At 37.0% G+C, this 72,089-nt stretch overlaps 1 protein-coding gene across 3 annotated transcripts; it reads left to right on the top strand.

The window, feature by feature from the left end:
* The first annotated feature begins 34,891 nt into the window (after positions 1–34,891).
* Positions 34,892–69,540, top strand: LOC132547914 (KH domain-containing RNA-binding protein qki.L-like). 3 transcript variants are annotated; one of them, XM_060211720.1, is made up of 9 exons: positions 34,892–35,084; positions 48,622–48,755; positions 49,819–49,935; positions 53,348–53,491; positions 59,249–59,366; positions 61,744–61,815; positions 62,165–62,437; positions 65,751–65,833; positions 68,830–69,540. In XM_060211720.1, exons 1-8 carry the CDS (start codon positions 34,958–34,960, stop codon positions 65,822–65,824), a joined length of 1,059 nt encoding a protein of 352 aa, XP_060067703.1. In that variant the 5' UTR covers positions 34,892–34,957; the 3' UTR covers positions 65,825–65,833; positions 68,830–69,540. The 3 variants fall into 3 exon arrangements, with proteins under 3 accessions (XP_060067703.1, XP_060067705.1, XP_060067704.1); XM_060211722.1 differs by lacking the exon at positions 61,744–61,815; XM_060211721.1 differs by lacking the exons at positions 59,249–59,366; positions 61,744–61,815 and adding an exon at positions 59,019–59,136.
* Positions 69,541–72,089: the final 2,549 nt, after the last annotated feature.

The following is a 72,089-nucleotide window of genomic DNA, read 5'->3' as shown; positions in this document are numbered from 1 at the left end:
CTCTAGCTGTCGCGTCCTGGTGACCTGGAGAAAGGCGCCCGTTCACCTCCAATTATCGATATCGTGATGTGGAGAGTGGCGCCTGTTCACTTTCAATTATCGATATCGTGATGTGGATAGTGGCGCCCGTTCACCTCCAATTATCGATATCGTGATGGGAGGATGGCGCCCGTTTACCTCCAATTATCGATATCGTGATGGGAGGATTGCGCCCGTTTACCTCCAATTATCGATATCGTGATGGGAGGATGGCGCCCGTTTACCTCCAATTATCGATATCGTGATGGGAGGATGGCGCCGGTTTACCTCCAATTATCGATATCGTGATGTGGAGAGTGGCGCCTGTTCACCTCCAATTATCGATATCGTGATGCGGAGAGTGGCGCCTGTTCACCTCCAATTATCGATATCGTGATGTGGAGAGTTGCGCCTGTTCACCTCCAATTATCGATATCGTGATGTGGAGAGTGGCGCCTGTTCACCTCCAATTATCAATATCGTGATGTGGAGAGTGGCGCCCGTTCACCTCCAATTATCGACATCGTAATGTGGAGATGGCGCCTGTTACACCGATAGATATCGCGACATATCGATAATGTGGACATCGAGAGACATGATATTGTGGATAGTAGTCTTTGCCGACAAGAGAGACGCGTTCAGCTTTGTTGATTGATTAGACTAGGATTACTAGCCACATTTGAAACTCAGGCTTGTCACTGCCGCGGCAAAATCGTTTTAACATGTGTCGACGATATAGGCTATTTTAGTTAATTCGAAGCTGGTGACTCGACAGATGAAAGCATGTGTGTATAAATAAAGATAAATATATTTTAATGAAATGATGATAAATTTAAAGAATTTCAATTCTGCTGATTATGATTTCTATGAAAGAGTCCTTCAAAATGCAAAACAGATGGTTGTACAATGTAAACATTTAAATGACAGATTTCAACAAAACTTCAAAATGCTTCAAAATTCTTTCTCATCAGAATAATTATGCATGGCTGACTTTTAAGACGTGAAAAAATACAGCCCTCGTTAAAGTTTCCCTATATTATTGGCACGAATATACGTCGGTTTGCTGCAGTTGTAGGTCGGCACGAGTCGGTAATCTCGTTAGATCTCGGGTGTTGATGTGTCTATCTGTCCGGTGACCGGATCAAACAGATCCACGCCGGTAAACACACATATATCTCTATTGAAAATCAGTATGTGTTCAAACAGTCCAAGCCATTTTAAACCCCATCATACATTGGTTGCGAGACTTGATAATGAATACCAATAGTAGTAATTGTTATACAAGGCAATAGATGCAGGCAACTGCCAATTTATCGACCTGGGAACAAAGTTGTGCTCGAGATCAGCCCAGAACACCCCTATACTTGGTGTCACGTACAAAGCCAAATAAAACTCGGCTTACTCCACATGTGGGTTTCAAATTTCCTGCAACGTTTTCGTTTAGATCATACGTCTGTCAGGAACAATACCAAATAACTATATAGAACACAGAAATAGCATATTCCTATAGAGTAAATGTTTATCTATATATATACGTACCTTATGGTGTCGCTCGTGTTTTATTTAAAGCATGCTATTTTTGTTGTATTATACGAGTTTTCAGACTTAATTGTTAATGGGAATTATAATTTGATCAATATCCTGGAAAAAATAATGTCGCCGGAATTAGACTTACTTTAGATTACGTTTTTCTTCACACAATTTCTAGGCAGAGTAAAATTGTGTACTGACTGTATCAAGTATTTTAATAACTGGAGTTTTTCATCTTAATGTAGACGTGTACGACACCTCACACGTTCACTGTCCTAACGACATTAACCTACTATCGTACAGGCGACAGTATGCGCTATTAAACAAGGAAATGGACTTTTTATTATGTTTAAAATTTTCTTCAAACAACTCGACATCAAACACTATTTCCTATTAAATAAAAACACATGTCGACAGCTCGCTTGTTACACCGATGTAATATTTTCTACACTCTGTGCCTATATAACCAGCTTAATTCACATCGTCCGTGCACGCACGCCCTCCTTCTCCAGAGCAACGCATATCGCGTAATAACAAGGATGTACTATAAAGGAGTAGTTATGATGGTTGAAATAGTGTATAAATGTATCGCAAGTTACTTGAAATAAAGAATTATGCATTTAAACCAAAACATACTCATAACATTAAGGTGGTCTCCACCCCAGGATTGTTGATTTTCGAATCATAACAAGTTCAAAAAACATGCAGATCGCGATAAAAATCAAAATTAATCTAAATCACTCACAATGTAATGAAAAGCAAATGCGCTATTTCAAGGTTAAGGGGTTCGTTTGTAGATATGCATATCTGAGTGTAACATGTTGTGGTATAGACAAACAACGTGAAACATTATTGGTAGCTTGGTTGTCAATGGAGCGTGGCCTTACGCATACGTACTATCTCAATGTCATGACAAGGTCGTTTCACTACCTCGTGCTCAGCATTTCCCTCGCTCATAAACGATTCCAACATGATATCTTTTGAAAAATGTTCACTTTCTGTCAAGATGTTCTTGATGGTAGTGGAAAGACACTTAAGCCATTTTGCAAAAATATTGGTAGAGAATAAAGTGACAGAAAGACGTGAACAAACAGAAATAAACGCTTTAGGTAAACAGATGTTCACAATCTGATGTAAACTTTAATGTAATCAGAACCCTATCCTAAAAGTGGTCATTTCTAACGAACTTTCAGCTTTGAATACGTTGCCTCCAGTAAGTTTAATGAATGACGTTGTTGGGGACGTGGAACTTCTGACTCCAGTATAACGAATGACAGTGTCGGGGATGTGGAACTGCTGGCTCCAGTATAACGAATGACAGTGTCGCGAACGTGGAATTTCTGGCTTCAGTATAACGAATGACAGTGTCGGGGATGTGGAAATGCTGACTCCAGTATAACGAATGAAAATGTCGGGGATGTGGAAATACAGACTCCAGTATAACGAATGACAATGTCGGGGATGTGGAACTACAGACTCCAGTATAACGAATGACAGTGTCGGGGATGTGAAACTTCTGGCTTCAGTATAACGAATGACAGTGTCGGGGATGTGGAACTGCTGACTCCAGTATAACGAATAAGAGTGTCGCGGACGTGGAACTTCTGGCTTCTGTATAACGAATGACAGTGTCGGGGATGTGGAACTGCTGACTCCAGTATAACGAATGACAGTGTCGGGGACGTGGAAATTCTGGCTTCAGTATAACGAATGACAGTGTCGGGGATGTGGAACTGCTGGCTCCAGTATAACGAATGACAGTGTCGGGGATGTGGAGATACAGACTCCAGTATAACGAATGACAATGTCGGGGATGTGGAACTACAGACTCCAGTATAACGAATGACAGTGTCGGGGATGTGAAACTTCTGGCTTCAGTATAACGAATGACAGTGTCGGGGATGTGAAACTTCTGGCTTCAGTATAACGAATGACAGTGTCGGGGATGTGGAACTGCTGACTCCAGTGGACTTGGAACTTCTGGCTTCAGTATAACGAATGACAGTGTCGGGGATGTGGAACTGCTGACTCCAGTATAACGAATGACAATGTCGGGGATGTGGAACTACAGACTCCAGTATAGCGAATGACAGTGTCGAGGATGTGGAACTTCTGGCTTCAGTATAACGAATGACAGTGTCGGGGATGTGGAACTGCTGGCTCCAGTATAACGAATGACAGTGTCGGGGATGTGAAACTTCTGGCTGATAGTGAGGATTATCTGGTCCCTGTATAAAGGCTGACAAGGGGATTATCTGGTCCCTTTATAAAGACTGATAGTGAGGATTATCTGGTCCCTGTATAAAGGCTGACAGTGAGGATTATCTGGTCCCTGTATAAAGGCTGACAGTGAGGATTATCTGGCCCCTGTATAAAGACTGACAGTGAGGATTATCTGGTCCCTGTATAAAGGCTGACAGTGAGGATTATCTGGCCCCTGTATAAAGACTGACAGTGAGGATTATCTGGTCCCTGTATAAAGGCTGACAGTGAGGATTATCTGGTCCCTGTATAAAGACTGACAGTGAGGATTATCTGGTCCCTGTATAAAGGCTGACAGTGAGGATTATCTGGCCCCTGTATAAAGACTGACAGTGAGGATTATCTGGCCCCTTTATAAAGGCTGACAGTGAGGATTATCTTGTCCCTGTATAAAGACTGACAGTGAGGATTATCTGGTCCCTGTATAAAGGCTGACAGTGAGGATTATCTTGTCCCTGTATAAAGACTGACAGTGAGGATTATCTGGCACCTGTATAACGACTGACATTGAGGATTATCTTGTCCCTGTATAAAGGCTGACAGTGAGGATTATCTGGTCCCTGTATAAAGACTGACAGTGAGGATTATCTGGTCCCTGTATAAAGACTGACAGTGAGGATTATCTGGTCCCTGTATAAAGGCTGACAGTGAGGATTATCTGGTCCCTGTATGAAGACTGACAGTGAGGATTATCTGGCCCCTGTATAAAGACTGACAGTGAGGATTATCTGGTCCCTGTATAAAGGCTGACAGTGAGGATTATCTGGTCCCTGTATAAAGGCTGACAAGGGGATTATCTGGTCCCTTTATAAAGACTGATATTAAGGATTATCTGGTCCCTGTATAAAGACTGACAAGGGGATTATCTGGCCCCTGTATAAAGACTGACAGTGAGGATTATCTGGTCCCTGTATAAAGACTGACAGTGAGGATTATCTGGTCCCTGTATAAAGGCTGACAGTGAGGATTATCTGGTCCCTGTATAAAGGCTGACAGTGAGGATTATCTTGCCCCTGTATAAAGGCTGACAAGGGGATTATCTGGTCCCTTTATAAAGACTGATATTAAGGATTATCTGGTCCCTGTATAAAGACTGACAAGGGGATTATCTGGCCCCTGTATAAAGACTGACAGTGAGGATTATCTGGTCCCTGTATAAAGACTGACAGTGAGGATTATCTGGTCCCTGTATAAAGGCTGACAGTGAGGATTATCTGGTCCCTGTATAAAGACTGACAGTGAGGATTATCTGGTCCCTGTATAAAGGCTGACAGTGAGGATTATCTGGTCCCTGTATAAAGGCTGACAGTGAGGATTATCTTGCCCCTGTATAAAGACTGACAGTGAGGATTATCTGGTCCCTGTATAAAGACTGACAGTGAGGATTATCTGGTCCCTGTATAAAGACTGACAGTGAGGATTATCTGGTCCCTGTATAAAGGCTGACAGTGAGGATTATCTGGTCCCTGTATAAAGACTGACAGTGAGGATTATCTGGTCCCTGTGTAAGGGCTGACAGTGATGATTATATGGCTAATATAAAAAGAATGACCGTAAGACATCGTCGTTGAATTACCACCATGCCTGAGAACATGGAAATTCGCTTATTTTCTCGAATTTGTCTAAAATCATGACCGTAATTGTTTTCCAGTTGTTACGTAAGCAAAATCATCGACTCACCATGAGGTAATACGGGAGACAACGCCCCTCTGCTAGTGTTGACCCCATCGCTCCTGACTGTAGGTAAGTGATGGGGGTAATATTGGGGCCCTGTCGTGGTCCATCATTCTGTATCTGCAGGTTGTACGTATAAACTTTGTTATATTTGGCCTGTAGTCATCACTGGAAGCATCAGCGACTATATTTTACAACACAATTTAATAGGGGTTTCGCCGGCGGTGCTATATTGGGGACGTTCTGCATGATCTTGCTTTGCTAAATGCCAGAACTGTTAAAATTTGCATTCACTACTTATTGATTTTGTCATTTTGTGCAATCTTTACAAATATATGGGAACGAAGCCGTTTCCACTTGTCACCACGCCGCCCGTATCAGGGCCTGCTTACAGAGCCACAGATGAAAATAATATTTTCCATTTAAATTGTAAATTGTTAAAAATATTATACACGTGTGAAGGATTCTTAAATGTTATATCAGTACCAATAAATTAACTAGTTAATTTTATAACGATCATTAAATTGGCTTTCTCAACTAATACAAATCACATTTCGATCGGATGGATACGCGCAAGGGGACTTAGTGTAGGGAACTCGTGTAATTGGACAGGTTACCCGGTGTGGGAAGCATAGAGTGTTTGTGTAGGAATCATAGAAAGTTTGTGTGGGAAGCATAGAGTGTTTGTGTGGTAATTATAGAAAGTTTGTGTGGGAATCATAGAGGGAGTTTGTGTGGGAATTATAGAAAGTTTGTGTGGGAATCATAGAAAGTTTGTGTGGGAATCATAGAGAGTTTGTGTGGGAATTATAGAAAGTTCGTGTGGGAAGCATAGAGTGTTTGTGTGGGAATTATAGAAAGATTGTGTGGGAATCATAGAGGGAGTTTGTGTGGGAATCATAGAAAGTTTGTGTGGGAATCATAGAGAGTTTGTGTGGGAATCATAGAGAGTTAATGTGGGAATCATAGAAAGTTTGTGTGGGAATCATAGAGATAATTTGTGTGGGAATCATGTACCGTTGATGTGGGAATCATAGAGAGAGTTTGTGCGGGAATCATAGAGAGAGTGTGTCGGGATCATAGAGGGAGTTTGTGTGGGAATCATAGAGAGAGTTTGTGTGGGAAGCATAGAGTGTTTGTGTGGTAATTATAGAAAGTTTGTGTGGGAATCATAGAGGGAGTTTGTGTGGGAATTATAGAAAGTTTGTGTGGGAATCATAGAAAGTTTGTGTGGGAATCATAGAGAGTTTGTGTGGGAATTATAGAAAGTTCGTGTGGGAAGCATAGAGTGTTTGTGTGGGAATTATAGAAAGATTGTGTGGGAATCATAGAGGGAGTTTGTGTGGGAATCATAGAAAGTTTGTGTGGGAATCATAGAGAGTTTGTGTGGGAATCATAGAGAGTTAATGTGGGAATCATAGAAAGTTTGTGTGGGAATCATAGAGATAATTTGTGTGGGAATCATGTACCGTTGATGTGGGAATCATAGAGAGAGTTTGTGCGGGAATCATAGAGAGAGTGTGTCGGGATCATAGAGGGAGTTTGTGTGGGAATCATAGAGAGAGTTTGTGTGGGAACCATAGAGAGAGTATGTGGGAATCATAGAGTGTGTTGGGATCATAGAAATTTGTGTGGGAATCATAGACAGTTGGTGTGGGGATCACAGAGAGAGTTTGTGTGGAAATCATAGAGAATTTGTATGGGATTCATAGAGAGTTTATGTGGGAATCATAGAGAGTTTGTGTGGGAATCGAAGAAAATTTGTGTGGGAATCATAGAGAGCTTGTGTGGGAATCATAGAGAGAGTTTGTGTGGGAATCATAGAGAGTTAATGTGTGAATCGTAGAAAGAGTTATTGTGGGAATCATAGAGAGTTAATGTGTGAATCGTAGAAAGAGTTAGTGTGGGAATCATAGAGAGTTAATGTGTGAATCGTAGAAAGAGTTAGTGTGGGAATCATAAAGAGAGTTTATTGACATACGCAACCTGACCATTCATGCCAGGTGTATGTAAAAAGTGGATTAAAACACATTTGACTAGTAATTTCCGTACTTGATTATATCGTTATTAACTGCCTATGATTACTTATGGAAATCCTCAATAGCTACAAAGCATGTACCTACCCGGAAGAGTTGCAAACAATGACGAAAGATTAATGGGAGATGGTGCATGATCACAAGGAAATCGAAACGTTAACCGGGAATTTATGCAGAGGGAAGGACAAGAACGGAACAGGCGATACCGAAGGTTGACTGCATGGGGTGGGCAATTCTGGAGGCTGGCGAAGATATCATGGTATTAAGCAGTAAAGGAAAATAGTGGAGAAAGACCGGTATTACCGGCCGCTGATGAGCGGTAAGGCGGTGGGCGGCGGAAAGACCGGTATTACCGGCAGGTGATGAGTGGTAAGGCGGTGGGCAGCGGAAAGACCGGTATTACCGGCCGCTGATGAGCGGTAAGGCGATGGGCGGCGGAAAGACCGGTATTACCGGCAAGTGATGAGTGGTGAGGCGGTGGGCAGCGGAAAGACCAGTATTACCGGCCGCTGATGAGCGGTAAGGCGGTAGGCGGCGGAAAGACCGATATTACCGGCAGCTGATGAGCGGTAAGGCGGTGGGCGGCGGAGAAGACTCATGATAGCTCGTTATATATAATTTGACGCCTACTGTGACTTATGAAGGCGCGTTATATAAAATTTGACGCCGAGTTTGACTTATGATTGCGGTCGGTTGTTGTTGCTTTTTTATTTTTTTTTTTTTTGGGGGGGGGGGGGTTACGCCTACTGAAGTTGCGGATTACATAAACTTTGAAATGTAATAAATCTGTATATCTGTCAGAACCTAACCATTATAGTTGAAACAAAATGACAAACCCAGTAATTCGTGTTGTGATAAGTATACTTGTTTTTTTCTAAAGCTGTGCATCTCATCACAACGCAGTTTCTTTTGCTTATACATACAAGCGTGGAACTGACGTCACGTTACGAATGTTGGCAGATCAAAGCGATCGGGTATAACGCAATTTCAGTAATTATATCGTAAACACATGTTTGCGAAAGTTGTCAATACGCCTTGTTCCAGAAGGAGTAATAAACGTGATCCACCACAGCTTCAAATCGTTTTCAACATTTCCTGAAAATGTCACTCCTATGATTGTCACACAATAGTACCGCTGTTTCGTATGTAAATCTCCTTAATTTTGTAACGTCGCGTTTCATCATTTACTTTATAGAGAGTTACATCTAGTGTTACAGGACAAAACCATTTTAAATCTCTTTAAGCAGCGACACATCTGATCCAGAACTCCCAAGACTGCCTCAAACAACAACGTGACCATGTATATCGTTTTCACTGTTGCGATGGGTAAAGTGTACTACTGTAATCACATGAATCTACATGTATAAATGTATATATATTTATGTTTATATATATTTTGTTGTGTCCGTTGTGTATTTTTTGTATATATGAGAAATATATGGTACATCAAACAGCATTGTCATAAAGCGACGGAACTTATTATGCGTCCTGACATGTCTCAACATTAAGGTTGGAATTGTAATAGTGTTTGTCTTATTGATTTGTACTGCAGTCTCTGTGCATAACAAAGACGCCAGGATACGTCAGAGATGGAACTGCAGTACAAAAAAGGCCATTGAGAGAAATAAAACCACTTACTTTGACCTGTCATAGTTGAGCAATGATAATTAATCATATTCTTTTATGTATGTATGTATGTATGTATGTATGTATGTATGTATGTAGGTAGGTAGGTAGGTAGGTAGGTAGATATGTAGGTAGGTAGGTAGGTAGGTAGGTATGAAGGTAGGTAGGTATGTAGGTAGGTAGGTAGGTAGGTAGGTAGTTAGGTAGATAGGTATGAGGGTAGGTAGGTAGGTAGGTAGGTAGGTAGGTAGGTATGTATGTATGTATGTATGTATGTATGTATGTATGTATGTAGGTAGGTAGGTAGATAGGTATGAGGGTAGGTAGGTAGGTAGGTAGGTAGGTATGTATATATGTATGTAGGTAGGTAGGTAGGTAGGTAGGTAGGTAGGTAGGTAGATAGGTATGAGGGTAGGTAAGTAGGTAGGTAGGTAGGTAGGTATGTATGTATGTATGTAGGTAGGTAGGTATGAAGGTAGGTAGGTAGGTAGGTATGAAGGTAGGTAGGTAAGTAGGTAGGTAGGAAACATTTTTGAAATGCTAACTAATGTCGTCTTTGACCTCTAAACACTAACTAACGAAGTTAAAGTTTACTTTAACTTTAAATCATCCTTACGACAACACCTAAAATGTCATCATACGTCATCTTATCTCTTGATATCGTCTTGGCGACGTTATGAAGCCAAATCATCGTCACGACGAAGATGCCGCCACTTTATCGACCTTCGCGTCAGTATTGTATCACCAAATCACCGCCATGATGACGTCACGCACTGAACTATCCCCACGACAACATCCTGGTACCAACTAACCAAACTGTACATTCGACAACACAACACACAACTCGTTGTATTAATATCATTACGCCATAGTGATTGTTTGTGTTATATTGGGACAGATGAGCTGTAACCATGGTACTAGAACATTCTGTGTGGTAGTGTTATATTGGGACAGATGAGCTGTAACCATGGTACTAGAACATTCTGTGTGGTAGTGCTATGTTGGGACAGAGGATCTGTAACCATGGTACTAGGACATTCTGCCCTGTAGTGTTATGTTGGGACAGAGGATCTGTAACCATGGTACTAGGACATTCTGCCCTGTAGTGTTATGTTGGGACAGAGGATCTGTAACCATGGTACTAGGACATTCTGCCCTGTAGTGTTATGTTGGGACAGAGGAGCTGTAACCATGGTACTAGAACATTCTGTGTGGTAGTGTGATGTTGGGACAGGAGAGTTGTAATCATGGTACTAGGACATTGTGTATTGTAGTGTTATGTTGGGACAGAGGAGCTGTAACCATGGTACTAGGACATTCTGCCCTGTAGTGTTATGTTGGTTCAGAGGATCTGTAACCATGGTACTAGGACATTCTGCCCTGTAGTGTTATGTTGGGACAGAGGAGCTGTAACCATGGTACTAGGACATTCTGCCCTGTAGTGTTATGTTGGGACAGAGGATCTGTAACCATGGTACTAGGACATTCTTCCCTGTAGTGTTATGTTGGGACAGGGGAGCTATAATCATGGCAATAGGACATTGTGTGTGGTAGTGTTATGTTGGGACAGAGGAGCTGTAACCATGGTACTAGGACATTCTGCCCTGTAGTGTTATGTTGGGACAGAGGAGCTGTAACCATGGTACTAGGACATTCTGCCCTGTAGTGTTATGTTGGGACAGAGGAGCTGTAACCATGGTACTAGGACATTCTGCCCTGTAGTGTTATGTTGGGACAGAGGAGCTGTAACCATGGTACTAGGACATTATGTCCTGTAGTGTTATGTTGGGACAGAGGAGCTGTAACCATGGTACTAGGACATTATGTCCTGTAGTGTTATGTTGGGACAGAGGAGCTGTAACCATGGTACTAGGACATTATGTCCTGTAGTGTTATGTTGGGACAGAGGAGCTGTAACCATGGTACTAGGACATTATGCCCTGTAGTGTTATGTTGAGATAGGAGTGCTGTAATCATTAGGCCAATATCGTACACAATCTTTTCATTCGATTTCCCATACTACAAACAACATTTTATTTCCCGTAGGTCTGTGTTTGTCAGCAAATCACAGTCTTTCCTTTGAAACCCATGTCTTCGAATTTTCATTTCGGTTCTATTGGGAAATAAAAATGGTAATACGTCTTTCATATCTTGGCTATTGTTGGTGAAAGATGAAAGAGGCTACGCTTTGTGTGTACACGCATAATATCAACATGTCCAAATATTATACAATACACACATCCGACCAGTGGTGCAGAGCACGATATTAACATATCCTAATAACTAACCTTATGTAGTCCGGTATTTCCCTATGTAGTCCCATATTTCCCTAAATAGTCCTGTATTTCCCAATGTAGTCCGGTATTTACCTATGTAGTCCTGTATATCCCTATCTAGTCTAGTATTTACCTATGTAGTCCCGTATTTCCCTTTGTTGTCCGGTGTTTTCTTATCTAGTCCTGTATTTCCCTTTGTAGTCCTGTATTTCCCTATGTTGTCCGGTATTTTCCTATGTAGTCCTGTATTTCCCTACGTAGTCATGTATTTCCCTATGTAGTCCTGTATTTCCCTATGTAGTCCTGTATTTCCCGATGTAGTCCTGTATTTCTCTATGTAGTCCGGTATTTCCCTATGTAGTCCGGTATTTCCCTATGTAGTCCTGTATTTCCCTATGTAGTCCTGTATTTCCCTTTGTAGTCCTGTATTTCCCTATGTAGTCCGGTATTTCCCTATGTAGTCCTGTATTTCCCTATGTAGTCCTGTATTTCCCTATGTTGTCCGGTATTTCCCAATGGAGTCCGGTATTTCCCTATGTAGTCCTGTATTTCCCTATGTTGTCCGGTATTTCCCAATGGAGTCCTGTATTTCCCTATGTAGTCCTGTATTTCCCTATGTAGTCCGGTATTTCCCTATGTAGTCCTGTATTTCCCTATGTAGTCCTGTATTTCCCTATGTTGTCCGGTATTTCCCAATGGAGTCCTGTATTTCCCTATGTAGTCCTGTATTTCCCTATGTAGTCCGGTATTTCCCAATGGAGTCCGGTATTTCCCGATGTAGTCCTGTATTTCCCTATCTAGTCCGGTATTTCCCTATGTAGTCCTGTATTTCCCTATGTAGTCCGGTATTTCCCTATGTAGTCCGGTATTTCCCTATGTAGTCCTGTATTTCCCTATGTAGTCCTGTATTTCCCTTTGTAGTCCTGTATTTCCCAATGGAGTCCTGTATTTCCCGATGTAGTCCCGTATTTCCCTTTGTTGTCCGGTGTTTTCTTATCTAGTCCTGTATTTCCCTTTGTAGTCCTGTATTTCCCTATGTCGTTCGGTATTTCCCTATGGATTCCGGTATTTCCTTTTGTAGTCCTGTATTTCCCTACGTAGTCATGTATTTCCCTATGTAGTCCTGTATTTCCCTATGTAGTCCTGTAATATCCTATGTTGTCCGGCATTTTTCTATGTAGTCCTGTATGTCCCTATGTAGTCCTGTATTTCAATATGTAGTCCGGTATTTCCCTATGTAGTCCTGTATTTCCCTATGTAGTCCGGTATTTCCCTATGTAGTCCTGTAATATCCTATGTTGTCCGGTCCTATGTAATCCGGTATTTCCCTATGTAATCCTGTATTTCCCTATGTAGTCCGGTATTTCCCTATGTAGTTCTCTATTTCCCTATGTAGTCCGGTATTTCCCTATGTAGTCCTGTATTTCCCTATGTTGTCCGGCATTTCCCTATGTAGTCCGGTATTTCCCTATGTAGTCCGGTATTTCCCTATGTAGTCCGGTATTTCCCAATGGAGTCCGGTATTTCCCGATGTAGTCCTGTATTTCCCTTTGTTGTCCGGTGTTTTCTTATCTAGTCCTGTATTTCCCTTTGTAGTCCTGTATTTCCCTATGTTGTCCGGTATTTTCCTATGTAGTCCTGTATTTCCCTACGTAGTCATGTATTTCCCTATGTAGTCCGGTATTTCCCTATGTAATCCTGTATTTCCCTATGTAGTCCGGTATTTCCCAATGGAGTCCGGTATTTCCCGATGTAGTCCCGTATTTCCCTTTGTTGTCCGGTGTTTTCTTATCTAGTCCTGTATTTCCCTTTGTAGTCCTGTATTTCCCGATGTTGTCCGGCATTTCCCTATGTAGACCGGTATTTCACGATGTTGTCCGGCATTTCCCTATGTAGTCCTGTATTTCCCGATGTAGTCCTGTATTTCCCTATGAAGTCCTGTAGTTCCCTATGTAGTCCGGTATTTCCCGATGTTGTCCGGCATTTCCCTATGTAGTCCGGTATTTCCCTATGTAGTCCGGTATTTCCCTATGTAGACCTGTAGTTCCCTATGTTATCCTGTATTTCCCGATGTTGTCCGGCATTTCTCTATGTAGTCCTGTAGTTCCCTATATAGTCATTTATTTCCCTATGGAGTCCTGCATTTCTTGTGCATTCCGTTATTTTCCCGTATTTTCCAACGGAGTCCAGTATTTTCCTATAGAGTCATGTATTTCTCCTATGGAGTCCATTATTGCTCATAAAAAGTTCTTTATTACTGATACGAATTCATTAATTGCTGCTGTGGAGTCCTTCATTGCTCCTGTGGAGTCCTTCATTGCTCATGCGAAGTCCTGTATTGCTCATGCGAAGCCATATATTGCTGCTGTGGAGTCCTTCATTGATCATGCGAAGTCCTGTATTGCCCTTTCAAAGTCCTTTATTCCTCATGCGAAGGCATATATTGCTGCTGTGGAGTCATTTATTGCTCATGCGAAGTCCTGCATTGCTCTTTCGAAGTCTTGTATTGCTCATACCGTGGTCTGTAATGCTCCTGTGGAGTCCGATGATGGTATTTTGGAGTCTAATACCTTTCATGAAAAGTAAGCTTTATTTTTCCTGTATGAAGAGTTTTGTAAGCCATGTAAATAATAAAGTTGAAGTGATTTCTGTGTAATGTTATAACATAAAAAATATATATATATATATATCAATATTGAAATCGTTCATTTAAATCCAATTTGGTAGATTTTCTGAATTATCTGTTATCTAAAAGCATTCTGATTCCGGAGAGTATGGTGTCGATCTGCGTAACTTGAAGTAATATTAAAATAAAGATATTTAGCGAAGACAGGATTCGTCTTAGCGGGAGTCTTACTTCTCTAATACGTCTAAATCAAATCTTAATAGCATTTCTCTGATCCAAAATTTTCAAACGAGTGGATAGAATAAGGTTTTGATCAACCATCTAAAACCTGTACCTGTTTAAGGAAGTTGATATAGGCTCATTAAATATATGATACCCGTATCAATCACTTCAGCCATAGCATAGATATTAGATCCCGGTGCAGATAAGATTAATCTAATGCATAATACAACATGCTGACTTGTATTTTTAAGAGTTATCGGCTTATACACAACACCGTTTTAAAGCACGATCAAATGCGTTTATTTTATGTGTTTCTAACACAATCTTTTGCAATAGAACATGCGCAAATGAAGTTTTGGCTTGTGTCGTCTATGAATCAGAAGACGCTTACCCTTCTGGAACATCAAGACTTATTCTCCTTGTGCTTTTCGGGAGTCCCCGTGGAAGTCTTTCTTTTTTTATGTTTTGCAATATTTTTATCTAATTTGAGTTTGATTTAAGATTCTAATTACACGTCAACAATAAAAAAAAATACCGAGATGTCAACAGAATCTCCATTCATCTCCAAATTAAAGGAAACATTGGCATGTGTATACATAAACATTAGTTTACTCAACGTATCAGGTAAGAAGTAAACAGTTTTGATGAAGAAGCATGAAATAGTGATGAGATTTTTCTTCTTAGATGTAAATATAGATGCAGATATAGAAAACCATTGATCTTTGATCTTGGTGTGGAGGAAGTGTAGCCAAATTCGTGGTCAAAGAAAGACTTGAATGCAATAATTTGTGATGGGAATATTCCAAAACGGCAATAATGTTATATTAGGTTTTTGTTTGTCGACTTTCACATGTATATAATATCTACTAATCAGATGTACTGTCTTCATCGTCCTAATACTGTATCACGTTTCTCCCTGGTGGTTCAGTGCATTAATAACGGGCCCACCAAAGACGTTCCGAACATGAAAGGTTCCATGACGACTCGTAGGCTTTTCGGAACTCCTCCCACCTTTGACTCCAATTAACAGCACAGCTCTTACGTATTACATCGTTATAAAACATTGTTTCGCTCTCGGGGTAATTAATTATAGTTGTATACGGGTCTATTTTCTCAAAAGAAGTTGGTTTTGGCTATGTATATATCAGATCTACAACACGTCATCACTAATTAGCAATAGTTATAAACCCGTATATATAGTTTTGTTATGAAGTCAGAGCAAATTGAGATCACAGAAATTGGAATTCGCTATAAAACTTGCACACAAACCCTCAAAGGACTCTGATCATGTATTAATCATATGGTCGTGAGATATTGGTTATGGCACTACTTGCCAGTTAGAAGCTTGGCACTATGAGATAAATAAAGTTGTATATAGCATTTAACAGTACAAAACCTACTCAGATTAATGTAAACTCCTTTCATCACCCACAAGAATATTCAGATGCAGCCATTTGATCCTTTTGAACATTATACTATATCAACATTCACCCAAGAGTATTCATACACGAGCTGTTTGTGTAACATGAAAAAGGCACTAAGACCGAACGCAGTGTTGCCAACAACAGAAACGTCCCTGCTAATGCCTATGTCTTTGTTTCAGTATTTTCAACTAATAGGGACATCCGTCGATACATCGATATTTGTCAATTTGACGCCACACCGAACGCAAGTCACCTTTGATAATGTTCACGTGAACTAGCGGAGATACCTCTCTGTATGGACTGAATTACCTGCCTTATTGCAACTTTTCTCTGTTCCGTATTGTAGTCAGCTGTTTTAGTGTGTCCCGCGCATCAAACCGGAAATTAGATCAACAGGAAATCGAATGTGAATTATCATTATTGATTAAACACTACCTTCCTGAACAAGATGTCGGCATTATGGGTTTCAAAATTTTAATCTATAAGTTTGTTCAGCTTCTTTAATGAATTGAACCGTTTAGATAGTTTTTTTATGTCCACATGCTTCCCTTATATCACGTTTAACTAAACGACAGGTCGGAAGTTCCGGTCCAAACTACAGAAAGTTCCAGCGAGCAAGCTGTCCAGAACGGGGAGGTCTATAACCACACTGAGTTTCACACACAATACCATAAAACGCTCACTGTGATCGCTATCGCGACTCCCACTGAGAGTAATTCACCATTACAAGTGTTAGTATGAATGCTGTGATTTCGTTAATGTCGGAAACATTTACTTGAACACATCCACTGGTTCGCGTTAATACCGTAGTTGTGTCTAGCTCTTTCTGGTGCCAACTTAAATGGCCTTAGACAAGTACTCTAACGTTTGCCAACTCAATGAAGAATAAATGTTGTAGCTATACTAACATACACAGGCGAAACATTCTAATATGAAAGTGTTTTGCATCATTAAACCTATCAATGCCAAAGTCTATTTTCATGATGCGAAGGAAAAACACAAAATTCTCAATTGAGATTTTTGATTGATTATTGACTTCCGTTTTCAAACTCCTTGTTTCCGGATAGCACATAAAAACCTATGTACAATTTCCCGCCATTAGACCCCGTGGAGGTCTTCTCTTCCGGTGTTCTATCAGCCACGTAATACAGCAGACGTTAATGTATTAATTCATTAAAGAAATGGCTTGTTCTTCTGCGCTTTATGGATTTAGTGGAAAGTTTTCTGAAGATAATTACTCGTAAACATAAATATCGAGATGTATGATCCAGCGATCAATAAATCCGTTATGCTGGGTTCAAGAGAGTGAAAATATCTGAAAATACTGTCAGGATATGAAATGGGGACATGATATCATATATATGTACGGTAGGATGATATGGGTTGGAGACGGATACAGTGTGGAAATATGACAAAGGTCATCGGATGTAGACATCATACCATGGGATACTGGTTATACGATGGATACATGACACGGGATCAGGATGGACACGTGATATAACCATGGAATTGAGACAAAGATGGAGAGAAGACATAATATGGAACACCAAATGGAGAAATAATACGGGACATTGGATGCAGATATGATACGGGACATGATGTGAAGACATGGAATTGGATATGAGTTGGAGAAAGAACAAGGTGTATGGAATAAAGACAAGAAATGGGACATAGGAAGGTGACATCACGAGGAAGATGGAGACAGCATATGAGACATTGATTTAGGACGTGATAAAAGACAAGAAACTGCGACATGGCACAATATATTGGATAGACACATGAGACGAGACATAGAACGAAGACACGAGATGAAGATATGAGACATGTGAATCCCGATGGAACGTGATTTGGAACATGAAAAACCATGATACGGGATATGAAATAACTATGTCCGGAATCATATTGACAGAGACCCTAACATTCGTCAGAAATAACAAACGAGAAAGAATTAGTCAAGATTCAAAATTATCATCTCGGTGAAATGTGTCAACCTACTTCCCACAATAATTTTGTTTTTGAAAAGACCCTGTTTCAACTAACGAGACATAACGAGAACAGCAACAAGATGTCCATACTTGTCACTCCCTGACGTGAGGTCTTGACATATTCCACTAATCTGTGTGACATATTGAAATTGGAAACCAATTCTGTGTTAATTGTGGTAGCAGATTTTGATTACGTAAGATTTTCAATTCTTTGGTTACTATTTTGATAAACGAAATTTCGGAACTCATGGAGGTATTGATGATGCGTGTCGTTGTAATTGCTTCACTTCCGGTTTGCTGTCATCAGCTGTGTAAAGTGCGTTATTTGACAGGATTTCTTTGTCATTTAACAAGATTCCGGATTTTGTGATATTTTCGTCGCTTGGTTCACAATAGGGTTAGCCTTTGTAATTATTCAAGAGCTAAACCCTGTCGTCAGACCTTATCTCCGCAGCTGCGACTACATAACGAACTGGTCACAAGTGATAGGAAAACTACGTGGCCATTTTAAAGTGTGACCATTCTGAAATATTGTGAACAATAATGCTACAATGCTTTCATGGTCCAAATAACAAGTACTTCATTACTTTTTTGACACTTTTTCATTTACTCATCGTTTTTGTTTCAGATCCATTCTAGTATCACAGCTGATATCCATTACAATCAGTGGTCGATCTTTCTGGATAAAAACGTCATATTAAACTACAGAGTTTAATCTGAAAAAAAAAGAAAAAATCAATATGGTGATTTATTTTTCACTGTTACGGTAACTTTATTGTGATATTGTTACTAACAGGCCCGTGTACCCTCCGATAAACACCTTTATTTCCATATCCTAATCTGTTGTCTTCTCCGCCTTTGTTTCGTGTGTAATTTAATGCCGAATCTGTATAATCTACATTATCCAGCGTTACAAATAACTCAGTTCCTTCATTTGTTGTTACTGTGTTATTTGTTGATAGTCACAAAGTTGTTCTGTTTATCCGTAAACAATCGGAAAATACCAACGTGCAGACAAAACCTTCACAATAAAGAATTCAAAATATCAACAAAAAATGGAAACCTATAATAAAATAAGAATATATGTCATATACAAGCAACGTCACATTCTGAAAATGAAAACTGGTGCAGTGGCAGCAAATCCACAAGGCATACTAACGAGTATCGAATATGTTGAACTTATATTGCACAAGGAAAGAGATAATTTCTCAGTGAGATTACAATGCCTACCGTATCTTTTTCACGTCAATTTTTATCTATCAAAACGTTGTCACTTTACGCACCAGAAGTCGACATCTGTCTAAGAAATCATGATATTGCGATTGAACCCTCAAATACCGAATCATTTGTGTATGCCTTAGTATAGAGACTCGGGATGTAGCATATATTGAGTTTGAAACAATGTTGGGAAAGAAAACAAAAGTAATCAAGTTGATTAAGGAGTGTGCATCATTAGTGGTGTCCTGTTGACTAGGTATATGTCGATACAGATCGATAGAGACTCAACCTGATATGAAAACAAAAACAGGTAGACCAGAAGTAGGAAGCTTGTTTTTAACGATATGCAAGCGGACATTTTAGGTGATTTTTTTGTCTTTCCTGGAAAAGAGTTCTCATATTGCAAGAGATAGATTGAGTTTGTATTTTGGTATCGTTGTGTACTTGGTAGAGGGATCCACCAGGTTTATAACGGATGGTTGATACTTCTTGTGCCTCGTCACAATAACACGGTATCTATTTCGGTTGCGAGTTATTTGTGTTGCTTTATTGCCGCAAAATAATCTTTTCCTTTTCATATTGTCGTAACAAAAAAAGGAGATCTAACCATAAAACGGAGCATTTTTGTTATTTCGTCGCAAAAAAGGCGACATTTAGTTCTGCTCGATCTGCGCTTTCAAATTTTCATGTTGAAAGAAGTTTTATAATTCGTCATTCGACATATTCTATATCTACCTTTTTGTATTTCGTAGTTGATTCTTTATTCAACGACTTTTTCAAAATATCCCGATTTTCGTTGTTGTTAACTTTGTTCTTATTTGGGAACGTGACATTATTTGCTTGGACTGCCCAAATTGATATGGCGGGTCTCGTCGATAAAGAAGAAGAGACCTAACCTTAGTTTATCATTCTTGTTCTTTTTAAGGTTGCTATATGATTCACTTTCTTGGTGAAATTCAGCCCATAGGTTTGTCGTAATTTTGCTTGCTATGTCAAATTCGCTCTGTAATGCGATTGGAAATATACACTCCACCAACATGAAGAATCATTAAACACAAAAAACCTACAAAATTCGAAAAAAAAAATGCATTTCTTTGATTATTCCGAACTCGACTTCTCGATTGCTACACTTAAGGTTCCTTACATCACTGAAGAGTCTAGGCAAGTGAAACAGCTGTCCGGTGTAGTTGAAATTATAGCTGTTATGTATGTCTTTTGTACAACCTATTAAAAGTATTTGGTAACGTTTCAGAATGGTGGTCTCATATAGAATTCACTGTTTATGACTGTACCTCAGACCTACAACTGTATAGTTCCAGTGAGAGTATCAACAGAAGGGGGAAAGGTCAACTCTCTCTAAAACTACAACTTTATCATTATCAGTGGATTTAACTCAGAAGCATATTAAGTTAAAATGTCGTCGTCAGATTTTTGCTTTGTTCGTTTTTTATGTGTAGGTGGGATTTCTTGATTAAGCAAGTCAAGTTTAGTAGTTCATTCGACAAGAACGATAATTTCAATGCCTGCAGACAGGTTTTAAATGATCAATTGCCTTTTCTTTTCTGTGTACACCCACCCATAGAAAATACGTATATTTTAGAGTAATATTTATCGGACACGTGGATCGACTTTGAATGCGAAACTGTCGTTAATATACGACCTCCTCGTCCCGAAATCATATCTCATTCCGTCCAGCTCCCACAATCCCCGGGACAACATTTGTCAGATCGCATGAACAGGCCAATCCATATTCCACATTCGTTTATACAAACACAGAGCTTTGTTAGAACTTTGTAATTCCAGAAATTAACATCTGAGTGTGTTGGCATGACTGTTGTGATACAATACCTATCTCATCGTGCTCCACGTTAGAAACAGTGGACAGGCGCTGGTCTGTCAAAATCAGTGGTTGTCCCAGTTTTATCCTAAGTTTATCTTCCTCGGGCCAAATGTGACGGTGGAAACCTGTTACAACTGTTTTTATTCGCACCAATAAATAGAATAGGACATCTGATCTCGTGCCTCTCCTCAAATAAGTTAATAACGAAACATAGAAAAAACGTTATTTTAGAATCCATTAAGTTTTGTACTTTAATATAAGCTTTCGGCCATCCGTTTCAGTTTCCGAGATATATAAAAATACTGTGTTGTTGATGTCAACTATCATTTAAAGATCAGCGGCAGATTTTTAATGACGTCCTTTACTCTGTGTTAAGAGTGTCGATACCTTCAGGGTATACTTTATCGATCTGTTTGTGTTTTTATTAATGTCAAAAAGTCAAAAACTAAATCACTTTGGTGTCGGCTTGGAAGATGAAATCAACTTTAGTGGGCAGATTTATATGTTTCCTAGGCGATAATCGTCAAAATCATTACAGAAACGTTTGAAGATAAAGAGTAGAGATGGTGAACTACATAGTATTCATAAACGATTCAGAAATCAATTAACTCGATTGTGAATATTTCAAAGCGTTTAATATTGGCTACAATAGCAGTGTAGGTGTGATTCCCTGTCCTCTGTCACACCAGACAACCACTGGTCACTTAAACATCGAGGTATATTCTCCGATGTTAATACCACACAAAGCCATTGTTTCATAATCAATAAATGTCATTTGAAGGTAATAAGCTTCGTAAATAGCTGTTTTAGTATCGGCAAAGGTCACCTCTGTAAGGTCTCGTGTACCAATAAACGTGTGTTGTGAATACAGAAACATAACACCCCGATTTAATGTCTCTTGTTTGTCACCTCTCTTATCACCGAGTTATTTACCAAATACTTTTTGATGTTTTGCGTGAACATTACATTAAGGAGATATGGTGGCAGGTTTTATTTTTCTACCACTCTAACAAACGTACTTTTTATGAAATTTAATGGAAAGATGTTCTAATCATTTTAAAATGCATTCTATCTCCGGACTCAGACTACTGTATCCTATAATAGTGCTGTAATCAGGATAAGTCATATCAAATAGAATACATTGTCCGTTTAGCTACAAAATTTAACGTGTCGATTCTTCGTTAGGATGTGTACAGATCGAAAACGCAATCGCTAAATGGACTATTCGAACCACTCCACATTTGGCAAAATTACGTGCTATTTAACACAATCTCACTGTTTGGGGTTCTTTAAACTTGTTGTCTTACCTTAGCTAAAAACAACATTATATACTGGGTCTTAGTGAATGTCGATAAAGTGACAAGTGACAAATCAGAGTTATACAACATGAGTAAGAATGGAGTAGAGGCTTGAGCATGGAGTTCAACTGGACTTCACTTAAAGGACGTGGAGCCCGTCCTACTCAAGGCTATATACCCACTAACGAGGCCTGTTATGTGGACAAATAAAACTCAGATCTGGAATTGTGATGGTCGACATGAAGGTCAAGAATGGCGAGGACAAGGGCAAGGAATGGAGTAGGACAACATTTGTTGTCGGCGAAATGGGGAACTGTGATTCGAGTGTTGCCTGTCGTAATGTAAATTTGTGATAGGAGGAAGTGTATTCCGCATCGAGACATCCATTTTATATAAGCAATCTCTCTAACACGACAGCATTAGCAACTAAATTGATGTAGAGGCCACTACATTGATAGACCAGATGTTCTTAGATCTAGAACATTATACGTTATCAAGTAATGGGAAGGGGGAGGGGCACATTAGGAGGAATTCTCTGAAGCTACGTAAACAGAAGAAGACGGTGGCCACATTCATACAATGTTGACTTACTACATAGGAAAAAAACAAATATCTTTTGTCCAAAGTTGAGGAATTGGCAGCATACTAGCGTTGGTACTGAAGGTCGTTTGTTGTCAAAATGAAAAGGATGGTCGCCGGCTAGGGGAAAAATCAGTCAGGTCATCGTACTAGAAAATGTGTCAACTTCAATATCTCGTAATGATATCGACCAATGAATGCTCTGAATACATCCGTCATTGATCATCTTCGTGGACTTCCGAAAGTCATAAGATGTTCAATCAGAAAGTGTTCAATAGTGGCAATCTCGGAGCTTCACAGAAAAATCATCAACATTGTAAGGAGTTTCTATGAAATGTTAGAGAAAGTAGCGGCATTCAATATCGCTTTCCAATATAGGCGAGGAAAAGACGGGGTCGTATATGTTTCTTCTTGTCGCAGTAGTAAGATCGGGACACTCCGGACAGGCAATCCATTTTTTTTCTATTCCTACGATCACAATGTAACAGCAATATCTAAAACGCCGAGTTGCTGTGAAATACAAACTTTTGTAGAATTACGAGAATCAATCCAGGGGAGGTAGCTGGGGAAAGTTGATAAGGAAAAGTGATTTATGTATTGTAGATGCTGTGTTTATTAGATAAAATCCAAAATAAAAATATATCGGTCCACAAATCATTTAGAGATATGCTGCTGATGCGACCCGTCACTCCTTAAACAATATAATGGAACGATAGAACCAAAGCCTGCACCCAGAGGTGTATTGTAACGTGATCATGAAAATAACGTCCTGCTAAAATGAAACAATGAACATGTGTATAGATGGTAACGGTTTGTATCATAACAAAACCTAGACCGCGTTTGATCACGTGCAGTTTAGCTTTTGGCGAAACATTGTCGTTTCCATCGACCCAGACATCTATCAAAAATAATCAAACGCTGAAACTCAACACGTAACCTTATTAAGACTTGAGTTACGTTGTCATATTTTGTCGGTTAGGCATATACAGAAATATTTGAAGTTGTTTTCGATACAGAACTATCGCCGGTGACAGTGATCTTTATAGTGTAACTCGGGGACTTGGTGTAGTCGGTGATTCAACAGCACGGACGTGTCCAATCCAAAATAGTCGTATTGAGAACAGACTGTTTGGTATAGTTTACCTCCTTAATTGTTTCACTGTGTCTTAAATGTCCACGGCCAATATACACGTGATATAGTGATGCTAGCAGCGACGCCATTACAGGGACCTAAGGTAATAAGAGAACTGTGGGGGCCTCTTCTCACCTTCAGGTGGCCTAGCGATGAGATCATGTGACACAGAGTTATTTCTACAATTCATAAAGCATTGTCTAGTCAGCTGTATACATCGTCAAGAAAAGTTCATCTTTAATGATGTGATGTAAATATTGTACCAAGAAGTAATACTAAAGAGGCGATAAACAGAAAAGATAGCAGATCTACATTTCCTTCTCATTGACATTATTGAGGAATAAGCGTTTTTAAAAAAACGTTAACAAACATCTTTTTCCTTACGATAGGTCACTAACTGAGATTGTAACCACCCCAACCATATCGGTCAACGGGAAATATTGATAAGGGAAACACGAAAAATTCCAACATAATCTTTAACAGACACAATGAGTTGGACTTCCCTATCTGATAAACCAGAATGGTATAACAGGAAGAAGGAAGTATTCTGGTGAAGGGGTAATTATTTGTTGGTTTTTTTATTACTATTAAAGTCATGTGTTTTGATGATCCTATACCGTACTTGTCACTTCAGGACTGGTACCGAGGTCATGTCTGTGTAAAGTTTGACATTAAAACATTTAAACGATTTCAATGGATCAGATTTTAACATCAATTTAAGGAGTTTCCAGATATGACGGATAATTTGTATACGCTTAGTATAGCTTTCTACAGAAAAAAAATGTCCGCCTAGCTTTCTACAGAACAATTCCATGTAACTTTCTAACTTTCTACAAAAAAAAATGTCCGCCTAGCTTTCTACAGAACAATTCCATGTAACTTTCTAACTTTCCACAAAAAAAAATGTCCGCCTAGCTTTCTACAGAAAAAAATGTCCGCCTAGCTTTCTACAGAACAATTCCATGTAACTTTCTAACTTTCCACAAAAACAATGTCCGTCTAGCTTTCTACAGAACAATTCCATGTAACGTTCTAACTTTCTACAAAAAAAATGTCCGCCTAGCTTTCTACAGAACCATTCCATGTAACTTTCTAACTTTCTACAAAACAATCGCATGAAACTTACTACAAAATAATCAATTTCTAACTTTATTTGGAAAAAATCGCCTAACTTTCTTCAGAGCAAATCAACTTAACATTCTAAATGCCAAATAATTTTCAGCCAATGCTGCTTTCAACAGAAAACGTTGACGTAATTTAAAAGGTACTTTCAACACCATCCACTGCAGGTCTATCTATCTATCTATCTATCTATCTATCTATCTATCTATCTATATATATATATATATATATATATATATAATTGTACCGTCAACACCACTGTCGGGATATTATCAAACGTACCGTCAACACCACTGTCGGGATATTATCAAACGTACCGTCAACACCACTGTCAGGATATAATCAAACGCACGTCAACACCACTGTCAGGATATAATCAAACGTACCGTCAACACCACTGTCGGGATATTATCAAACGTACCGTCAACACCACTGTCGGGATTAATCAAACGTACCGTCAACACCACTGTCGGGATATTATCAAACGTACCGTCAACACCACTGTCGGGATATTATCAAACGTACCGTCAACACCACTGATCACTGTCGGGATATAACCAAACGTACCGTCAACACCACTGTCGGGATATAACCAAACGTACCGTCAACACCACTGTCGGGATATAACCAAACGTACCGTCAACACCACTGTCGGGATATAACCAAGCGTACCGTCAACACCACTGTCGGGATATAACCAAACGTACCGTCAACACCACTGTCGGGATATTATCAAACGTACCGTCAACACCACTGTCAGGATATTATCAAACGCACCGTCAACACCACTGTCAGGATATAATCAAACGTAACGTCAACACCACTGTCGGGATATATTCAACGTATTGCCAACACAACTGTCTTGATATTGATGAACGTACCGTCAACACCACTGTTGAGATATTAACAAACGAAACATTAAAAAAAGAAGAATTTTGTGTATATCTAGTCATCTATGCGAAATTTTGGAGTATGGCGTTTAACATTATGACCAGAAATAAATGCAACGATGACAACTCCTCCACTGTCTGACGTTAAGAATGCTCTCTTTACAAAACATGTCATGGTGTGAGTAGAATGTTATTGATGAAAAACAGAAAATATTATCGTAAACTTGGTGCATATGTCCCGGGGCTTTGTTTTCGTCAGCAACGGTTCATACCTTAATAGCACGAGGGACTGCAATAAATGAGCGCGATATGAACTTTTCAATGTTCATTGGATTAGTAACATGGACATGATCTGTGATTAAAGCTCGTAGTTCAAAGACATTAGACATTGTTATCGCATTGGCCAGTGTAACACCCATTCTGCTGGTCTGTCTGGAGTATCGTGATTCAATCCACGAATCGATTATCATTAATCTGTCGAAACACATCCCTACCCCCCTCCCACCTTGGTATAACCTTGTGTTTCTATTTGTTTTAGCTCTAGATCTGGAAAGTATCGCATTCATTACAGTAGTCTTATTACGGGTTTTTATCACTGAATACCTAACGTAGTAATCTAATCGTTAACCGCTTAGGATGCTTCACGTGTTATTCCAAATATCGCCGACAGAGGGCGTGACGATAGCCCTGTTTGGCGCGCGATGTTTGCGAAATGATCCTATTTGCGCTGTTCTACTCTTACCATTTATTCGGATGATTGTAGGCTCGTGTGGAAATAAATATTGATCAACACGGAATATCCATTTATTGGGAACGTTTAAATAAAAGATATATCAATTGCGCCGCGAGATATGTGTTAAACCCCTACCAGTTGCAGCGTCGTATGATTTACTAGAGCACATTAGCGAAAGGTTTCACGTTGGCATTGCAATTATTAATGTTCGTGATATAATTTTTGAAATTATTGGCGATGGAACAATAATTCATTTGAACGTTTTCTGCTCTGTTGACGAGCCATTATAGAGAGAACATTAGTTTGAACGTTTGCTATCGACGCCCTGTCGCTATTCAGGATTCGGGTCCGTGATCGGCGATACCTGTTCTGTGTTGTTAAAAACAGTTGGTAGCTGTGTTAGGATCGCCATTGCAGATATTCAATCATATCCACCAACTCAGCGGCATTTATGAGTATTTAAAACAATTAGTGGATATTTGCACAGCGTCCCCGGCGACGGTGAATGGTAATGGTGCTCCATCAATACTGCTTCCTTACGGGACACGTAAATGGTAAACCAGCTTAGCAATTAAACACACGTTGATGACATATCAAAAGACACTAGAAGTTTAACAACATTTTCGAAACTCTGCAACACCTACAAAATAATTCCATGTTCCAAACCTATAGCATCGTACCACTATTCCAGCATGTCCCGGGGTTTGGGGTGGGGTGGATGTATGTTTGAGGGTTGGGGAGGGGGGTTGGTTGTTAAAATATTGATACCAAAATTTCTCTCAATAACCTGATAAATAAGCCGCATTCACATTTCCGTAAGGTATCCTCATTTCGAAGCTGTGTTATTAACTACGCATTCTAAGGCCTAAATTGAGCTTCCCTTAGATCGCCATTTAGCGAAAAATGTATTGATGAGAATACGAGAAAATATTGTTCGTTCTTAAAGAACCTCGTAGATTGTTTAACGTTACTGATTAAAATGATTGTTTTGCGTCTCTTTTCTGATAGTATTCTTTTATTTCCCAACAATTGTTCTCTTTCGTTATTTCCCAGATGTCTCTAACAGGTCTCGCAATTTTTCTTGTTATTATCTTTTCCCAATCCCTCTTTTAGAAAAAAATATTCTTTCTAATACTTGTTTCCACTCCGAATCAAAAGGTGCTCAATGCTTTATTTTAGAGACAGTTTGTAGAAGATGTCAGCACAACGAGATGTCACAACCATCTTAGTACCTTGATAACTGACTATTGCGAGCACCACAAAGCGATATTATTAGAAGGCAGTCGTATTCAACGTGTTACAGTGTACTACCGACACCTAAAGATCGGTATATGGCATGCAGACACTATCAACTATAAAACAAGGGACATGTTGAAAACCAAACCGTGGGATATATTGTCACAATCTACACCACTACGGGAACATGTTGACGCTATCAATACCAGGCCGGTGGTATTTTTACACTAACAACACTAAACCAGGGCATAGTGGCCAGACTGGAGACATTTTGAACACTAATAACACCAGACTGGAGACATGTTGACACTATCAACATCAGACTGGAGACATGTTGACACCAACAACACCAGACTGGAGACACGTTGACACCAACAACACCAGACTGGAGACATGTTGACGCCAACAACACCAGACTGGAGACACGTTGACACCAACAACACCAGACTGGAGACATGTTGACACCAACAACACTAGACTGAAGACATGTTGACGCCAACAACACCAGACTGGAGACATGTTGACACCAACAACACCAGACTGGAGACATGTTGACACCAACAACACTAGACTGGAGACATGTTGACACCGACAACACTTGACTGGAGACATGTTAACACCAACAACACCAGACTGGAGACATGATGACACCGACAACACTTGACTGGAGACATGTTAACACCAACAACACCAGACTGGAGACATGTTGACACCAACAACACCAGACTGGAGACATGTTGACACCAACAACACCAGACTGGAGACACGTTGACACCAACAACACTAGACTGGAGACATGTTGACACCAACAACACTAGACTGGAGACATGTTGACACCAACAACACCACAGTGGGGACATGTTGACACCAATAACACTAGACTGGATACACGTTGACACTATCAACACCAGACTGGAGACACTGTTGACGCCAATAACACCAGACTGGAGAAACGTTGACACCAACAACACTAGACTGGAGACATGTTGACACTAGCAGTACAGCACCAGGCTGGAGACACATTGACACCAACAACACTAGACTGGAGACATGTTGACGCCAACAACACCAGACTGGAGACATGTTGACACCAACAACACCAGACTGGAGACATGTTGACACCAACAACACCAGCCTGGAGACATGTTGACACCAACAACACTAGACTGGAGACATGTTGACACTAACAGTACAGCACCAGACTGGAGACACGTTGACACCAACAACACTAGACTGGAGACATGTTGACGCAAAACAACACCAGTCTGGAGACATGTTGACACCAACAACACCAGACTGGAGACATGTTGACACCAACAACACCAGACTGGAGACATGTTGACACCACCAACACCAGACTGGAGACATGTTGACACTAACAGTACAGCACCAGACTGGAGACACGTTGACACCGACAACACTTGACTGGAGACATGTTAACACCAACAACACCAGACTGGAGACATGATGACACCGACAACACTTGACTGGAGACATGTTAACACCAACAACACCAGACTGGAGACACGTTGACACCAACAACACTAGACTGGAGACATGTTGACACCAACAACACTAGACTGGAGACATGTTGACGCCAACAACACCAGACTGGAGACATGTTGACACCAACAACACCACAGTGGGGACATGTTGACACCAATAACACTAGACTGGATACACGTTGACACTATCAACACCAGACTGGAGACACTGTTGACGCCAATAACACCAGACTGGAGACACTGATGACACCAACAACACCAGACTGGAGACACGTTGACACCAACAACACTAGACTGGAGACATGTTGACACTAGCAGTACAGCACCAGGCTGGAGACACATTGACACCAACAACACTAGACTGGAGACATGTTGACGCCAACAACACCAGTCTGGAGACATGTTGACACCAACAACACCAGACTGGAGACATGTTGACACCAACAACACCAGACTGGAGACATGTTGACACCACCAACACCAGACTGGAGACATGTTGACACTAACAGTACAGCACCAGACTGGAGACACGTTGACACCGACAACACTTGACTGGAGACATGTTAACACCAACAACACCAGACTGGAGACATGATGACACCGACAACACTTGACTGGAGACATGTTAACACCAACAACACCAGACTGGAGACACGTTGACACCAACAACACTAGACTGGAGACATGTTGACACCAACAACACTAGACTGGAGACATGTTGACGCCAACAACACCAGACTGGAGACATGTTGACACCAACAACACCACAGTGGGGACATGTTGACACCAATAACACTAGACTGGATACACGTTGACACTATCAACACCAGACTGGAGACACTGTTGACGCCAATAACACCAGACTGGAGACACTGATGACACCAACAACACCAGACTGGAGACACGTTGACACCAACAACACTAGACTGGAGACATGTTGACACTAGCAGTACAGCACCAGGCTGGAGACACATTGACACCAACAACACCAGACTGGAGACACGTTGACACCAACAACACCAGACTGGAGACATGTTGACGCCAACAACACCAGCCTGGAGACATGTTGACACCAACAACACCAGACTGGAGACATGTTGACGCCAACAACACCAGACTGGAGACATGTTGACACAAACAACACCACAGTGGGGACATGTTGACACCAACAACACCAGACTGGATACACGTTGACACTATCGACACCAGACTGGAGACACTGTTGACACCAACAACACCAGATTGGAGACATGTTGACACTAGCAGTACAGAACCAGGCTGGAGATAAGTTGACACCAACAACACCAGACTGGAGACACGTTGACACCAACAACACCAGCCTGGAGACATGTTGTCACCAACAACACTAGACTGGAGACATGTTGACACTAACAACACCAGACTGGAGACATGTTGACACTATCAACACCAGACTGGAGATATGTCGACACTTTCAACACCAGGCTGGAAATATGTCGACACTATTAACACCAGACTGGAGATATGTTGACACTATTAATACCAGGATGAAGACATGTTGACACCAACAACACCAGACTGGAGACTTGTTGACACTATCAACACCAGACTGGAGACATGTTGACACTATCAACACCTGACTGGAGATATGTCGACACTATCAACGCCAGACTGGAGATATGTCGACACTATCAACAACAGACTGGAGATATGTCGACACTATTAACACCAGGCTGGAGACATGTTGACACCAACAACACCAGACTGGAGACACGTTGACACCAACAACACTAGACTGGAGACATGTTGACACCAACAACACTAGACTGGAGACATGTTGACGCCAACAACACCAGACTGGAGACATGTTGACACCAACAACACCACAGTGGGGACATGTTGACACCAATAACACTAGACTGGATACATGTTGACACTATCAACACCAGACTGGAGACACTGTTGACGCCAATAACACCAGACTGGAGATACTGATGACACCAACAACACCAGACTGGAGACACGTTGACACCAACAACACTAGACTGGAGACATGTTGACACTAGCAGTACAGCACCAGGCTGGAGACACATTGACACCAACAACACCAGACTGGAGACACGTTGACACCAACAACACCAGACTGGAGACATGTTGACGCCAACAACACCAGCCTGGAGACATGTTGACACCAACAACACCAGACTGGAGACATGTTGACGCCAACAACACCAGACTGGAGACATGTTGACACAAACAACACCACAGTGGGGACATGTTGACACCAACAACACCAGACTGGAGACACTGTTGACACCAACAACACCAGATTGGAGACATGTTGACACTAGCAGTACAGCACCAGGCTGGAGATACGTTGACACCAACAACACCAGACTGGAGACACGTTGACACCAACAACACCAGCCTGGAGACATGTTGTCACCAACAACACTAGACTGGAGACATGTTGACACTAACAACACCAGACTGGAGACATGTTGACACTATCAACACCAGACTGGAGATATGTCGACACTTTCAACACCAGGCTGGAAATATGTCGACACTATTAACACCAGACTGGAGATATGTTGACACTATTAATACCAGGATGAAGACATGTTGACACCAACAACACCAGACTGGAGACTTGTTGACACTATCAACACCAGACTGGAGACATGTTGACACTATCAACACCAGACTGGAGATATGTCGACACTATCAACGCCAGACTGGAGATATGTCGACACTATCAACAACAGACTGGAGATATGTCGACACTATTAACACCAGGCTGGAGACATGTTGACACTATCAACACCAGACTGGAGATATGGTGACACTATTAATATCAGACTGGGGATATGTTAGCACTAACAAGACCAGACCGGAGACATGTTGACGCCAACAACACCAGACTGGAGACATGTTGACACTAACAACACCTGACTGGAGACATGTTGACACTAACAACACCTGACTGGAGACATGTTGACGCTAGCAGCACCTGAGTGGGGAGAATGTTGCTTCGTAAGGCACTCTGTGGTAGTCAATTCATAACCAAGAAAAACAAGATATAGTTATGAAATAGAGACAGGTCTGGGGTTACAAAAGGAAAGCGCGTGTATGAAAATTTTGATTATTGTAGCGTCCAATTTAGAAACCTTGGATTATGAATTACACATGTAGTTAAGTGTGGTTAAAAAAAGATTTAAATGTAATCGCTAGAATTATCTGTAGCGCGGCAAAACTTGTGTTTACTAGTGTTTATTTCTACACATCAACAGTATCAGCGGTGCAGTCCTGGGCCAACATAGATACATACCTACAATGGTATACAACACTGGTTAGTCAGGGGCTATTTAACTCTAACATACAGATCGAAGATATCCAAGGCTAAAACGCTTTAATTAAATCTATTCATTGCGTTGAGTTGAGGATTTGAACAAAGGGCCGAGGCTGCCGGCGAGAGGTTCCGCAAATTATGGCATGTCAATGCTTGTAGTGCGTGTAAAAGATCGCTCCCTTTTTTGAAAGAATTCGGCATTTAAGTCTCTGTCATAATAGCGGAATTTGTGCTACTGCTTAGCTGGAAAATAGGAATTAATTTGGTCGGAACCATTTTTAATCCTAGGTGGAAAATAATTGCTAGATTTACAAATACCCGTGTGAAAAAGGTGATTATTTGTAAAGGAGATTAGTGCGGATAAACTTTTTTATACGGTCAAAAGATTTACAAGATGAGTTTGTTCTACCTCCTAATAAAATACATAAAATAAAGTTATGAGATGATGACTTAATTGAATATATCTGATATGTATAAGCTAATGAAGGTAAGTCCTATTATACTCAGCCGTCGGCATATGTAGCGATATCATCCACGATACTAATTAACTACTGTTGACCGTAATCACCAGGTTTATTAGACCAGCTTTCTCATACAGTCAAAATCGTTCCGAAATTTGTAATGTGCACCATTGTTATAAAAAGCGAGATTTTATAGTTTCAATTTTGTGTCGTCCCAGCCACGATAAAAACACATACAGATAACGTGTACATGAATGACTCTCCCATCAATATGGACCACCAATGTAAGAGATGTTACTAGGTAATACTGCCATAGACGTAGCAGATATAGAATTACATACAAATGTACCTAATCAATTTATACATCAGATGTGACGTAAAATGTCTGGTATTTCACGTTATGACAAAAATTTTGAAATTCCATCATCATCCTTTTTTTTAGAAATATAAAAAAAATCTTGCATAGCAATGTTGCTACGTTAGGAATTTGATTGACATGTCGGACGGCGTTCACGTGTCCCCAGGGTAAATGTTTCCCGTACAAATCCCGGTCTGATTATAGATCATCGAACTGATTGATAGCCTGACACGCCAGCTATACTGAACAGAACACACATTTACTGGTCGGCTACGCTAGCGCTTTACGCATCTACAATAATTGTTTTTTTGTTTTGTTTTTTGTTTTATTTATTTGTTTTTTATCTTAATTATAGAGACACATAAATATGTTTATAAGAAACAGGGCAAGACCCATACACACCGGTATTAGAAAATTTTATCATTGAATCGAAACGAATTTCCATCCAATATTCTGGGAAAAAATGTAGCTATATCTGGGCAGGGACGTCTATCTGTGATCTGGGCTGAGCAGCTTGCTTATTGAATTATATTGATTCAGTAGTATTTCTTTCATCTAAAACATTCCGATGAAATGATAAATTGAATGAAGTATATGTGCGCGTGGATGAAAAAAAAACTGTAATTGAATTAGTTTACATTAGATGGCAACCCACTACGACGGAAATATCTTCTTCGCGAATTAAAAAAATGTGAAAAAAGTCAGAAATCAATTGATTTATCAGACGATACGTAAATTGACCTTATTAGTTAATTGTACGGTAGATGCGTGTAACTTGTGTCCAATCCTGCTGCTTAACGGCAATAAAATATCTTTAAACTAAGTATAAGATGGTCTTATAATTCAACCTGTATCAAACAGTGCTGATCTATATTTTCAGTTATTAAAGATAATTATGCGAAGGTAAAGAATAAAATGCTTCTAGTTTTTCTAATGTACATCTTAACGATTCGAGTAATAGAGTACTCATTGAAGAATTTTGAGTAACATATTACATTTGAAATATTCCCCACATCCAGAGTATTTCCATCATAAACGAAAATAGTTACAAGTGTCATGTGTATCACACAGAAGACACTGATCGAATGTGTGGTAGCATAAACGATATTTTCCGGTTTGGTCACTCTAGCTGTCAAAAAAGACATATTTGACATTTTTTACCGCACTATGTGTCATGAGAGAGGTCACTTGCTTTTCTGCAAACATCTGTTCCGAAAAACTGAAGTAACACATTACTGATTACTTCTATTCGAAATCTAAATTTTGAGTTTGATGTTCGTACAGTAACGAAGTAAATTTAACAACAGCGTACTCCTTGGTTTCTGCTACTGGTACAGTAGCGCCGTAAACCTGTGTGTATTGCAGTGTGTATATTAGGCTACAACACGACCTGAACACCCCTCTCTAAGCTCCGAGTTCATTGGTCCGGTCACTGACATGCGCAGACAGCAGCACGTGTTCATAAACAAATTTTCATGAAAGAGGGATCACAGAACTATATAGTAGTGACTTGTAGTTTGGAATCTAACCCTTCTTAACTCAGGTAGTTTGCTACAGAGCTCAACGCTTGTTAACATGGGAACTGAAACTAACAAAGATGAGCGTAACACGCCAGAATATTTAGCACAGTTACTAAAAGACAAGAAACAAATTCAGGCATTTCCGAATGTTTTTGTACACTTGGAAAAACTTTTAGATGAAGGTAAGTTCACGTGAAGCTTGAAAACGTGCGAATTTCTTGGTGTTTCTCGCCACAAATTTCGCAGAATTTGTTATTGATAATTCGGAGTGTTTATATTAATTGGCACGAACGGAAAACGAATTGGAAATTACTCGTGTCTGTGAATTCTGATGGTGTATCTTACTTGGGCCTGGCCCACATGGAGGGGAACATGTCTACCCAAAGTTTTTGGACTAAAAATAACACTAGCAATTCACTTCGGAAAAGTTACTAAATTTCTCTTAAGTTGACTTTATGTTATATCAACTTTGAGTTTTTGCTAATTTCTAATGATTGCGACCAAATTCTGGGCTATTGTGTGGGGAGTTAGCTACATATTCACCGCATACCTACACAAAGCGAACGGCCCAGATTTTGGCAGCCATTTTGAAACTTCTCCCAGTCACTGCACACAGCTTGGAGTGTTTTTACACTGCGTGACTCATTCTTACTTCTTGATTTAAAGATTTCTCTGATTTTCTTTAAAATAATAACATTCTGACACCGGACAGTCTCAGTTTTGAGTGATATCAACCCGTAATTCCCGCGGTTTCCCTTATCTCCAGATTGTAAATATTACCTGTTGATAAGGTATGATAAATTGGCTCAACTGATTTGCTCAGGTAGGAAAAGGTAAAATATTTGTTCATACGCGACAGAAAATGGTTGAAATTTATTTTAAGCTAAAATAACAATTTTCCTTTTTTCAGTTAATCTTGAAATTGATAATGTGCAGTTTGATGACACTTAACTTTACAAATTGTCTTAGAGGTTGTTTATTACGTTGAACAAATGATTAGACACTAAATTATGAACGGGGTCGATTTATGAGTAAGTGGCAGGTTAAACAGTTGTGTAAATAATAATGATGATCTCGGGAAATAATTCTGAAATCTGTGCTTTAAACAAATCTCATGGTAGGCCTATAATCAACTAATCAATAGAAAATTTGTCAAAGAACACTCTTATTTACATTAACATGATTGGATCAATAATATGTATTGCACGTTTTGTTGGGTTAAATGCCTGGACTATTGGCTTATATGTGTAACCTAGGTTGGCCTATACCCATGTATATATGGTTATTTAGGCTGTTCATTGAGCTACTGTATGATGTATACTATTGTAGTAATATCTAAAATTGTATTGAACATTTTTACATACTAAGCAGCATCAAATGACCATGCACCCTTTTCCCTATTGAAATCACCTGTCCACAGCACGGGATGTTTTAGCATGTCTACCTCTTAACCAGTCCATCATTTATGCTTGTCCGTCACTTCTGGTAACACTCATATGTCTAATATTTATTATCTGCATCTCTCTTGCTTGATTGTCAATTTTTTTGCGACATGTTGTCCATCTGAAAGAAATTGACAAAGGTTTGAGTTTGTAAGAAAAAAGTATGGGTGCAAATCACGTCACATGAATTATTAATAACCTAGTTTTCATTAAATGTATTTCTCCAATATACAAGAGTCTTTCATCATTTAACCTGTGGTAGCTATTTAGAGTATTTTGTGTAAAAAAGTAACATTTTTCCCACCATATTTTACATGTTCTGTACCATATATAATGCAGTCTTCGGTGTGCCAACATCAGAGCACTGGGTTACCATCTAATCTACTAATATCCCTCCCTATCAACAACTATTTACTTGTTGTTTGACACCCATTAAAGGAAATACTCTTGAGAAAATTGTGATCCCAATATGAGAAAAAAAGTGTTTCCAATGAGGAGGATGGATTTACGAGTGGCCAAAGTGCTGAAATTGTTGGTGATACTTCAACATAAAATATCAGCTACACAGAACAGTAACAGGTATGGTAAAACATGTATTTTGATGAATTGTGGCAGATAAATGTTATTTTGAATTTTGTCATTGTTTTGACCAACTTTAAATTTGAAAGCTATACTATGCAAATACTATCCCTTTGAAATGTTGTCATTGTGTTTATTCAGCATTAAAAAAGGTGGACTAGTAATTATCATTTACATACATCCTCCAGTTGTCGTGGAGATACATTTCCCAAATACTGGTATTGGTATACCAACCTTTGTAATACAACGTACAGCGTGCAAATTGATATGATGTGACTTTTTTGTGTTTGAACAACGATCTGCTTCACAATTGGATTGGAAACATATCGTGCAACTCATCATGGATTTACTGGGCTTAGATTGACTGCAATCAACACGGAAAGACGGATACTGATGCATTCAATATGCCATTACGGATAACAATTTAGGAACTCTCTTTATGGGATGTTCCAGGTTGCTCTGTTCAAGACTGATCATCGAAGCTAAATGTCATGATGTGCATTACATTGGAATGATATACTGCTATAGATTTTATTACACATGTTGTATATTTATTGCTGAACATAAATGAACTTTTAGAAAAGGAATTCATGTGAAAAAGGTAAAGGTTAAGGTATTACAATGACGTCTGTAGAAAAAAAGTTGAATATTATGCCTTTTAAAACCGATCCCTTTCTATGTATCAAAACTATATACTACAGAATATTTACATACATAATAACTTCCTGAACTGAGCCGACTTAAATTATATTATATCAAATTATTTAAAATTAGATCGAAAGCAATTTTGCAGTATTAGTCTTGCAGTCTTTTTAATTTGCTTTATTTCACAAATCATTTTTTTAAATTTGATTCATAAGACACATGCTGTTTGTCAAATTTAGACCTAGGATGTTAAGATAAATCTTCATAGAAAAAACACAGACTTTGAAATCTTGAAAATAGATCACATTCTAGAGCATTGAGCTGCTGACATTGGCCTAGTGTGATTATTGAAAGATAAGCCTTGCACTGGCAGTATGTAATGGGGAGGATTTGAGACTCCATGTGAAGAGGACAGAGACAGGCTTTGTAAGTCTCCACTCTATGGCTGTGCCTGTTGGCCTGGAAGGGTGAATAATCGGTGTGTAATTACAAACCTACACAGATACTATATATTTCATACCCCATTGCACAAGAAGACCTGACAGTACCCATTCCAGATCAAGGTTGAGTGGAAAATCACAAAAACCTTCCTGATAAGTGATACTACAACATTTATCTCTGGACTAGTCAGTGTTATTTAAACATTCTTTCATAGATGTGTTTTAAAACTAAATACAAGAAAAATTACGCGCCTTTTGTAATATTGCACAACTTTACACTTAAAACTTTTTTTGTTAATATTGTTTATATAGAAATGTCGTTTGGATAATTACTTGTTATAGTGTAAAGATTGTAATTTGAAAACTGTTCACATGATTATTTCAACTCCTGCTTTAAGTTTTTTATGTGACTCACTGCAGGTGCATACATTGTAACTAATACCATGTGTATACAATATCTGCTTTGAAGTTAAAACATTCTTATGATAGTCTTGCGTCTGACATATGAAAAAATAGGGATATGCGTGCAGGATTATTTAAGGTTTTATACAGGTTCAAGATCACAACCAATGTTTTCTGTCCAATGAATATTGTGATAGACCAAATTTTGAGAGTTCTGCTTGTTGAATAGAGTAAATGATCATATATTGGCAAATCTTCATGTTCAATGTTTAATTTTGGACTGCCATTGTCTGCTATTTTAAAATCTTACCGTTTGCATTGTCATGTCTGTTAGGACTCCTTTCATAATAATCATGAGATTTGACAGTGTGATGTATTTAATACTTACAAAACACTAAAGTTGTCACTTATTTTGACATCAAATTGATGAACTGGTTTTCATTGTTGGACTACCACAGGAATCTATACTTGTGCAGGGTAACTGTGAATTCCAGGACAGATATCTAGATATGTTTGTGGTTGTGATTGTTGTAGCAGTCCGTCTGAAAGCCATTCTACTGCTATACACAGAGCTGTTCACAAGATCAATACACATTCACTGGCATGGTCAGGAATTTGGTTTTAAAGTTCAAAAAAAGTGTCAAGAAGTTGAAGAATTGGTAATGTAGTTAAGAATTACTATGGTTTGGGTTCTGGTATTTGATGTGCACTGAACATAAATGTGCAATTCAGCATCGATTATTTGATACTGAACTTTTTGCAAGGAATTAAACATAAATATCATGCAGAGGTCATTGATGGAGAAATCACTATAACAGTATCCTACCTGCAGTCTGGTAGAGGAAGGCTTATGAAAACAATTATTTTAACAGCAAATGATATATTGGAAAGAATTAGAACCACATGTCAATTGACCAAGGCCGCTGTAGATCGGCACATTCTTACTACAAAAAGATCTCCATCAGCAGTAAGGCTGGTTGTAGATGCCCTGCTGGGCTGGCGGCCTGTTGAGGTTTCTGGCCTCCTGTGTGTGCCAGCCCTTCCCAATCTGGAGCATGTGGAGTTCCCACAGTCCTCATTAAAAGGGCCATGTGGGACTGGTCAGAAAGTCTCGGGGAGGGGGAGAGGATGTCAAATCATATATCAGTACATACATGTGCTGAAATTTAGAAATTGAGCTATTTTTGTATTGGATTTAAAGGGAACCTTGTTGACAATATAACAATATTTCAATTTGTAAACATGGCTGATTCAGATTCTTTATGAAAGTTGCAAGGGTTTTGTTATTTTGGGAACAAGTGACATTGCTCACTTGAAATCTTTTTCTTGGTGAAAGCTTTAAAGAGATTGAAATGTATGAGTCTTTTAAACTTGTTTGCAGTTGGTCAATATAGAGAGGTTCACAGAAATTGTCCAGGTTTATGAAGAGGGGATTATTTACACCTGTAACCATTTAAAGACTACTTGATCTAGCTAGGTAGCAGTGTTGGTGAAACTTAATTTGAGTAGAACCAATTTTTATCAGTCGTCACTCTAGGAACCGATAATTTTTAGTAGGACGTTGTTTTGAAAATTATGAATCATTCTAACAAATGAGAGTCTTGCTGTCTATTTCAGTATTTAAAGAAAAGATATTGAATCCATTAGAAATTACTACCTTGCTTGGTGTACAAAGTTAATGTCATATTTCGACAACAGTTACTCGTCCTATAGCCTGGGGACTACAAGGCTACCAATGAAGACAGAAAACTGTACCTGTATGTGGTGCATTACAAGAATGATGTAGTGCAGAATAATTTGCAGGTGCAGTTATTCACTGACAGGCTAAAGAGTTTTATAGTTCTTGCATCTCCAATCTCCAGCCAAATTAGCAGGAATGATGAAATTGTTCAAAGGAAACACAAACAAAGTTTAATGACTGAACATTAGGGTTGTGAGCCAAGATGTTATTTTGAATCAGATTTATATATTTTGCCGAGTACTTCTGAGATAGTTCTGGTGCTGGCTACTGTCTTTATGTTAAAGGAAGGTTATTAACAGGACAATTGTATACAGTAATATTCTAGGATTGGTTTACCTTTACGAAGAGTTCAGAAAGAAGAGATGAGGGAAGAGCAATGGAAATTGATACAGCTTGTATATTGTAGGACCACCATGATGTAGACATCATTATTTCTGTACAGAGTACTTAAAGCTTGTGAGGCATTTTATCTTCATATTATTCAATGATGCAACATTCACCTTGGGTAAAGCATACATATTACATGCAATTTTACTTCTCAAAAGACTTTTGTTATGATATATTGATGGGAGGAGTTCACAGCATATAATACCCACAGTATATTGAATGGTTCACTGGTCGTGTATACCCGATATAAGTTGTATGTGAATTCCTGAGCACAAATCACCCAACTTATTCAGGTTTCACTTCCTTTTGCATTGGGAGTGTGAAACTAATTTCAAACAAAAATTTGATGGAAAGGCAATGGTAGTTGATCGTTTTGACTTTCCTTAAGAACCCTGGTTTCCCTCCTAATGGTTGATATATACATCAAACTGAACTTTGGACTCTTCTTTGTTAAAAATGTAAATTGGTAATCATGTTTTCAAGTTCAGACTTAAGATATTCTTTCCCGACATAAAGTTTGGAGTATAAAACATAAGGAAGTACAAAAGAGGTCTTTATGACTAGCTTAGAAGTTCCTTCACAAGTTAACGGGTTTGCAATCAACTTTGCAATCAACTCAAGCTGTTTGACATTTTTTAGCAGTGAAAAAAGGAAAAATGAGGAAACAGCAGGGTACTGCTGATCATAAGCAGATGTAGAGCTGTGTAAGTATGAGGGCACCTGCAGGAGGTTGTGAAGTCCTGTTCCCCCCACTTCAGAAGAAAGGGATCAATCTTCCCCTCACCCTTGCCTCTCTGTCAGCAAGGAATGTGCCCTCTCCCCTCCCTGCCATGCCAACCAATTTGGCCATCCCAGCCAGGGTGTATATATCCTGTGTTTATCATCAGCGTCTCTGTCCCAGGTCACATGACCATTGTGGATTTAGATGTCCCAGATCATGGACGTGCTTCATTGTGAGGCCTCTGTCCAATTTGTGTTCATTGTAAAGTCTCTGTCCCAGGTCACTTGTCCTTTGACAAGTCTGTCTGGTCTATTGTCAGGTATGGAATCTGTGTCCGAAGTCACATATTTATGGTGAAGTTTCTGTCCCAGTCACATATCCATAGTCTCTGTCTTGCCACATGTCCATGATGGAGTCTCTCTTTACTTCAAGTTGTATGTTGGAGTCCATATCAACTACTCTATCTGCCTATGTAACTTAGTAAATTATGTCTTCATTTGTAAGCGTTAGAGGTGAATGGAATGATTTCCCTTGAAATCAGCATCGAAGATCATCATACATGGAGTTTCCATAATGATTTATGTTACATTTCAATGCTTGGTTAAAATCTACACCAAATGTTTGGTAACATGCATTGCCAGTTGACAGACATAGGTCTCCGAGATAGATCTTTGTGTAAGGAGGCACTCTAGCTAGTACTCTTAACTAAAAACATGCATCCATCATGGATATAGATTGCCTAGGTCCCAATGATCATACAACATCCTGACACATTTGTGATTTATTTACTGGTCTGTTACATATATATAGTATACCTCCCCATGAATTCATGACTACCGAGACCAATAAACTCCAGATCACCAAGTCAATGTCTATTGATTATTAATAATAGTTGCATTGCGTTTGGTGTTTACAAATATTCGTAACACAATACTTAGCTAAAGGTGCAGTCTAAATCCCTTTATTTTTCAAATGTTTAAGTTGTTCAATTTCTGTATGAAATTTTACACAAGATGGAAGTTAGTGATTTTTGTAAAAAAAATTTACGTGATCAAGTCTCCGTAAAGTCTAGCTACAAGCCTGAGACTTGAAATATGTGTTCTTTGAAATACAGTACTGAAAACAGTGGTTCTAAATGTGATGAATGACTTGTGTCAAGACGTAAACTATTTACGCATTTCAAGTGACTGCTGATCCCAAGAGGTGAAATGTAGATGTAAATCACCTTTATGATTATGCTAGTGAAAGAAAATAGCAGCATAAGAAAATTGGTTAGAGCACAAGTGTTAGAATATTAGGTCTCTGTACGTAGAGGATCTTACCTGAGAGTAATATGGGCACAAGTGAAAGATTCTATTGATCATATATAGCTTTCATTTCTGAAAAAAAAAAGCGAAAACTCTTAAATTGATTCTGGTTTGTTTTTTACTATCAAATTATCAATAAATCAAATTATCAATAAGTGACTTATATATGATGTCACAATAGTGTTATTAAACACCTTTATTTATGACATAATTGTATGACATCACACGACATGCCAGTTATGTGGTAAACTTGTTATCTTGACGATGTTAAATCTTTGCCAAAATTATTTACTTATTCATGAGTAGTTTCTCCTTAATTAAGGCTATAAGATGAAACCTTATTCTTAAATTAATTCTCTCTGCAAAATTCTCAGAATAGTTTTTCAGAAAATGGTTTATCAATACCCTGACTACATATAACTAAATTGGTTCTCAATTAAGGACTTTAAACATATGTCTGTTTTCAAATACAACAGCAAATTGAAGAACATTATAACATGTCTTACTTTTAGATAAAAAATGGCAAGCTGAAGGATGTTGAGACAGACAAAAGATGTCGGCATGTTTCGGTGTAACAGCTGAAGAATTCCTTAGGGTGTCTGTATACTGCCTCTAATCACATGTTTATTGTCATTGTTGCACGTTTCCATTTGAGGAACTGCATCATCAGTTCTAATTCTGCACCTTCTGTGAGTTTAAGAAATGAAGGCGGGTTTTATTGTCCAATTAGGTACAACACCATACCATAAGTTTCATTGTGGTTCAGTAGAGTCCAGCATCTTATAGTACATGTTTTATAAGTACAATGATTTGAAAAAAATGCATTAAATACACGTTTGGGCAATATGCTGCGTAGATCAACAAGTGTTGAACTGAAAACAGCTATTTCTGGTTTTATCTGTATAAGATGAAGTGAATCATTAATTAAGTGTCCTGTTCAGAATATGGTAAACATATATGTGTACTAATGATTCACAATGTCCTTCATTACCTCTTGAGAATAATCTTTTGTCACATTTTAAACATTTGTCAGAACTAAAGACATTGGTCGGTGAACAGGGTGCAGTGTGTAGCTATTGTCACGGAACTTTTATCCTAACAGATACAGGGTTTTATCTATTCGTGTATGCTAAGTTTGATGCCAGAGGGAATGCTTACGGACTTAATCTAATTGCTGGCAACTGTTCATCCTAGATTAGCATCACAAACTCTAAATGTGTTTTATTCTGTCATTCAGTTTTCTCGCTCATGTGTACAGGGTATGTTTCTACAATCAGATTGCCATACAGCTATTTAGAATAGTCACATTTTTTTTTTGTGCCAAGCTGATTCCTAGATTCTCACATTGTTATTTTTATAAGACTTGTCATTATATCAAAACTTTGTAGGTGGTTTTGATTGGGAGTTGAGAAATAAGCGGTTGTCAAATCGTGACAAGGCAGTAAGCTGCTTTTAGAGCCATTGTTTCTGTTTGTGAATGTTCCTGTGACCGAGTTAACATGAGCAATTAATAATCCTATTATGAACACAATCATGTTACCGCAGGACTACACATGATATACCGTATATTCTGTAGGTAGTAATCCAGTTCCTGGTTTAAATAAATACAGAACTCCACAACTTAATATTAAGAAATTTCAGTAATGTCAAGGCAACCATAGATTATGTAGTAATCAGGAAAACTTATAATTAAGGTATCTTCCATTTTCATTTACAATTCAAATATTATTTTGCATTGTGTATCTGACTTAAATACAGTAATAACACATGTACACACAAAAAAAAAAAATGAAAAAAGAAAATTCGATAAAATGTATTTTGCTTTAACTTGCACAAGTCATCTTAATTTGTAATTTGCGAATTAGGGTTTTTATGAGACAGATTTGAAACCAATTGAAATGAAGTAAGATGTTTTTGGAAGCTGTGGTGGTGCCACCTTCTTTAAGTAAAATGAAATTGTCAAGGCACCGATGGATACACGGTATTATAGTTAATGGAAGATGAGTTTGTTTTAATTGGAGTGGTTGATTTTTAATTGCTCTTTTAAGACATTTTTGAGGTTTGGGGGTGGATTCAGACCACTTTGGTGTTAGTTGTCAGGGCTCTCGATCTGCCAGATTTGGGGCCGAATTCCCGATGCAAAATAATATCTTTTTTTTCCCAATTTAGACCCGAGCCCCAGGCCCCAGTCTCAAATGGGGGTGTGAGAGCCCTGGTTGGACACATACTATATGTCCAAGGTTAATTCTGTCTTCCTTTTGCTCATAACATGGTGTTATTTTGTTGTTTGTGGCAATTCCTTACATAGGAACAAAGCTTTGGTTGCAGAAGTTGGCACCAATAAACACTGTCCTGTCCTTTTAACATACAACAGAAGCCAACGTTGTAGGCATGCATGTCTGATCTTTTAGGCATGATGTACATCATATGGAAAACTTGGTCTGTAAACATCATTATGTGTGCCAACATCAGCTTTCCCATTCTGTCTGCAGCCAGTCAAGCGGCACTAATGAGCAGGCCAGGCCATTCCATCTCACCATGCCCTGTGCTAATTGGAGGATGGTCACCAGGCAAAGGATTCTGATAATTACATACTGCTTACACTTTTTCTACAAATATCAAAGATAATGATCGAAATACAAGGTGACCCTAATTTTATTTTTGTTTGTAAATTAACTGCAGATTATTTGTGCTAAGTGTTTAAACTGGTGTTTGAAAGGTATTATTTCTTGGCAATTTTACTGCAATTTGAAGTTATCTGTTTGAAGCATTATGTCTTGATTCAGTGGTGATGGCATGTTATTACAACATAATGATGACTATATAAAGCCCCTACTATTTCCCCTCTGTTTAACTGGAGGTAAGTCCAGAATAATTCTTAAGTCTTCATTGATTCTTGTCTTAAAACATTATTGAAGATATTTTAATTTTTTGTTTTTGTTTTTCTTCAAAAAGGAAAGGGCAATTGATTAAGAAATATAAGATAGGTTAAGATGTGAGAAAGTTTTGAAAGTTGACATATCTGTCATTTGGAAATAGTCATGGTATTGAATGTGGAAACATGGTATGTATTAGATGTCCAGTGGTCCAGGAATTTTTTTCAGAATTGACAATATCTGTGCTTATATATCAGTGTACAGTTCAAAATTGCTAGTTATCATTGTACATAGTCGAGATTGGAAGATTTTGTCATTTTTTGTTCATAGATTTGTTTTCTGAAAGATTTTTAGAAGGACATAAACACAAGAAACACTCCTATTCAGACACACCCACGTCTTGTGAAAGGGATTTGTTGTTGTTGTATGCTGATGTGAAATATTATCTTACACTGAATACCGTCTGTGAATTGTGATGGTTTGAAAACTCAATCCAAGTTGATATAGTATATTTGATAAGCATGATCATTTTTCAAGTCGAGCATTCCTTCTGAATTCATTTTATTTGAGGCTCGAGTCTTATCCAGATAACTAGGTAATATTATCACCTCGTATTTATAATCTGCTTGGTACAGTAGTGTAATTTTCTCCAATTGGCATACGATGTAAAGTGACAAAGCTTTTGAGTTGTTGACCCTCTGAGTAGGTGATGGTTGATGTGTTATAGTTTCTTAAGCCTTAAAGATGGGGACAGGAACTTGGGGAATGTGTGAATACACATGTAACGTTGTGATAACATTTGTAAGAGGTAAAGCTCTTTTCTGTAGAAATCCCATGTATACAGACTGATACATGTAGTATATACACACAAATAATGAAAAACTATGCAACCGTAATTTATGTCATTTTTGCCCTGCGTGAACTCCGGATGACTTAATATATATGCTAGCTCTCAGTTCATCAATCATTCCAAGACAAGATATAGCTATAAAATAAAACCATGCAGATTCTACCTGTAGGGGGTTTTACACCAAATTAATGTCAGGAGGATGCTGGTTTGAGGAAAATTGATCACACAAAACATGTCCCACAAGGAATATTGGGTTGTTCACTTAAGCTGCCAGACTGAAAGTCATTTAATATGGTCACTTGTGATGTAAACCAAATCATGCTGCCCCTTTTCCATGGTCAAAATAACAGGAGGATAGTGTTAGTGTACTGGGGTTCTGGCCAGTGTCATGTATACAGTAAAATGGCCAACCATTCACAGCCAAGGGCCATATGGTATAATCTGACCTTATGCCTGTTCACAAGCACAAAGTTAAGTAGAGGTCATACTAACCTTCAGCTTGTCCATGAAGAAATGACTGACCTCCACCTAATAGACATCAGACAAGGTCAGATGTTATTTTTTGAGGCTTAATTAGGTCATGAACATTGTATAGAAATCTAATTAAGTCAACTAGAAACAAACCTTCCAAGATTAGTAAAAGAAGTATTTGCAATAAAACAGTATTTACAAATGGATTTACGTCCCAAATATAATGTCAACTTGATATTATTTTAATTCATTAATGATTGTAGTAGAAGATGTAGAGGTTTAAATATTAATTCCTATTACCTAGTATTGGTAGTTCTCATGGTATAGCTTCTGGGCAACAGTATAAAAAGGAAGTCTTATTTATCATATTCAAATGAATGATCAAATGTACTAAAATTGCAAAATTAACCCTTTGTTATAAAAATAGATTAGTTGACAATAGACATTTATAAAACTTCATTTAAATGTGTCCATGATTTGATGGTGTAGTTTGTATTTGATATCAAATAACATGATCATTGTTGTAACCTTAAATTGAGATAATGTCTAATGACTTTGATTGTCCAACCCTGTACATCCCACTGAACTTATATATTCAATCATGTGTATATGTCATATTGTAATTCACAAAATACAGTATAATTAAATATATGTGTATTGTACAGAATAAGATTTATACAATGGCAAATTCAATTACTGCATGGTTTTCTTATTTCAAGTCTACCACCGCAAGCTTTTTATTTGACAGATATATAATAATGCACTTAGTCAACTTGTTTGACAGTGATACATGTAGAACTAAATGTAATATGGAGCTGGTCCTCCCGATAACATACACCATAAACCTGGCCATTTTTCACAGTCATGAAGTCAAAATGATCATGAATAATGTTAGCTCATGTTTATTGATGTTTAGCTAGAATTGTGTAAGGTTAGTAGATATACAACTGTGCTGTGATAAATTTGTATATTATATCATTTGTTCAATTTCTTTATTTAAAAAAAAAAGAGGACCGAAGGACAATAACATTAATGCTTTATTATAACCAAGGAAAATTAAAATACTTAAAATTAATATAAAAAATATTAACTTTTAAAATCAACTAAATGCATCCCTTATTTAGATTACTAAGTTAATGATTAATTAGCTTTAAATTGCTGTGAAATAATGAACTTATTGTAATTAAAGTGACATTGTAAACATGGATTCATGTCGTTTCAAGTTCGGGCCTCCATTCCTGAGAGGGTAGTTGATGTAACAGAATGTATTGTTTATATACTAGTTTTCAGTTTTGACCAAGACAAATTTGTAGCACATTTTAATTTCCATGTTCTTAGAATAATGAATGTGATAAATGGTATGGAAGCAACCTTGGTGAATCCAATAAAATTAGGGTGTAATCTTGGTGAATATAAAAAAAATAGGGTGTAATCTTGGTGAATGTAAGAAAATCAGGGTGTAACCTTGGTGAATATAAGAAAAATAGGGTGTAATCTTGGTGAATATAAAGGTAGGGTGTAATCTTTGTGAATGTAAGAAAATCAGGGTGTAATCTTTGTGAATATAAGAAAAATAGGGTGTAATCTTGGTGAATGTAAGAAAATCAGGGTGTAACCTTGGTGAATATAAGAAAAATAGGGTGTAACCTTGGTGAATATAAGAAAAATAGAGTGTAATCTTGGTGAATGTGAGAAAAGTAGGGTGTAACCTTGGTGAATGTGAGAAAAATAGAGTGTAATCTCGATGAATTCGAGAAAATGAAATATCTGAATGTGAGGAAGAGTGAAGGTAAGAGATTATTCACTGTTAGGCTTAAATTCAAATTTTATGTGAGTTTTGATGATTATGTATTTTCAGAAATCAACAGAGTACGATTACAGTTATTTCACCACAAAGGAAGCAATCGAGATCCCCTCCCACTACCTGAAGTACAGGGACCCACTGTTACACTCTCAGAAAAATTATATGTCCCCGTCAAAGAACACCCAGATGTGAGTATATTATAGGAGAGAGGGAAACCCTCTCTGGTTAATGAATGGACCTTCAGCTGCATCATGACAGTTTTATCAGCATTGCTAGGACTGGATCACTAAAACTTGGGAGGATAAAGTTCTTTAAAACTCCAAGTTTAAAAAGAAAATTCTTTTATTTTGAAAACAGCTAAGGTTTACGTGTGACACTGTCTTGGTAACTAGTCAGCAACATTTGCTAATGGTTTCAAGTGTTGCAATGCATCTCAGCACAACATTTGTTTTTACATTCAATGGTATAAAATTCTTTGACCAGATGAGTTTGATGCACAGGTGGGCGAGTTTAAGTTATCACTGTGGCCTCATTATAGCTTGATGAATCAGTAGATGTGTAGACAGACAAATATCAAGCAGCTTTCTTCTCTTTTGGCTGGAATGTTTTTTTTGGTTTTTTTTTTAAATTTATGGTAAAAGAATAAATCTTAGATTGTTTCACATTGCACACGGCCACCATGTTGCACTTGTACTAGACCAATATTGTATAGGTGTTGATGATTCTGATGTCAGACATTCATTTACCTCCATATTGCACAAGCTACCAGTCTCAATATTTTTACTTGATATACACTATTAATGCATTTTTGAAAATAATTTAACACAAGACATTTTGTGAGATATAAGATTGCCATCATATGTATTATATAGTTAACACTTCCATGGTTCTGTCAGCTGGTTAAGATCAAATTTAGATGTGTTCTTGTGTATATCAATTTTGATTGTTTTGCATCTTCATAAACACAATTAATTTGTGTTCTGGTATGTGATGAAAGAGGGTAAACAGTATGTTAAATGGGTGTATTGTTTCAGACTGTCCTAGTACTAATATAAATACCTGGCATCCTTCCAGGGATTGTCTAGAAAACAAAATATAGATAGAATGAGTACTAATGTCCGAAATAAAACATTTCAACTTAGATTTTTAAAGAAAGCATTCGTAAAATTGATTTGACTGACATTGTATTTGTCCTATTGTCAAGATTTTATTTGATTGATGATAACATAATCTTTTCTGATCTTTTTCCAGTTCAACTTTGTGGGGAGAATATTGGGACCAAGGGGGATGACAGCTAAAGAACTGGAACAGTTCACAGGTTGCAAAATAATGGTCCGAGGAAAGGGATCAATGCGGGACAAAAAGAAGGTAAATTATCACCAGGGCAACCAGTCTGTCATAGAAACGGGATGTTATTATACATTTAAAAAACTTTGTGAGATAAGTTTTTGAAAACTGTCTGTAATGGTATTGTACTTTCCAGATTTAAACAGGTATTTCCCTATAATTGACAGTAGTAACAAGAGTTGTAAATTGTGATGAGAGCATGTCAGACCTACCAACACTGACTTCAAGTCTGTATAGGATCCCATTCCTGGCCATCTGGTCCCCATCCACTTCTATAAGGCAACTACACATAGTAGAAAGTAAGGCACCGATAATAAAACAAACATAATTACACAAAAATTGGAAGCATATTGGTGAGGAGTTGGTCATGCTCCATGCCATTGATTGTGTTGGTACAAGTAATGGTTCCTGTACCTGCAGGTCAGGGTTACATTTAATGAGAAACAAATCACAAGGTATCTCAGCTGCTAACCCTTTCTGTCTTGTGTAGGAAATTGGGCAACTTAAACAGCTGTATGCATATGTGCATTATTTATTATTCGCATATTTTTTAAAATGTTTTTTTTCTTCTAATGTAGATTTTTAGTTGATGCTTATGAAAATAAAATAAATCTGCGACATTCTGTGTGAGATGTAATAGGCTTTTCATCTTCACTGTAGGCTGTAAAACAATTGACTACAGAACAATAAAAATTAGTAGAATACCACATAAATGCTGTGAGGAGGTACAACAAGTAGTGCTCCACACTTAATGTACAAAGGATAACACTCAGTCACAAAGGAAGTCAGGTGCATGACGCACAACAAGAGGACTCAATAGGAGTTAGGACAGACTCACTACTGTCCCCGACCATGACAGGATATGTTGTGGAATGTATCCCAACAAAGATGTATCAAAAAAATATTCTCTAAAAACTGCAGTCTCCTCAACATATGAACAATCAGTGGGGGAAAAGAGACATGTTTTGTTCATGGTATACATAATACCGGGGTGGGTGGGTGGGGTATTCTACCCAAACCCTTCAAACCTATACAGCATCCATTGTTTAATCCTTTCTCAAATCTTGTGTCCATTGATTTCTTTAAAAAATCCTGAATTGAATCTCCTGAATTATGTTACATGTAAAGACTTTCATCCACAACACACTCTTGTTTAAGGAAGACAATATTGCTGTAAGGCAGTAATCACTGGAACTCTTGTATTGTAGAAAAAACTATTTATAGGAATATGTACAGTTATTTCTGGCCTGAAACATTATAGAGTTGGTGACTGCATAATACATATATACAAAGCAGCTGTTAGTCGGTGAAAGCCCCTAGGTTGGTTACTTCAAGTTACAGAGGCAGTATGATAACCTATCTTATAACAGATTAGCTATGGAGGAAGACATAAAGCATACATATATTTAACACGATCATACTTTTGTTAAACTTGTTGAAGTGTTCCATGTGTTCTGGAACTTCTCGCTACAGCAGCTGCTTCATAAATGCAGAACAGAGGGAAAATTTCATAGGGTTAGAAATGAGAACCATAGGAGAAATGTATTAGAGGCAGTAAAATTCGACAAATGGGAAAGTAGAAATTTTAGACAAATGGATAGCAGGCTTCAACTGTTGTTTAGGATAGAGGGATTGGGTTGTGAGTGTTGGTTGTGATTAGGATGTAGACATGCATGTACTCAAGACTGGTCATGATTAGTGAAGATATGAGGGGGTCAAATCATCACACATACTTACCATTGTTGGAGGTAATATGACAATGTGGTGATACTGTAGGGCATATCCCTTTACTCATCTGACATCATATATAAACACTGCTGGTACATGTGTGTGCTGGTTATACTGCCTTCATGTGTTATACATCTGATTGACTTGTCTTGTTTAGAGACGGATTTGATATATTTTACATACAATTATTTCTATCTTTGGACTATGATCAGGGAACTACTTATCTTAACAACAGTCATGCTATCCAAATTTTGTGTAAAATGGAGAGACCTGTGTTGAGGCATTAACAAGGAAAGGTATTAGTGATGAGATCTGTTGGAGACTAGCCAATGGTAGAGATGACCCTTAGTGAGTGTACTCTGATAAAAACCAGATTCTTTCAAAAAATATATTCCTTAGTAGATATGTATTTATATATCAAAAACAGATTTTAGTTTGAGTTCTACCTGAAGTTTAGGATTTGTACATCTATACTGATATCAAAAACAGATTGCAGTTTTAAGTCTACTTTTTAAGTCCAGGGTTTATAGATAGGTATATACTGAGACAAAGAGTTTTAGCTGCAAGTTAAGGAACAGCAGTCTGTAATCTAACTAACTTCAAGATTTTGTACATTTGTATACTGACAAAAAACATAAAACTGATTGTTAGTGTAGTTTTGTTTTCAAATTTAGGATTTGTAGATCTAAGATGTATACTGATAAAACAGATTGAAGAGTTTTGCTTTTAAATGGATGATTAAGAAGGAGCTTTATTTTAAAATAATTTTGGACATTGCCAGGTTTAGTCATCTATAACTGTTTTAATTATGCAAGTTGATGACAGTTCTATAAACTTTTTATGTAAAATATGCTGTCAGTCTAATGGCCAGGATCTTTAATTAAAACATATGATGGATTGAACCAATCCAATCTCAAGCTGTACTACATTGTCTGATGTCCATATTGCTTAAATGAATGTTTAAAAGAATATGATTGATAATTTCAGAAACACACTGCCCAGAACACCAGTGCATATATTTGATATATACATGTAATAGACTTAGTTAGTGTGCAGTAACGCTGATGCCAGATTTCTCTCATTTATTTCATTCGTTTATAGCACATCGAATTCATACGGCAGTAAAAATTGTGGATGTTAATTACTAGGACAGCCTATCATTAGTGTTGTGTATGACCTAATTACTTTGGTGTTGTGAATGTCATGCTTGGGTGTAATTTATGTTCTGTATTAAAACTTGAAGGTATCATGTAAATGGTTTTTATACTAGTAAATAATGATTAAACTTTATTGTCTACCAACTAGCATTAAATGTCATTTTAGTCATTTGTCATTAGGTCTTTTGATGTCATAATACCTTATAAAGGATTTCAAATCAAGTCTGTAATTAAGGTAAATGACAGAAGTGCTTAATAGCCTGTCGTCCTTGTAGTAACCTGGCATCTCAGCAGTCAAGTTCTCGTCACCAGTGGCACAAATAAAAACAGATTTTAATAAATAGAACACTCAACACATCCTGTTTTAATGAAACAATGACACTTAAATCTGTTATATCTTCTTGAATCATACATTGGCTAACCATAGCATTCACCATAACTGAAAGTGGTCATTTATCATCGCTTAAATAATTTGCTCTAAAGTATTTATCCATTTGTGTAGAAATTCATTCCATTTATCAATGATTTTTTCATTTGTATTGTTTCAGGAAGAACAAAACAGAGGCAAAGCCAACTGGGAACACTTAAATGAAGAATTACATGTACTTATCACAGTGGAAGATGCCAGACAGAGGGCAGAGGTCAAGATGGCCAAAGCTATTGAAGAAGTAAAGAAACTGCTGGTGCCTGCAGTAAGTTGAAATACTGTTGTGGATGGGGAAAAAAGACTCCTTTCCAAGAGCATTTAAAAAGATGTTTAAGTTTGGGTGAATAACATTTTTAAAGGCATTTATGTAGATAAAATGTGTTAAAGCAACTATTAAGTTGATTTTTGGGACAACATAGTTAAACATTCTGCTATCATGTTAATAAACGTTAGAAAATTGTCAGGTAAGAATTTAAATGTCGTTGCTTTAGAAATTAATTTTTCTGTATGAACAGGTCAGGATTTTCTGCTAGGTATGTGTACAGCCTAGCTCAGGTGTCAACATTAGCATTTTAAAGCCCACTACAAGAAATGATAATTTTGCCTGCTGAAATTTTCCATGAATTTTAATGTGAAATAAGTATGATAATAAAGTTGGAAGTGTTTGTAAAATTTTAAAAGGTAGAAATAACAGGAGTATTCTGTTTTATCATGTGAACACTACTACCTTTAGAAGGCATATTGCTTTTAGAGATTAAGCTGAGTAAATGTGTTGATATTTTTGAATTTATATGTGTAGCTAGTCATATGAGACTCTATAACGTGTGGACCATCAAAGATGAATCGGGATAGTACCGATATGCATTGCTGCATTCCACGTTGGGGTGTGTAACTCGACACTTCTGGCAAGGATTAGATTTCAGTAATGGGGATTTAGGGGCAAGCTTTCATAAATCATGGGGAGAGAAGAGTAAAGGGAAGTTTTGAAGTAATTCAGTGTACCTTATTTTAGGACAGAACTTGATCTATATAATTGGTGTATAAAATAGAGAGAAGGACATGATTCCTATCAGATTATATATGTAAAAATAGTCTAGTGTATAATTATAATCAGAATGATAAATGGTAAATATTGGCCATGAAATCTTGTATGGGCAAAACTTACATGCTTATACATGAATTCTATATAGAAAGGAACACCACATGGGAAGAGTTTTCCTTGTTTCATTAAAATCACAAAGTAGAAATAGAATCTAAATTTATATGAAATATCTGTGATTTCCTTTTTTATCTCAATTACATGTAAAAACAAGAAATTTAAATAGCGTATCTGCTATGCTGTTGTAACTCTGTAGAGATATAGTGAAAGGGTTGTTGAGAGGATTTGAACGGCTTACGTGCGTGTCCCTTTACAAAAACACTTGTTCCGTAAGAATGTATTTATTCTGTCATTACCCGGTCCTCAAAGAGAATTTCTCTTGTTGTGAAAAGTTGTCTGGTATTTCCACAAGCTTAGCTAATTTGTTGGGTTTAGGAATTCTCTACAACACCAGTTTGTATAGGAGCTTCTGTAAAATCATAATACAAATGTATTGTATAGTGTAGTGTCATTGTACAAATACTCTCTGAATACATCTCAAAATAGAAAAAAAAATGCTGTTAGCATAGAGCCTATCCTACCCTTATGATACTTGGAAATATATCAAAGTTCATATAAACCATCCCTTATCGTTCTGTCAAGATGCCAATAAAAGTTTTTGGAATCGTTAAAAAAACTGCTTTATTAATAATGCGGCTTGACTACACAGATTTTTTTTGGCAATATATAACAAATTTGATACACAGCAATGCCAAATTCATGATGCTTTCCATCAGTCTTGAGGACAATGTATATGAAAAATATTCTGACATATTCCAATGGGGATACTAATAACTCCAAAGTCTTCACATGAAGAAAGCAGGAGAATGTAATATTTTTTACATTTTGTCATTTTACATTATTAAAGCGAAAGTTCACAGGGTACGGGCATCATAAACAATTTTTCTTGTCGAGTTAGATTATCACAAATGGGAATCTTAATTGGTAGTTACAAGTAAATCCACGGTCAGCGACTCTCTGTTGAAGAGCATTGAAGTTATTCCTATGTTAGTTGTGGACTAATTCTTGTCTTGCATGGCTCCAATATACATTTTCATTTTAACAAACATTTTATCTTGAAGATAACTGACGTATATATCTGTGGAGGTCTAAATGTCCCGTTGCAGATGAGTCAGGAATACCAATGCGTAAGGGAAAACCACACCTTCTAAGACCTAGTATATGAAATGTGCAGCTGCAAAACATTGTATCTGTTTTTCATAACAAATTGCTTGTCACAAACGTTTATATAGTGCATTCCCACAAAAGCGCAATTTTGTGCTATAGATACATAAGGGAATGGTGGCTTAAAGTTTGGGCTCCCAGATCAGTACACCAGACAGAAGATAAGCCGTGGTGAAAACTGAAACATGATCCTTTCAGCTCCTGTGTAAGTTCATCTGTATGAAAACTAGCAGTGGCATGGTTTTCATGCTGAGTTAATTTATTTGCCCCTCTGCCAGTTTCTGTATAGGCTGCTGGCAAGGCCCTCTACACACAGGCAGGGTATTGTTTTCCTTCAGTATCTATTGTACTATTGCTTTAGTACCAAGCATGCCTGCCCTCCTGTCCTATATAATAATATCCACGACTAAGGTAACATTTCTGTCAGCAGTGACCTGATTAGTTCTGACAATATTTTAAATATCTATGTACCTCTCTGGCCAGTTCTCCTGCATCAGTGTGATGTTGAAGATAGTGGAAACGCTGGGAGCTCTCTGATGTGAATAGGTCTAAACACAAGAGCTGTTTTATATCTTTTATCTTGTCAGTCTCAATTGGGAAAATCATTAAATGGCCTACACTTAAAACGTTGGTGGATTAGGAATAATTTTGTGTATGGAGAGGCAATATAAAATACAGAGTCTTGTACACGATTCTATTTTAGACTGAAAGAGATTTGCTGGCACATTATATAAAATGGAAGCTTGGGTATTAGAAGTTTGTCATTGAAAGTAATAACATATTTGTACGGGAATGGTACGTGCAGTAAGTCATTCAAATTTATCTTGTAAAAACATCTTAAACAATTTCAAGATTTGAAATTGGATTTGTTGGCTAGGAGGCAATTTCATAATTTAATTATGCAGTTTTATTTTTATTGATAAAAATGTATACGTATAAATGTTGGATGTTGATAAAGCTGACTTCCAGCAGAAATCTTTCTATAAATACTTCTTAGCTTACAGTTGTATTGTAACTTCAGTTACATAAATAGCTTGTTTTTAAAAGAACTATTTATCAGTTTAAATGAAATCAGAATATTTGAAGAACCATTCAAATTCAATTTTAAGGTTATTATTTGAAGTGTTTTCCATTTGTTGGTGAAATTAGAAAAAAAAAGTTGGATAGATGCAGTTACTTTATATTGTAGGAAATTGAATTGACATTTCTTAATTTTCATACTTAGATGTTGAATGATACTTAACCAATAGGCGTGTGGATGGATACCAAAGTTCCATATAACAAATAGATGGGGGTTGGGGTGAGAACAAAAATGGCTGCCATTAATATCTTGGGGATGGAGTGGTGGATAGGAGATCTTAATTAACATCAATTTGATGCAACTTGAATAATGTTAATAGCGAATTAAATTATGAAATTGATTATTTGGACATTTGCTGCTTTGTTTGGGCCGGTAAACACTGTTAAGAACTTTTCGGCAAGCATATGTATATCTGAGCATTATGGTTTGGATGGTATTGAATTGGTGGTTTTATTTTTCTTTCTTATTTTGAGCAGCAATGTGTCATGTTCAGACAACTGAGGTACTTGACATTGCCCCATAAGTTACGTTGGTAAAAGTACTAAGTGATACACCAAGTTTTAGTATTAGTAGTTTTACAACTCCATACATTAGTATTATTTAAAATAAATACTCTAAGTAGGGAGAAAAACAAGGGTGCCATGTTTGTGTAGGATAAAGCTTGGGTTTTGAGTTGTCATTGTTTGGTGTACCTGTGGTCTCTGAGCTGTTTATACACACTCTTTTGTACTGGTCTCTATACCAGAGACCAACCAATTATGGTATCAACCTAGTCATTCAGCCACATAGCTTAAGGCCCGCATGAATAAACCCATACAACTTTTCTTAACAAACACCAAAAATATTCAGCCCCAAAGCTACTGTTGAACTGTTGAGGGGAATTGTTGCAATGCTTTGTTGCTCAATTTTCATAATTCAAGGCCTGTGGCAGAAAGTGTTCAACGTGGCAAAGATAATGATGACTTACCTATGTCTGTGGATCGCTTGACTGCTTTACCTATAGCTTTTAGACTGGAACACAGGCCGCTTACAACAAATGACTTAAATTTAAGTGAGAAATTGCTAAGAGATTAAATTTGGTAATGGAGATGATGTCACAGTGTGATTTATGGATGAAAGCTTTAGACTATTACAAAAAAAGTGGCCCCTTACATACATGTGTTGGCATGGTTTTTCAACTGATAATATTAACAGTTCCTATTATTGCAATTGTGTCAGAAAAGATTATAAACAGACATTCAGATGCACATCAATAATTGACAAAGGACTTAAATTTTCTTGTAAATCCAATTTCAGATAAATCCTTTTTTCTTCCTCAGATCTCCATAGAAAGGAGTAAAAATACAATAATGTAGAGCTAATTTCATGTTTCGCTGTGTTAGTTTAGTTAATGGTCCACTCTCTGTATATATGTACAGATGCAACTCGGAGTTTGCTTTCCTGTCCCATTTAAACATCGTCTAGACAAGAAATGTCCTAATATGGTAATGTCAGAATAAGTTGACTATAGTACAGAGTACAGACAACAGTCTCTACAATCCTTGATTAATTACACATAATCGGAGAGAAAACTTGTAAGCAATCTTCCATTAGCTCTAGGCAACCTCTTAGTATGTAATATTTGGTGATTGATCAAATTCTAGCTACAGATAATGTTTGTACCACTGAACTTCTAGCTTTGTGTACTGATTGCTTCTACATAGAAAATTGAAATCCGAAGCAAGAATGATTGTATTGAAATTTTGTTGCCTGTTGATATCTTAATGCTTAACTCCCTCCATAATTATCTCTACATAGTGACGATTATAGAATATTTTCTCGCATATCTTGTTTAGAAGTCATTACAGCTAAATACATTATGTAAACTTCTATTACAAATGCTATTGACTAGGCAGCCAATCTATAGCTTTAAGGTACTTACATGGTGAAGATATTTACTACAAATAGACTTCAAGGTTTTAGACAATATATTGTACTGAGCCTATGGCATATCATTGGTGCAGGTAATTGGGATGGGAAATGCAATAGAAAGTGCATTACTGGGTCATATACTTTGTTTTTACAACAGTATTAGTAATGTAACCAAACTAAGATCCAAAAAGAGGATATATCACTGACATGAAGCTGCTGCGACGCGGAGATTAAAAGATTTTTTGATAAGAATATATTTACAATATGTTTTTACTATGAATGATACCCACGAGTAATGCATAGCTGTGATTGAGGGTTGTAAATTTCAGAATTAGGGTGGAGTTTGTTTTAACTAAAGGAAGGTCAATATGATACTGTGAATCTCCATTGCAACCAAATTTCAGAGGAAAATTTCATTGACAAGGGAGATAACTTTCTGTACTTTAACCCATGATGTGAATGCCATTATGTTTACAGGCAGAAGGAGAAGATGATTTGAAGAAAATGCAATTGATGGAACTTGCTATTTTGAATGGAACTTACAGAGACTCTAAAGTTGTTGCTCCCCCAGGGTTCTCACCCACAGGGCTTGCCCGTAAGTTTCTTTTCACCCCCTGATCGCCATGACGACTAACCAATGACGAACAGGGTGGTTTTGTTGACCATTAACAATTTCATGTTTGACGGGTGTTGTTGATTTGTTGCAGCCGGATGGCGAGGATGACTTAAAGAAACGCCAACTTATGGAGTTAGCTATCATAAATGGCACATACCGTGACACTTCTAAACCCTCACCTTCATCGAACTCCCAAACATCAACGACTCGTAAGTCACGGTGACACCTCCTGTGGGTCACCATATACCAGCAGCCAACCCTATCTATGCCAGTGTGCGGTGTTTAGCTTTCCTCTTTTTTTACCTGTATTGCTACATCTTTTATTTATCTTTGCATCCTTTTGGCAAGAGGAATTTTAATATCCACACACCCGTTTTTATTTTCTGTGTCATTTACTCTTGGTCGAGTGGTAGATGCATGAACCCACCCTTGCTTACATTGGGGTAGATTGGATCAGACTGCCCATTGTTGGGGACCGTATAGTGCTGCTTCCAGTATAGATTTAGGGGTGTGTTGTCTTCACTGCTTATCATCATCCTCATCATCATCATCCTCATCATCATCATCATCATCATCATCATCTCTCCTCACCTCTCCCTGTAACAGCCACCTCACTCATTTAAAATAGATATTTGGATTTCATCACTTCCTAAAACCTGGTACTTAGAACTCCTAATGGTCTATTTTTTTTACACATATTTTCATATATATTTGCTAACATGGAGATTAGAAATTTATTTTCAAGTTATTCCAGCTAGACTAGACGGCTTTGTTAACAACTTTTGAACAGAAATGCACTGAAGATTTAATGTATACTGCACATAAACAAGTTATTCACCTTTGGCCTTATTTATAATGCCATCTTTTTTGCTGTAACAACATTTGTTTATAAACAAGTATGAACATCAGTAATGTGCAGCAGTGTATTTCTCAATATTTTTAATTTACCTGTGTAATTTTTAAATGAATAGTAAAAAATACACTCTAACAAATACTTTTTTGTTTTGTGTCACACACCTATTTCCTGTTTTTCATCCTGTAATTGACTGGAATTGGAAGAGAATCCTCTATATATTCTTTGTTTTACACCTGAGTTGTCAAATATCAATCGCACTACCAGTCTCCAAGGTTACTGACTAGATAACATCTGTAGCAATATGATTCTTGGGTGTTTTCATTGGATAGGATTATTCATTGATTAGTAACCCTCAATTCAAGCTCATTCCATCTGCATGTGGGTGTGTGTTGGAGGGAACTGGAGGTCAAGGCCCTAGAGTGCATGGGTGAAATGGCTGACTTTTTCTTACAGTATTGGAACGGTTTTTGTGCATGACTTTTCTTGAGCCAGATGAAACATCTTTTGACCTGTTGTCTTGGAACGGATTTTGTTTGCTTTACCAATTTTGTATACCACAGTACACATGTTTAATTTACATGTATTTTGCTAATCAAACCACAAACGCTACCTAAATTAGCATCACATAGTTCATGTGTATTTGTATTACTAATCAAAATGCTTCTGTTCAAAAAAGTTAAGTCTGCCTGATTGTTGGTTGTAATGTAGCCACCCACATGGAAATCTTGAACTGTTTAGTTCTAATTAGAAATTTTCTGAATTTTCTTCCATGAAGAAAAAGCACTTGAAAAGAATCTGGAATATGTCTTTGTGTACAAATTTTATGTTCTTATAAATATAGCTTCTATAAAAAAGAACGAAAAAAAATGATATAATTTCATTTCCCTTAAAATGTAGGTAATGTTATGAAAACAAAGAGGTGTGTAAGGCTATGGTAGCTTTTGTGGTATTCATTTTCTTATTCTTCAGGTCTTAGTTAACAGAATATCTGATAGGAAAACATAGCTTTATGTTTGACTTAGGAGGAGATTTCTGCCTTTATTTAATGTTCTTGTATAAATGTTTCTATAACATAACTTATCTTGTGAGTGCTTGCAGCAAGCTTCTTTCATCTCAGCAGAAGTTAGATACAGAAAGATAAAGTATGATTTTGATGGAGTATTTTGTATGTTAAATTTTACTTGGTATGTTAAGTCATAGTGATTAACATTTTTTAGCATATTTGATTGATTGACAAGATACAAAATTAGATCAGTATGAATAACTTTGCATACAGACAATTCTGTGTGAGGGTTTATCTGTAAAGCATAGTAGGGTTAGCCTTCAATAACACATACTGCAGCAGGTAATTTTATAAAAAAATAATTGAATATTTCATTGTGTTCAGTTTTATTTTGGAAACTTCAGTATTTTGCAATCCTTATTTTAGTTAAACAAATATGAATATATTTTGGTCTGGTAATGTGTGTATGATAGATATGTAGGGTAGGATATGTCTGACATAGTGAGCTGTACTAACCCTGGTTTACATTGGTGTTTGATAGACATGCTTGTAATATTTGTGCCACATATATGTGTGTTACTTTGGTGCAGTGATCATCTCCTGTTTACATGTATGGGCACACATTTTCAATGCTCCTGTATGTGTAATATTCAACCCTATATATTGGATCTGGTAGACTTTAATGTCGAATACACTGTTTGACAAACTTTTGCCTTTTCACTTTAAGCTGGTATGAAAAGACCCTGGGATCTTGCAAATATTCAAGGTGTAGGAGTTTCAACGTCAGTTGGACAAGGAGGTTGGTTTATCAAAACTATCCTATCAAAAAACCTCATCCTTTCTCTATAACAGGCATTCCTATTGGCAGAAATTAATTTATACACAATTTTAGCACAATATTCAAATTCTATGAAAACTTGATTTCAAGCATATATCTTTATATATATATATATGCAAATTGAAAATGTGTACCCATCCATTGTTTGCAGTTACAACAAGGTATGAAGCTGTTTTAAGTAATCTCTGCTTATGAATTTTATATTTGATGTCTAGTATGGTTATAGATATACCTTGGGAGATGATTAATGTTGACATAGAGAAGGTCAAGTTCTGCCATTTCATAACGTGTCTCTGAATTTTACTTACAGAAGCACCAAGACTAATCACAACAGCACAACAGTTATCACACATTCCCAATCTACGCACGCAAACGCCACAAGGTGCCCCCATCATCCTGACGCCTAGGATCCCGACGAGTCAGGCTGGTATAGTGAATGGTCCCCCACCACTGGTGTCACCAACAGAGGCCGCCACTGGTCTGGTGTATAACCCCTACGAGTACAGTCCCTACTCTGCGGCCGCCTTTCACCAAGCAGCAGCCCTCATTGAATATCCCTCCTCATTTGACCAAGCCAACATTGGTATGTTTCCCATAGTGCGATAGATGTTGTCATCGAGTGGCTTAGGAACTAAGAATATCATTTTATGAATTACACAATCATTATTTTGTCTATATATATATATGTATGTATACATATGTATATATATATGTTGATATTTTATCATTTTTCATATACATGGAATGCTATTTTTATCGTATGAACATGAATGAAATCCACCTGTTATGAAGAAACCATATATGGGGCTATTCCAGATATGAATTTAGTAAGGGTTTATTAAAGGGAGTTCTTAATTCGTGACATCTGTGTGCTTAGGTAATGCTTGTTTATAGTGGACCTTGGGATAAAAATACAATTTTTTGGAGTAAAGGGTCACAAAAGTTTGATACAGCAAAACACCCTACCTATCCACCATATTATTTCTGGAATAGCCTTTTGTAGTTAAAATTAAGTTGTCATTTTATTATTTTATTCATATACATTTGATTTTTTAAAACTTGAATTCTTAACTTTATTTACACATAAACTTCATAATCCTTCATGTTTGTAAATTATGTAAAAAAAAACTTCCTCAATTTACTTTTGGAATCTATTCCCATATTTTACACAAATTTATGTTTTTTGTTCACATTATGTAATACCTTGACATTCCAAACTCATAGTTGTGTTAGATTATGTAAGTAGCTTGCATCTGTTGTAAATACCACTATTAAGTTTTTCAATGAATCAGATAAAAGTCCCATAGAATTGTTGTAGAAATGCAGTAACGCGTCCTCCATATATGTAATGTAGCATTCTTTTCCACTTTACATGCTAATCATAATATAGGAGAGGCATGGTATGTATGATATACCCAAAGCAAAAGTCCCACAAATGGAGAACATGGAAAAACGTTGTAGAGTTATTGCTTTCTATCTTAATGCTTGTATAATTACTTCACCGCATCCTTATTCAAATTATCAGCAGAAAAAAAGTTACTCCGCATGACGTTTTAAAAAATTAAGCATTTTGTCTTTTTTTTTTTTTTTTTTTGTGAGAAGATAATCATTTTATAAATGTCATTATGATGAATCTACTAGTCTGTATCTTAAATAGGTCTAATTCTCCTACTAACGGAAGTCATAGTGCATTCCATATCAAATAGAGTAACACTAACTAGGAGGAAATAAAAACTCTATGACAATATCTTCAAAAGAAGAAAGTCTTCGCTCTGTGATTCTGCTATGCAAGCATTCCATATATATTCCTTTACAAAGGGATGCTGAAATATTTGTATATAAAAATAACAAGCGGTACGTAACAAACAGATGTACTAGAGTTGTAATCCTATTATTTGTGTAGCACTCCTTTCTTATCAGTGGAGAACAGTTGACTTAAAAGATGATATTTGTAATCATTTAAATATCGTTTCACATTAATCCTCTGTGTTGATCATACCGGTTCGCCTACCAACCAACACATTATCTCTTTTTCTCCCCACAGGCAAAGCATAACCAATCAAAACTGGAGTGGCCCAATCTTGGCCTAAACATGCATCCCTATGCTTTGTAAAGTGGAGGTAGTCGTCTCTGTAGATATTTCACTTGTGTGCCTCTACTTTCACCATTTAATAGTTTTTTGTTGAAATAAACAAAACATAATTTTCATTTGTTTCTTAAAATAATCTGATGTTTGGTGATGGATTTACACATAAAAAGACAAAAAAAAAACGCTACCCAAACCCAAACCAATTACTACGTATATTATTGAATTTAATATAGCTGTGTTTGCTTTTGTCAAAATATTTCCCATGAATTTAAGCACTCTTATGAATTGTTAATAATCCAATAATATGTATTAATTTCAGCTTGTGTTTTTTCCTTGGTCGGATTTTTTCGATCTTTTGTCGTGACATCTCCTGGTTATAACAGCACTAGATACATGTAGTATTTTTAGATTTATTGCTAAGAAAAGTTTGGATTTTTGTTAATTTAATTTCAAGTTTGCAATTTTAATAATAATTTATATTTTTCTATCTTTATTTGTAAGGAATTTTTTTATATAATGAATAAAAGTTAATCCTATTTGTTAACTAATAGATTAACCTCACATTCTAACCATTTAAATTAACACAAATATTTTTTGCAAGATTTCAAAAAAAGATATATTTCAAGCACAAATAGAATGTGCTGAATTTTGCTTTAATATGAACCAGTTGTCTTTCACGCTGAAAGTTAATATATAAATATTGTACATTACACACGCCATAGCATGATGTTGTGGATGCTGAGAATTGAGTTATATTAGATAAACCAGGAGGTGTGGTTGACTGGTGCCATTGGACTTCAACGATAGTGTTTGCTTTCTATCCTTTCATATTCCTCTCTTAATTCTTAACATAATAGGGATTGGATGTTAACGTGCCAAGACATTACAGAAGTATATCCCTATGGTAGCGGTTTAAACAGAAAACCTCAAATCATGTAACAATAACATTCTCTTAATCTTCTGCTAATTTGGCCTAAGGCATTCCTGTAAGCTTGGCATGAGTAATGACAGCTGAATGAAATCTATCAAATCTTTTTCAACTACTGCCTTAATTTCAATTGGCTTTGTTTTACATCCAAAGAGACAAAAGCTTTGAATATCCAGACTGTTCTGGTCAGTGTAGCTTTTTTGGGAGGGTGAACTGGGCTGATAATTCTGCTTCAGTAATTAATTACCTGCCTGAGCAGGTGCTTTCTTAGTGTATTCATTATTCAGATTATATTTAATAAGAAGGCTTCAGGCACATTCCGTGTGTAATCCTGCTTTATACTACAGGTATATAGACTAAAACAGTGGTAAATCATCCTCCTCTCTTTAAGGTTTCATTAAGCTGTCAGTAACTAAGTATACTCGGAAGAGTTAATAAAGCAAAAAAATGCATCCTTTTCCCAAATTTAATTTGTATCGTACTAAATAGAAATAAGATATGTTACATTTAAGTACCTTAAATAATTATATCCTAGATTGATATTCAAATCAGTATTATAGTAAACACAACACTGTAAGTAACATTTATTGAATATTTATAATTAAGCCCTCAAGACAAAGTGCCAAAGATTTTGTACAAGTAGAATTAACTTTAGAAGAATTAACCTATTTAAATTTGGTGGCTCTGATCAAATCTTGCTCATTATAAATGCCAGGATATATAGATCAGGGCAGGTCAAGGGTCAAGCCATCTGAGGATTTGTGAATGAAAGCAAACATTATCAGCCAAGTCAAAAAACATGGAGAGAGAAACTCTCTTATATACATTTTTTTTTTGTATTTGTCAAGGCCAATATCTAAATGTCTTGGGCTATTGTAGGTGCAGTGCCTAAAATCAGGAGAACACTCGAGGGAATGAGAGCACACCCTTACGCAAGGGTTTCTCTTCCATAAATTTGGAAGGTTAGTCCCAATTATTACTTCTATTTTGTTTGAAATGTTTTACTTTAGTGGAGTTGCATTTCTTTTCAAAGGTTATGGTTACCACAGATGTAAACAAAGAAACTTTGTATTTAAATAACCTGGCACAAATCATGCTACATGTTTGTAATGGCTTTTGCAATCAATATCAGTATCCTTTTTTTGTGAAGAATTAGGACAGCTGGTTTCAAAACCATGCAGTATGAATGAAATTTGTGAAAACAAAAAATCATAATTTCGTTTATCAATTAATTCTGCTGTAAATTGAGATTAGTGCCATTCAACGTCAATGAAAATACAAGAATCTTTTGTTTGCAGACTTTGATGAACCATCACCATTGACAAAATGCTCTGTATATGTTTTACATACATATGTGCTCTTTTTATACCCTTGATCAAAGTTATTTATATTTTACATGAAGACAAAAATCAAATTTTACCTGTCCAATATTTGGATGGTTGTGCATAATTATTTAAGTTTTTTTATTTTGATGTGCCTAAAAGGCAGGTGTTTTCCTTGTAGAGCTGATGTCACATGATCGTAGTGTTTAGTCTCATGATCACAACTACATATAATGTAATAGTGTTGGCACTGAATCCCAACATACCCCAGCCATTGGTTGGTGAGGGTCACATTTGATTTCAAAATTATTTTCTTTACCCAATTCATCTCCCATCATGTCTGCATATAAATTACAGATTTTTTCATTTTTTTTCTTTTGTTTAGCATGTTTTTTTTTAAGATGAATTTGTTAGTTTTCAATGAGTTATATACATATATTTACAATAACTTGACTGCAAACATTAGAATCAATACTCAGGATGTTATGTTTGATTTACATTGTATTTCCTTATTTTGTTAGCGAATGGTTTCAATGTTGACGATCAAGAAAACTACAGCAAAGTTCTTAAAATCAGTACAAAATTCATTTTGCCAAAATTTTTCCTGTCAGTTTAAATTATTTTCATCTCAATTTGTCATATTTAGTTTATCATATAAAATCAATTGTGAATTTGTATTATGGTTGAATTAACTGACAAAATATAAACAACCCTATCGGTCCTTTTTATCAACTTATTGAGGGAAATTTTGGCTTTTCATAGATGTCTAGATAGGTACTCATTATATTGATTTGGTATTAATCCAATACAAAAAAAAAATGAAGAAATGAAGAAAAAAAGGGAAAAAAGAAAAAATGAAATTCCTAGCAATATTCAAATCTCATTTGTAATATAAGAATTTGTGTACAAAGCCCAAACTCAGCAAAAGGCTCTCTACTGGTGATTGCATTCCTGCAAAAATGTCACCAAATTTGTTAGTTGTGGATTCAGATAAGAAGGTTTAGATTGAGACCTACATGATTTTATAATGTCCTTAGTTTATAGTGCTTTGAAACGGATGTGCAAATCTGGTAATGGTAAATTTGTTTCAACTTTACATACATTTGATAGGACCTATCTTATGGTAATTTACTGCAAGTAAGTGTTGATTGCTTAATTAATGCCTTAAGTGTTTTTTCCTCGGGATATTTGTGCAAAGTCCATGCAAGTACAATCATCAGTTTCTTTAGGTGGATGAAGCCTGTGTTTTATTGTATGTCCCTTGTTACTTTAGATATCCACAGTTGTTATCTATATATATACAATATCAACATTTTCTTCCAACTTTTACAATGAAAACCGTGTGAAGAGAGACACGTGCAATTGTTGTTATATTTTAAGTATGTTTAGGAATAAAAGCACATCAGTTGAGCAACAACAGTGTTGATTTTCATTTCATATTGATGATTTTTGTTGTTTTAACTGTAAATCTGCTTCTTTTCAACATGAAGAATATGGTACATCTACACAAAAATTAATCTGCTTATAAAAATAATTTGCACAAAAGATAAATTTGATAGCTGTTTTGTAAATTCTGTATGAAGTGATTGCTGTAATGTTTTCTCCTCCCAAAGACATCAAGTACATTTACAGTTATCAAATGTATAATACTTGCCAATAAAGTGTTGTATGTAATTCGGACATACTAGGGAGACTGGAAGCTGTAAACAACAATATAGGGACGTGGGATGGGAAGGAAGGGATGTACAACCATTGTAGCTGGAATCAAGCTTTATAATACTGAAGGAGGTGTTCCTTTGCCTTATTCTAGTCGCTATATTTACGTCTTCAACTTTTTCAACTCTTTACTGTAGTATCATAAGTCTCTGTTAATGGTGACAGTTTTTCACAAGTTCAGTTTTCCATATACGCAATATGAGTTTGGAGAAACTTGGAAAGAGTTGGAAAGGTTTTGGAACATGTTGTTAATCTGGACAGTTGTCACAAGTTTCTGCTGACAGTTCAGTTGTCCAGATTAGCAAGGTTCATTTGAAGATGGTGTTAACCTTTGTTTTGTGTTAGGTACAAGCTATCAAAGTAGTATTGCACAGTGTTACTTTTAGACTTGCTGTCCTCTTGGACATATTATATCTTTTACATGTAGGCTTGGTTATACCAGATTGTATTCTTTAAACTAATATGACAATACATGTACTAACATTTTGAGGATTAAAGGTGTGCTATCTTAATGTAATTGGTATACAGTTATATATTAATCATTGTTCATTAATCAGGTCGTTGATTGGTCAATGGCTGCTTGACCTTTGACATATGCTTTTATCTGTACACCATTCCTTCCCCTTCTATCTTACAAAACATATGCCCTGAGTTGTGGGTTCGGCATGAGTTTATAATCTTTTTAAAGCATGAGGTTTTTACTCTCACCTGTAAAGCACACTTTAATCTGCAAACTGTGTAGTAGTGTCACTGTTATTTGGGTAACAAACATTATTATTACCAGTCAGAATTAATAATCATAATAATAATAATTTCTGTAATTAATTTTTCATATTGAATGCATACAGAGACAATATTTATGGTAGCAGTATAAACTAACATTTCTTCTTTTTTCTTTTTATTTTTCACTAAACCTTCAGCTGCCTACCAACTAACTCATACCTGGTCACAGTTAAAGTCGAACCCCTTGCCTGTCCGTACGTATCCATGCTGTGCTGCTGCTACTACTACTTCTGCATCGTATCGGTCAGTCGGTCAGTCAGTCCAAACCTAACACATGTACTACTGGAGGGGTTTGTTGGGTAGCCGACACTGCACCACTATAGACGGACCGACAACCGTATTTGTTGCATCACGAACCATCCACCTTAACGCTCCATTGGTAACCGCGTGGCAGTGGGACATAGGAGTACTACTACTACTTACTTCCAGACGTACTGATTCAGTACCCTGCCTTCTGCAAACAACATCCACTAACATTGCCTTCTACCAGCCTAGTGACTCGGAGGCTGAGCCGATTAACAATCTTTTATCAGTGCAGATGGATTATATACGAGTGTGATTATAGTGTTTTATTTACACGTTTGTATGAAAGAGCCCACCGTCCTTGTGTATACAAAATTTTGACTTTGAATTGTCAAAATGTCTTAAGTGCCTGAAGATTACTCGTTGACTAATTCCTTTGTACTAATTTTGACTGTTGTGTCATTATCCCACCATAACAAATACATAGCATTGTGTGCAGACAGAGATATTGCAACAAAAATTTACCAATCACTATTTTTTCTTTAAGACGTGTCTATATATAGTATATATTCATATATATCTTATACATTTACATGTAAATTAACCTTGTTGAATCAGAATTTGATTAATGTTGTTTTTGCTTTTTTGTACAGTTTTTGGAAACACTCTGTCGTTATATGTACTTATTATACTCATGTCCCTGGCCAATTTTCTCTGTTTATGAAGGGGACAAATTTTTGCCAAAGTAAATCTAAATCTGTTTGATCTAAAAGTTAAGAATAAAACAAAACATTTTATTTTATATATCATCTGAAAAAGAAAAAAGAAAAAAAATATCCTTCAAGGCAATCGACCACTATACAATTGACTGTTATTGAGAGTGTCTTCCTGTAGTGTGATAGTAACACCTGTTGAATGCTGCAGTATGTAAGAGGTAAGAGAGATCGATTTGCTCTAGCATCATGCCAGACACTTTTGTAAAACAGGCTTCCTCAGTCAGATAATCATGATCAACTATTAATTATTGGGTTCAATAATAACTGCAATTGGAAGTACTTGGCAGTTGATGAACAAGAAAAAGATTTATCTCTCAATATTCATTTTAAGGCCTTCAACATTGGGGGGAAAAAAGATAAATGAAAAATCAGAAAAGGTGTTTGGTATGATGATGTGGTGGTTGTTATTGCTGTGAATGAATTCCAGTCATTTAGAGTATAAATGTGGAGTTAAAATCTCAGTCTTGGTGCATTTGATGGCTGAAGATGTGAGAGATTGCCCATGGCCATCAGACAAGAACCCACCCTCTTGTATAACACTTGGTAGAATTTGGCTTCGAAATTTTGAAAACTGGACAAGCTGAACTTTTCCTGTGATAATTTTCACCATATATTCATATCACCATGTGTTATGCATTTTGGGGTCAATACCAATGGGTCAAACTTCATTTTAGATGCAATGTTGAGAGCTCCACAATTTATATTCTTTCAATATTAATTGACCTTTGTATGAAAAATCATTGTTGCGGGCAAAAACTGGTGTTATTTTGATTGCTTCCCTTCAAATTAGAAATAATACATGGGTAACTGACAATCTACCACTGGTGCTTCATTGTTAACCCAGAATCGTTGTTACTGCTTATAGTCATTGTCATTCTGATTAACTTAACACAATTTCACGATAAATTTGTCAGTAGTTTAGGTCCAAATTGGGGAAGTTTTCAATGTAACGAATGTTTGAGCTGCCACTGCTGTAACTGTTGTCCTACTTGTGAGCTTATGAGCACAGCTTTCTATTTCTATCACATTACAGTGTTATTCCCACTTATCTAATCACTTCCTGTGGATTTTGACTTCTTCAGCCTAAAATGTGTCGTAAATTTTGCTTGAAAACAGCACCTATGTTATCTTATATAAAACCAAAATTTTCAGTGGAATTTTATCTGTGAAGCGTTTATTTTGAAGATTTTGCTTTATATAAGATAAGTGAATTTAAGATCACGAGGACGTGGCCAGTCAAATTCCATACGAGGATGAACTAGTATTTACTGAGATGATATTCGTTGTACATATCGTTAGGACTTAATGACAGGGTATACTTGGAATAGATCTTATTTCTATCTTTATAATCTAGATGTTTTTATCTGTCCTGCAATTTCAGACATATCAATATTTTATATCATTATACTGAGAAAGCGATCAAAACCTGAAGGCATTGTACTTAGTATACATACATTTATATTGATTTTTTTTGTGTTATGCATTAGTGGGAATAGCACTGTGTTAACTCCTACGTACTGGATGGGTTCTGTTTTATCACATTTGTATAAACATGTCTGTTTAACATGTACATAATCTTCATGTAGTATACATTAATTAGAATATGGACAAATGTATAAAAAAAAAAAAGAGAGAGAGAGAGAAGAAAAAAGAAAAAAAAAGTTGAAATGAACAATAGTAGCTATGCAATTAATGATCATATCCTTAGGCTTCCAGGTATATATACTTACTATGTGTAGCAGGCATTTGTCAAGTATTCACTGAATAGTTGCAGAATTTATTATTGAGATTTTTTGATATTTCAATTTTGGATCGTCTTCCAAAGATTGCACAAAAATGGGATAGTTTATTTTTTTTACAAGACCTGTATATACTCGAATATAATAATTGAAATGGGAGTTCCTTAGAATATATGCACACATTTTAAATTGATCTTATTAAGAATATATTTATTTCAATACTTAAAGGTTGATGATGATGGATAAATAACAGATAATGACGAGATCATGAACCAATCAAAATGCATCAAGGATCTAATTTAATTTTTAATTCATCAACAACCTAGATAGTGTTCATACTTTTCATTTTACCTGTTGCAGTTTATTGATAAGTGTTAGGATTTAAACAAAATGATAATCGTTTTTTTTCTACTCTTTGATATTAAGATGTTCTGTATTAGTTCACCACCGAACAGGAACTCCCATTAATATATAAGCAAGGTGTTTTTTGACAGTTTATGCAATTTATTTTAAAACATGAAAATATGCTCATTTAAAATATATCAGTGTCTTTTTTTTAAGTTTCAAGTTTATTTTGAGTTAATTTCATTTTATTATTTTGTTAGACTTTGGATGCAGGTTGTAGATACAGAAACCTCA

The sequence above is a fragment of the Ylistrum balloti genome, unplaced genomic scaffold (assembly GCF_031769215.1).
Source record: "Ylistrum balloti isolate Yb309-2 unplaced genomic scaffold, AGI_CSIRO_Ybal_v1 Utg369988, whole genome shotgun sequence".
Classification (NCBI taxonomy): domain Eukaryota; kingdom Metazoa; phylum Mollusca; class Bivalvia; order Pectinida; family Pectinidae; genus Ylistrum; species Ylistrum balloti.
Note: the sequence above shows the minus strand (reverse complement) of the source record. Positions and strands in the feature narration are given on the sequence as shown.

Excerpts from the sequence above, each read along its gene's own strand:
- LOC132547914 (XM_060211720.1), top strand. The coding sequence starts at position 34,958 with ATGGGAACTGAAACTAACAAAGATGAGCGTAACACGCCAGAATATTTA. Across the intron at positions 61,816-62,164 it reads AACGTCAGTTGGACAAGGAG|AAGCACCAAGACTAATCACA; the intron begins GTTGGTTTATCA and ends TTTTACTTACAG. Across the intron at positions 62,438-65,750 it reads ATTTGACCAAGCCAACATTG|GTGCAGTGCCTAAAATCAGG; the intron begins GTATGTTTCCCA and ends GGGCTATTGTAG.